This window comes from Xiphophorus hellerii, chromosome 15 (assembly GCF_003331165.1).
Source record: "Xiphophorus hellerii strain 12219 chromosome 15, Xiphophorus_hellerii-4.1, whole genome shotgun sequence".
NCBI classification, from domain to species: domain Eukaryota; kingdom Metazoa; phylum Chordata; class Actinopteri; order Cyprinodontiformes; family Poeciliidae; genus Xiphophorus; species Xiphophorus hellerii.
The window spans coordinates 8,953,315-9,017,564 of NC_045686.1; the positions used below are offsets into that span (position 1 = coordinate 8,953,315).

The 64,250-nt window shown below is 37.0% G+C and overlaps 5 protein-coding genes across 12 annotated transcripts; 3 read left to right on the forward strand and 2 right to left on the reverse strand.

Annotated features, from left to right (window-relative positions):
* Nucleotides 1–14,084: 14,084 nt before the first annotated feature.
* On the reverse strand, nucleotides 14,085–19,177 carry taf1a (TATA box binding protein (TBP)-associated factor, RNA polymerase I, A). The gene is made up of 11 exons (XM_032586303.1): nucleotides 18,968–19,177; nucleotides 17,850–17,994; nucleotides 16,959–17,122; nucleotides 16,746–16,859; nucleotides 16,465–16,663; nucleotides 16,106–16,224; nucleotides 15,592–15,750; nucleotides 15,424–15,490; nucleotides 15,147–15,270; nucleotides 14,905–15,059; nucleotides 14,085–14,207 (listed from the first exon to the last, which is right to left on the reverse strand). Exons 2-11 carry the CDS (start codon nucleotides 17,971–17,973, stop codon nucleotides 14,161–14,163), a joined length of 1,272 nt encoding a protein of 423 aa, XP_032442194.1. The 5' UTR covers nucleotides 17,974–17,994; nucleotides 18,968–19,177; the 3' UTR covers nucleotides 14,085–14,160.
* A 1,449-nt stretch (nucleotides 19,178–20,626) lies between these two features.
* Nucleotides 20,627–37,235, forward strand: mia3 (MIA SH3 domain ER export factor 3). Of its 4 annotated transcripts, XM_032584585.1 has the most exons (28): nucleotides 20,628–20,958; nucleotides 22,516–22,649; nucleotides 22,728–22,814; nucleotides 22,911–25,011; nucleotides 25,538–25,831; nucleotides 26,006–26,136; nucleotides 28,751–28,882; nucleotides 29,076–29,097; nucleotides 29,181–29,269; nucleotides 29,351–29,428; nucleotides 29,634–29,744; nucleotides 29,848–29,919; nucleotides 30,006–30,110; nucleotides 30,193–30,315; nucleotides 30,412–30,499; nucleotides 30,626–30,681; nucleotides 30,774–30,864; nucleotides 30,970–31,108; nucleotides 31,259–31,421; nucleotides 31,517–31,552; nucleotides 31,922–31,989; nucleotides 32,212–32,297; nucleotides 32,503–32,616; nucleotides 33,782–33,844; nucleotides 33,926–33,972; nucleotides 34,077–34,145; nucleotides 34,524–34,920; nucleotides 36,515–37,235. In XM_032584585.1, exons 1-28 carry the CDS (start codon nucleotides 20,787–20,789, stop codon nucleotides 36,769–36,771), a joined length of 5,325 nt encoding a protein of 1,774 aa, XP_032440476.1. In that variant the 5' UTR covers nucleotides 20,628–20,786; the 3' UTR covers nucleotides 36,772–37,235. The 4 variants fall into 4 exon arrangements, with proteins under 4 accessions (XP_032440478.1, XP_032440476.1, XP_032440477.1 ...); XM_032584587.1 differs by lacking the exon at nucleotides 32,503–32,616 and having other exon boundaries at nucleotides 20,627–20,958; XM_032584586.1 differs by lacking the exon at nucleotides 34,077–34,145.
* Nucleotides 37,236–38,184: 949 nt separating this feature from the next.
* On the reverse strand, nucleotides 38,185–44,905 carry aida (axin interactor, dorsalization associated). Its single transcript, XM_032584589.1, has 10 exons — nucleotides 44,583–44,905; nucleotides 43,120–43,186; nucleotides 42,963–43,016; nucleotides 41,588–41,642; nucleotides 41,444–41,507; nucleotides 40,844–40,947; nucleotides 40,272–40,394; nucleotides 40,017–40,139; nucleotides 39,152–39,269; nucleotides 38,185–39,061 (listed from the first exon to the last, which is right to left on the reverse strand). The coding sequence occupies exons 1-10, from the start codon at nucleotides 44,687–44,689 to the stop codon at nucleotides 38,962–38,964; spliced, it is 915 nt and encodes a 304-aa protein (XP_032440480.1). The 5' UTR covers nucleotides 44,690–44,905; the 3' UTR covers nucleotides 38,185–38,961.
* An 810-nt stretch (nucleotides 44,906–45,715) lies between these two features.
* Nucleotides 45,716–51,681, forward strand: rnf8 (ring finger protein 8, E3 ubiquitin protein ligase). Of its 5 annotated transcripts, none has more exons than XM_032585521.1 (9): nucleotides 45,716–45,995; nucleotides 46,221–46,349; nucleotides 47,226–47,677; nucleotides 48,672–48,879; nucleotides 49,106–49,168; nucleotides 49,337–49,426; nucleotides 49,499–49,606; nucleotides 49,799–50,010; nucleotides 51,301–51,681. In XM_032585521.1, exons 1-9 carry the CDS (start codon nucleotides 45,873–45,875, stop codon nucleotides 51,332–51,334), a joined length of 1,419 nt encoding a protein of 472 aa, XP_032441412.1. In that variant the 5' UTR covers nucleotides 45,716–45,872; the 3' UTR covers nucleotides 51,335–51,681. The 5 variants fall into 5 exon arrangements, with proteins under 5 accessions (XP_032441412.1, XP_032441409.1, XP_032441411.1 ...); XM_032585518.1 differs by having other exon boundaries at nucleotides 49,799–50,003; XM_032585520.1 differs by having other exon boundaries at nucleotides 45,717–45,995; nucleotides 51,298–51,681.
* An 856-nt stretch (nucleotides 51,682–52,537) lies between these two features.
* On the forward strand, nucleotides 52,538–60,725 carry drc5 (dynein regulatory complex subunit 5). Its single transcript, XM_032585524.1, has 4 exons — nucleotides 52,538–56,147; nucleotides 56,305–56,882; nucleotides 57,618–58,067; nucleotides 59,394–60,725. Exons 1-4 carry the CDS (start codon nucleotides 56,051–56,053, stop codon nucleotides 59,574–59,576), a joined length of 1,308 nt encoding a protein of 435 aa, XP_032441415.1. The 5' UTR covers nucleotides 52,538–56,050; the 3' UTR covers nucleotides 59,577–60,725.
* The last annotated feature ends 3,525 nt before the right edge of the window (nucleotides 60,726–64,250 follow it).

A 64,250-nucleotide genomic window follows, 5' to 3' on the forward strand; every position in this document is an offset into this window, starting at 1 on the left:
TATTAATCTTTTTTCTTAAATCTTATTTTGAGTCAGAAGACACTTTTCTTGAATGTGCAAGCTCAATAAAGATGTCTGACTGTTTGTCTTGAACAAAAAATACAAAACTGTCAGCCCAGTTTGTCAATACAATCTGATGTGTCCCTCAGAAGTGCTGTCACACTATTGTGTTTTGTTTTTGTCTGTTTTACTGGATGGAAATTTGATTTCCTGTCTAAATGTTTACTCTACATTGAAAGCATTTAAAAACACGGGGTGTCACCACTGGACGTGTATTTCATGTTCGAAACCAGTGTGCCGAGAAAGCCCCTCACTTCCTTTTCAGTACAGTGAGGTCACAAAGAGTTGATTCAACATTAAAGTGTTTTGCGAAAATATTTCTATCCTTTCAACTTTTTCCCATTTTGTCAAATTGCACATTTATATTTCAATGTATTTTACTGGAATCGTGTCATGGTCCAACACAAAGTAGCACACAATTGAAAATGGAAGAAAAACTACCATGTTTAGGAAATGTTTTATGAATAAAAATCATTTAAAAAATTAGTGCGTGTGTTACACGTCTCAGCTGGGTTGAAACAATTGTAACAAATGATGTTTATCGTTGTCTCTGCTTCTCCTTTCTTCTGAATGGAAAGCCTGTAAACATGAACAGCTTCAGTGAATGAAGCAACGACCGCCGTCTTCTTCCCCAAGCTCTGTCTCTTTATTACAAATTCTCAAAATCATGAATTTATACAATGAACATTCCTTTGTGCAATCATGTCCAAGTGTCCTTCCGTTGTTCTAAAACAACCACACACCATCCACTTCAGTAAACAGCATCAGCTCCCACCAGCTGTGACAGCATCAAAGGGCCAAATCAAAACAATTCAACAATAAATTTAAATCTCACAGATTTACATAAAAAGAAAACCAATTTCTCAAGTGCAGCGTAATTTTAAGGCTACTAATTTCTTTGAATTGTAATAATTCTGAAAGACTTAATCATATTATTAGTTTTATAATTTAATATGGACATATTTAGATAACCAAAATCTACTTTAAGCTCTGAATAACTACAGTAGAATCGATTACAGAGTAGGGGAAAGTTAGGCCGTGCGCCGCAGTACTCCGGTGTTGTTTTGTTACTCATTCTGCTGCAAGTTGGCTCAATTTTGACAAGCCGGTTTAGGATTTTCAAAATAAAAGATCCAGAAGTAGTTCATTATTTCTTGCGCGGCCCGGTACCAATTGGTCCGCGGACCGGTACTGGTCCGAGGCCCGGTGGTTGGGGACCACTGTAAAAAACACATATATGATGCATTGCAATACTAATAATTTATGTGGTGGCTTATACACTTAAACAGATTTTCTTGACTATACAAACAAGTGATGATTAAAATCTCCCACTTCATGGTGTATCACACTTGCATGTTTACTTAACATAAAAAGCAACGACATTTTTGTGTGGATGTGTAGATTTCTTTCTAAATTGTAACAATTCTTCTTGGGAATAAATCCTTTCCCTTTAAGGCTGTTTATAACCACCTAGCAAGTAACACATTTGTAAAAAAAAAAACATACATTCATGAATTCAGCAGTGATGGTTGCAGTCATGAAATATCCTCTCTGCCAACTCCTATTAGATTCTGGTGGAGGATGTAGGCCAATATAAGTTCAATATTTCTTCAAATATTCTTTTTTATTATTTAATTTCATTAAGAGTTTAATTCCTTTATGTCAGCTGGTTTTCTTTAGTTGTTCTTTTACTTACTAAGCTGCTGCTGTTTAATAATAGTGTCTGTAAACTATACAATAACTAAAATTATTGTTCTATAAAAAATGGATCTATAAGTACTCTGCATTCAAGATGACCAACTAAGTTTTTTTTTTAAACTTAAGCTTCATTATTAGTTTCGGCAAAGCAGAAAGTTTTCCAACGTAGTCATTTTTGCTTTATTTTCAGTTTCGGTCTGCCACGGCAATAATCATCTTTAGTTTCTCTTGTGAAGTTTTATCTTTCACTTAAATGTTTCAGATCATCAAACAGATTTTAACAAGGTTCTCGGAAATGTATTTATTTATCAGAGCGAGACTCATTTAGATTCATCAAACCAAGTGATTTATTTCCAATATTTATTTTTGGTCATTTTAATTATTATGGTTCACAGCTAGTGCGAACCAAAAATTCTGTTCATCAGGAAATTGGAATATTACACCACAACAATGTAAAACAATTTTAAGTACAGAATCGTAATATTGTGGTTTACACAACCATGGGGAAGACTGCTGACTTGACACCCTCCACAAAAAGCATATCAAGGGAAAGTAGAGTGGAAGGACAAAGTGTGCAAAAGCAACAGCAACAACCTTAGTTGTCATTCTTACAATTATCACTTTAAAAATATCACTCAGTGATGTGTATTTTTCAAGGATTCAAGAATTTTTTTTATTGTCATACCATCTTGCTTGTTTGTGGTACGAAATTCAGATTCAGGTCCCAGATTAAGAAATTTACTACACAAACAATAAATAAATAAATAAATAATAAAGTAATTTATGTGATACATAGATATGTGTGTGAGTGTAGATAATATGAGCTTTTTTCCATAGGAGCTTCTCTTTTTGAATTGAATCACTGAGATAAATTGCTATTTCAATTATAATCAAACTTACTGAAATGCACCAGGGAGTCAAAACAGACAAAGTATTTAGATCTATGAACTGTGTGCAAAGGGGACAACATTTTTAACACATTTCAGACGTCATCTTGTGGTTTACACCGCCTCTGAAACTGTGACGGGGGGTTTCCAGGTGGGGGTAAAGGACAACTAAATTTAGCAGAATAAACCGGTTGTATGCAGTCAAAGTCAGAAGAAAAATCATGTTCTAAATATACACCAAAGTTTCTCCTGGGAGCGTTGGCTGTGTGCGGGGAAGCCTGCCGCTTTGACAGATTAACAGGACAGGGACGGTTTACATTTAACAATAACAGCTCCATCTCTGAACTCATAACAGCTCATGCGTTCCCTGAGTTTCTGCAGTCTGCTTTGTGTTAGAGGCTCCTGCTGGCATGTTCGCTTTGCCAGAGGAGCAGTGACTCATCCTCATGGTCACCAAGGAGCGACTAAATATTATCCAGTTCATATAGTCGTATAATTTAAACATTTGGTCACGTTAAAGGTGAATAAGCTAAGTGAGGAAGTGGATATCTGTTGCACATGTTTGGGATTTCCATCAATCTTTTAACTAAATGTATGAAAATGATCCCTAAAAGAGGAGATAATTTCAGTCATCCCGCTGTTGGATCTCGATTTAACTCTGACCTTAACCCAAAGGGGAACTACATCATCCCCTTAGGGATTTTTGATGATGCCCTGCATATTTATGCTCATATGCTTTATTTGAGGGGCCGTTTCTGAGGTCATAACCCAAATTTCTCTGCTTCAACCATCAGGTTGTCGGCTGTTTCTGCTCCCTCTAAACCTATAAACCCAACTGACAGATAAGAAAATATAAATAACAATGACTCTCTCTGCACCCAATGGTAATCATATCTAAATAGCAACAGTTTCTAGGACAGTGGGAGGGTCATCTGCTGCATGGCTGTGCAGAAGCCAGGACATTTTAGGTCTGAATGGTTTCTCCCACAGGAGGCTGAGCTTTATCCTTCGTTTGCAGCTGTCATCCTGCATACAAACAGAACTGCTCTGGTTTAATACGGTCATATCCGAACTGTCAGTAAATCACAGAAAGATCTGGTCTATCAGCTTGTGTTTTTCTCTGCAAGTTTTAATTGAGATTGCATTCATGACCTCAGTTGTAAGGTAACATCCCCGTATTACTCTAAACAAGCTGTCAGAAACGTAAAACGCTCCACTTCCCAAGTGAAAGATGGATGATTTTTGCAGGAGAAAAGTTTCCTCATACAGCAGGATAGTTCCTTTGCTGCCTTTCCAGAGCAACGTTTAACAGATGTTCTTTGGTGGAACCGAAGAAATGTAAGACATTAAAGTCTGCCTTCAAAAATAAATAATTCCTTCAAATTTGATGAACTTCATTGTGCAAATCAATGCTGAAATATTTATTTCCAACACTTTTAAGTCCTCTTGAAAGAGTTTCAAAGTTTAAAAGTTTCCATGAAGATCAATAAACTAAAACAACATATCAGATACAAATTAATATTCAAAACAGTCTTCTTCTACATTTTCATACTGGAGGGGGATCATTTACATTTGGTCTGAATATCTCCTTTGATTGTCTGTATTGACTCATTACTAACATTGTTAATGTTTAGTAAAGCAATTTTTTAAAACATTATTTCAGTGGTAGCAGGACGATGAAACTGTGTGTAAATGTGTATCAATAAAACATGAATATATAACATTTTGGTCCTGCCCTATCGAATGGGAACAGAATGATACTAAAATACACTGAATGTTAATTTTCATGAATGGAAATTTGTAATGTGTAAAATCGTCTTAGAGGGATAGGTATAAAAAAATTTGAAGTGGGGTTATTTCTCAGCTGTGAACATCATGTAAAATTACATTTTAAACCTAAAATTGTGTAGCTAAATGTGATTTGACAATTTCTACAAACATTTATGCTTTTTCAATATTTTAGCGTAATTCTGAAAATCAAAACCATGATTCCACTATCTTAGGGGACCCAGTAATTGAGAAGATCTACGGAAACTTTTATAAAACGATTTTATAGGTTTTCAGGGATAAATACTGAGTCATTCACAAGAATACCTGCTAGAGTTGCTTGTGTTCCCACTATACTCTTTCTTCAGTATCTCATTGGCAGTGTTTGCGGGTATCAACCAGCAACTTAGAGGTTGGCAACAAGAGTTTTGTAGTCTGGAATCTTAAAGAGTTTTTGAAAACAATCATTTAGTGACAACAACCTTATCAGTGTGTCTGGGTATTGATGTATGGATGAATATATTTAGACATATGTAAACCCAGATAAAATGGAAAATTAATTAACCTATGTTTATTTCTTTTTTTTATTTAATAATGAGGGTCCATCTGAAAATATGGTATGAGTTTATGGGGTAGGAGTTCATAAGTTCCTTACTTCTTCCTACTTCTTATTGAGCATGTTAAGATTATTGTAGTACTAAAATATGTGTCTTTTCAATTCCTTGTTCATGTGTGTGATTTTATACGTCTATCATGTTGGAAACAAATAAATAAAAATAAGATAAAATTATTCCTGCATCCCAAACCCCCTTGCTGCAGCAGCTGACACTTGACTATTGAACTGGATGCCTCCTGATGAGATAAAAATCTCAGTGATCTCTAATTCTCAAGGGTTTATTTAAGAAATGATTATTTACTTACAATTTTGAATGTGAAAAGCTTACAAAGTAAAATACTTAAATACAAAAACGTGTGTGTTGTATTTACTTACTCCCAATTACACACACCAACTCAAAAACAACAAAAATCCAGATTTCTCCATTTCTATGAGCAAAGTACAATACCTTTCCTCCTCTGTGATCACAGTCTGATAAGGTGGAAGCCCACAATGCAGCAGAGTTGATGAGTATGCAAATGACTGGAGTTAGAGAGAAAGAACAAAGCGTTGAACTGAAAGCACAGAGGCAGTAGTGGAGAATGATATGTGTCATTTGGTGATGTCATGCCTCCACCGCTGTCCAGGGTGGCAGCGGTGGCGGTAACAGCCTGAGTCAGAGGATGACATCAACGCTACAAGCTGTCAGACAGGTTGGAAAAGGGCTTAGTCCCACAGTCCCATTGTTTGCTGGTTAATGCTGTTATTCAGCCTGCTGAGGGCCTTAGCATTTGTTAATCTGACCTAACACACAGTTAAACACAGCACAAAGACACACAAAACAGCTAATTTAAAGGCCAGCGTAGAGAAAGGCCAGCAGCGAAATGTCAGCTCGCAGCTCACCATCGCAGCCTTTTGAATGCAAAAGAAGAAGCAGAAATAAAGGTTTACAAGCCGACAGACTCGGCTGAGGTGGCAAAGCTTAAGTTGGCTCCCTCGTTATAAAACTGTCTTTATATTTGCCCATTTTCAGAAAATCAATTTTAAAAATCCATTATATAACATCCATAGAGCACTTTCAGTACAATCAAACCTTAAGAATAAGCACTGCAAATGACTATCACACCAAAACGTTTGAAACTATGCAAATCAAAAAATTTATAATAATCTGAAATTTTGTTCAATTAATGTCATAAATGTAGAACTAGGAAAATGCGATTGATACTGTCAATATGAAAACACCAGATATAAATAAATTTTTAAAAATCCAAAACACCAAAAAGTACTCATAAAACAAACAACAGATAAATAGAAACATAAAATTTTATGTTTATATTTGAAGTGTGAAGCGTTAAAAATTCAATAGAACCAAAAAAAAAGCTTGAAATATGTAAACACGGATGAATAAAATAAAACAAATGATGTTCAACTAAAACTCAGGATACACTTTTAACAAATTTGTGGAAGTGTAGGCTTGTAGAGTAAAAGTCAATCAGATATTGACCATTACTCCATTTCAAAATCAATGAAAACACCTTAAAATCAATTCTTAACACACACAGATTGCCAGTGCAGATTCCTTGGTGAGTAATGGAAGTCTGACTGACGCTACAGTGTGAAGGAAGTTCTGGGTTTGTAGCTCTACAACACGAAGAAGTGATTCTATAATCTTTCTCTCTGCTTGCTTTAGTGAAAATGTGAGCAGGTAATTAAAAGAATGTCATTAGATTTTTTTTAAAATATGTTTCAAAAAGCCAGAATTTTTGCCTCCTAATCCAAAAAGATGGTCTCATCCAATGAACCAGCTGAACAAAGTGAGTGGAATCAACAAACTAACTCACTCTGTGGTTATCTAGCAACAACCTTTTGAGTAACTTGTGGTTACCTAGCAACGACCTGTTGAGTAACTGACGCAGTAGCAGTTAAAGGTTGCCTCATAACTGCTTAAAAAGAGAAACGTTGTGGAGTGAAAACTGTGGATGAAACAGGAACGATCACGTCATCAGTTTGGCAGCATTTTATATATTCATAACAAAAAAGTAATTATTATCAATATCAACCGATATGAAACGATCATAGAGCATCTTCTACTAAAATAAATCTCCTTGTATTGTCAGTACTGCATTATAATTATCAATATGAGAAAAGTAGAGTAAATGAAGATATTATGAAACATGAAACAAGAACATGAACTGTCATTTTGTGTCTCACACTTTCGCATGATATTGATTGATTCCAAATCATTTGCCCTAATAAATTTGGGAAAACAATGGGTCATGTAATGTCTTTTTCAAGCAGTTGCGTGGCAAAGTTCTGGTGAGCTTTAATCTACCAGAGTTCACGGTTTGTTCACAGAGCGCTAAAAGCTTTTTCACCGATCAATTAAGTGACCCATCAGCCTTTACGCATTAAATATCTGCGTGACAGATTTTAACTGATGACAGCCAATCCATCTCCATCACCTGGCAACAGGCAGACGCACTGGTGGGTGAGAGGAAGTCACAGAGAGACGGATGAGTAAAGGCAGAACTACATAGACAGACAGACAGACAGACAGACAGACAGGTAGACTGATACCCCACTCCAGCTTCCACGTCAGTCCAAAACGCATCAGGCGTCGCATTATTTTCCAACCACTCAGTCTCCCCCCATTCGGGCCGAGTTTGCTGACAAAAACAGGGCTTCGTTAGGTCAGCCAGACGTTGCTGTTTAGCGGTTTGGGTTCATTACAAAGAAATACAAATGAGTCAGTGGGCTCATACAGTACACACTCATATGAGTCACTGAGATCTAACCTGCAGCTTTCTGGAGAATCGCTCAGCTCTGACACCTACCTGGGACCACGTAAGCAGAGTTTCAGAACAAGCATAGAATAAACACGACGTTCTTTTTGTGTGTGCTGATGAATGACATCACAAACCAAACAGCATAAATATATCCATTACAAATGAAATTACCGATTGAAAATAAAAGATTACATTTCCTGACAACTGCTGCCGTTGTGCCTCTGTGTACAGTGACAGGAAAGGGCCAGAATAAAAGGATGACATCATGTAAACATTCAAAAGAGAAATGGCTTCAGAATGTCCCGCATGTAGGGACTTTTCTTATAAAAACAGATAAAATCAAATGTCAACATCTAAGAGCTTCAAGCAACAATGGAGATGTACTTTACTACTTTAATTTATAGTTTTGCAATATATTTGCTGTAGTGCCTTCTGTGGGAATGGACAATAGCAAACATATTTAGAACAGCTCTCCACTATTAAGACGTCAAGTTCGACTTTTACACAGGGATTTAGGCTTAGAGTATTTAGAGGAACAAGTTGTGTTTTCTGTGGCTCAGGGAGAACGTTTTTGTTGGTTTGGAAGTCTGCGTAAAGCCCAGTTTAATAAAACAAGAGACTTAATTTTGAGTTCCCCACGCCTATAGTTGATTTTAGTGGAGACTGTTCAGAAAACTTTGACACAACTTTGGATGTCGTCTTGTAATTCTGCTCTTTGCTGTTAAAACGCTGGGATTTTATTTTAAATTCCAGTTTACTGATCCCACATGTAGTGATTATACTGGTTGACCTATGAATAAATAAGTGTGTTTCTACTTTTTCCTCAATGTAACCTAACCCTTTTGTTTAAGATAGGACATTGTTTTATAATCAAAACTTGTTCCATTTATGTCAAAGTACTATTCTCTAACAAACGTCTACGGTCTCAGGTGCAGAACAACTGTATTTACAATAGGACGTTTTAACTGGCAACTGGTTTAACTGGATTTTATTTAGGGGGATCAGTGCAAAGGGGGCTAAAATACATAGCTATTTGTCATTTTCCTTCTGTTTTACAGCTATGTAGGATGTTGTATTATTCTAATACATAAAAACTCAAGATGAAACATTAAAGTTTGTGCTTGTAATGTGTGAAAATCCCAAAAAGTTCAACGGATATGAAAACCTTTCCAGACATAGGCATTATGAAACTTTAAAGTCTAAGTCCCAAATGTTTTCCCAGTTCTCAGAGCGGAGACATATGAAGACATTCCCATTTAATCATTCCCTACATGTTCATTCATTTGTTACTTTGATTGCTTTCTGCTAACATCTGCTTCCCACTTCCTGGAACCGCCCTCAAAGCTTTGGTCTTCATCAACTTGGAAAAACCCTGTTTTTGAACTCGCGTGATTGAGTTGCATTCCACGTCAACTTGTTTTAACCCATTCCTCATAGCTTTCATGATGAGAAAATATTCTCCTGAAACCCAACACGTGGTTTTATTACAATCCGAACACAACAACGGAAGCAAGAACTCAAAACACTCGTCTCATACTCGCAGCAGCGTGGCGCTTGGCTTTGTTAAAACATTTCCTCCCTGATGTGATACAGATGTACTGTCACGACTGTCATCCACATCTTAATAATTGATGCCCGCCCAAGACTCATCTCTTCTTTCCCTTAAATCCCCCCCCCCCATGGTTCTGAATACTCCCGCTTTTATTTTCCACTTGTGCTCCACTTGGCTGGCCTCCACAGAGCCTGAAGGAAAGTCACATTTGGATTGCAATTTATCACACGGGGGCACTCAAGAAATTAAATCTCCACCCCCGTCGCCTCAGGTGAACGCTCTGTTGGTCAAGGCGCTTTGCATGTTTGAGTCATTACATTGCTGTTTGCATGTAGAAAAATACAAGGAATGTGTCCTGTGTAAGTAATTGTCCGGTTAGGTTGGATGATGATGCATGCGGAGAAACAAGCCATTTATTCCAGGGCTAAGAATTTACTTTATGCTCGATAAGTGGAGCGCAAGTCAAGAGGATCAGTTGGTGTTCACTAGTTTGATTTTTTTTTTTTTCCTCATAGCTGGCGCACAGTACAAAAAACAGAAAAATAAAAAGGCTAGAGGACCTGGAACATACACAGCTGAGCAGAAAGCAGCTAACACACTTTTTTATTATTCTTCCTGATATATTATTGAAAGCTATTTTTGCGGCTGCACTCTGAGAACAAAGGTACTGCAGTTGTCACTTTCAACTTCACAGACAGAACGGAGAGGAAATTTTTCAGAGGATATGCATATATTTTTCTTCTTTGCCTCCATGATGTTCAACAAAACAGAACATCCCTCAAGCATTTTTGTCTCAACAGCTGCAAGTATTTATAAAAAAAAAACAGAGAAAGAAAATGAAAACCTGGTGTACAAATAGGCCATCATAGGTTTGTCTGAATGCACCCAAATCATCTTAGAAAAAAATGAGACTTAAAGCTGACTTTTGTGGGATTTGCATTCATGCATTTTTTAAATCCTGTTTATTTATTTGTTTGATCTGTTGTCGTATTCTAACTGCAGCCTCCTGTCTTATCTTCGTCCAGCTTGTAGGATGCTGCACTGGTGAACACATCAGTATGTTAAGTCCAAATTGCATGGCTGAGTTATCACAGTTTCTCTCTCTCTTTTTTTTCACCCTCTGAAGTCCCCATCACACTCACAGAAATGTCGTGCAGAGTTACTGAGATGTTGCACAATGTCGCTCGCTGTGGAAAGTCTGGATTTTAGGTTAAAAATCCTTGGCGCCCAGCAGACCAACCAAGCGAGACTCTGCATGGGACCAGCTGCTCAGCGTATCTATCCTTCTACAAAATGAGCAAGCGTGAAGGTTTGAAAGAGGAGAAAAACTCAATTTCTGTCCAATGCAGAAAGGAAAGAATCGCCCAAGACATCAAGCACAGAACCGAAACAATCCTGGCAACACTGTTTGTTTTTCTTTGCAGAAAAAGGCGGCCCGTCTGCAAACTGAGACGATGACTAATAACACAAACACACAGCGCTGTCTGTATTTAAAACCACAAATTTAAGGTATTTTATAGGAGTTTATGTCATAAGTCAACACAAAGTAGTGCATAAATAGAAAAAGTAGGATAATTGGTTTTCAAAATTGCCCATAAAATGAAAATCTAAATTTGCAGTTGTATTTATTATTTCATACGTCAAGAATTTGGAGGTAGTTCTCTACCAGACATCTGACACCATTTTCCATTTTTCTTTGCATATTTAGCTCAAGCCTAGTTAGTGTGAAATGTCTGTCAACTTATTTTTCTACGACATACAGTACAGACCAAAAGTTTGGACACAACTGTGTGTCTAAACTTTTGGTCTGTACTGTACATTTTCAGGTTGATATATGATGTGTGTGCTTTGACTAGGCCATCCTAACATATGAATTTGCTGTGATCTAATTGCAACCCTAGTTTCAAGTCTTTTGTGGTCTTTACTAAATTTTCTTTTCAAGGTTTTTCCTGAATTTGGTCTCATTTGGGCAGTACATCTTATTCCACATTTTTTTTGTACTATTTATTTCTTTATCTTTGTATATTATGTATATACACATAACCTGCATCTTAACAGTGATGTCAGAATGAAGACAGTAAAGACTTTTTAAGGCCTGATTAAAGTTGTCTTAACGAGGCCACATTAAGACACATTTCTTGATGGATTTTACAAAGAGTACGCATTGCTAATCAACATTAACATGAACTCCTCCTTCATCCCACACAAACTGGAAACTTAAACCAGTGAAACCAGTTAACTGTTTGTTCACTGGAAGCAGCACTGAAGTCCCTCCCTCCTCTGCAGTGTAAAACTTGTAAAACCAGAAATCAGAAATGGCCTATTTTCATTGGATAGAAATATAGTTGCTATGGTTACTCAAGGAAAGTTTTGAAGCATTTAAAAAATATTTCCATGGAAATAAAGTTTAAAGGGCTACAAATGATGATTTTTTTTTTTCTTGTTTTTGACTTGATTTAATAGTTCAAAATAAATGTGTGTTTTATTCTGAATGTTTTGTGTTGATGTTACGCCTCCTTACAGATGTTTTTAAGCTCAAATGATAATTTTCTTACTTTAAAAACCAACATGACCCAATGTGAAGAAGTAACTTTCCCTTTAAACCTAATTACTGTTTGTGCTGCTCTTGGCAATAACAGCTGAGATCAAGTCTTAATTTAATTTGGAGGAATTAGACTTAGATTGATTATCTTCGTCTAAAAGAAATATTCAAAGGAGCAAATACTTTTCACGGGACTCTGTATATTTCCAGTGATGTTTATCTTCACATTACAACGAGGGGCTAATGAGAATAACAGGCTTGAGGTCACAATGCCAAAAAGATCCTTCAGTAATCCTTCTCTGCCCCACAGGGTGCAGTTAAACAACCGAAGCAACAGTCAAAATAATTTCCTGTGATTGTTTATCGGGTCACAGATGTGAGGAAAGAGATGTTTACAGTCTGATGTCTGATGACAAAACTTTCCCAAAAGGTCGTCTGGCTCCCCACAACAATTACAATACATTTTATTTGTGCTGCAATGCCGTGTACGAGGTCAGAACATTTTTATTGTGTCCAGAGAAACTTCTCAAAAACTATGTTGAGGTTTCATTCTGAAAAAAGTAAGCAAACGCCTGATCAGGACACTAAACCTGATCAATTAGAGTGCACAGCCTCTTTTCAAAACAAAGCAAAAACTAATTTCAATTTGAATATAACAGGAATTAAATCTAATTATTAAAAATGGATGGATGACTAGATGCTCCCATAAACCTTGACCAGCTTCCTTGTCATGTTTCAAAAAGTATCCCCACACAATAATACTGCTACAACCACCACGTCTCACCATGAGATAATGTACCATGACTTCTACAATACCTATATCGATACATTTATTCTAGAGTACAAATGACGTACTCTAGATTATATTACTAGTCAGAAAGCAAGTACTTCGCCGGCTGCATTCCTGTGATGCAACATGTCAGCAGAACTGACTATGCTGCATGTTTAGGAGACATTTTGCATTGAATTCGCTAACTTGCTTAAGCAAAATGTCCTTTGCATATCTGCCTTAAACGTCAGCCTTAATCTTTGTTTTCTGCCACAATATTATTCACTAAATAGTAGCAACGCATTAGTGCTTAAAATCGCTAATCAACACACATTATTAGCGCTGTTTTAGGATCCGAAACAACCCACCACAGACACAAGCAGCTGCTTCTGGAAGCAACAAGGGCCATCGAGTACATGTACTATTGTTTTCAACTCTCAGTGGTCCCAAGCTGCATGAGGGTTGCATCAACCTCTAAAGGCAGACAGATAATCAAACTGTTGCGATCTTGAAGAAATCAAAACCCCAAGATGCTTTAAATAAGATAGCATGTGAGGAGAACCCTACAGGAGAAACACTTCATTACTCTAGGCTGCTGTGAACAAAATTAACTCTAAAAGTGGAAAATCTGGAACAGAATCCAGAACTCTGCTCTTGATTAAACCATCCTCGTTGGTCCCAGAGTTGTGAATGATTAAACATGTGTCGTGTATTCCCAGATGCCTCTTCCAGCTGCTCCTGTTGTCGGGCAAACGCTTTGGGCTTCGGTTTATGTAACAACTGCAACACATTGAACACGCCTGACTGAGCTGCTGCTTCACTAAAGTTGCAGCGAACCAACACAGAATCATTAAAAACACTTGCTCTTATTATTAATATAAACACAGGCATACTGCTGAATAAAACCTTCTTTTCATGGATGCAAGTGAGGAAAGAATGAAATCTGAAAGCGAGGATCATGTGCACTCAAAAAATATATTGTTTCAGACATCAGATTGATGAAATTGTAATGTATTTATTTCTCGAGTTTAGCACAGAAAATGCTGAGAATTGTAAAGTAGGCATGTTGACAATTTGTCATGACAATTAATTAGTTTATTAGAAAACTTCAACCACCTGCCACATGTGCAGCTACATGTATATCATGTTGCTTAAAAAAAAAAAATATTACAGTGTAAAAACTGCTGTTTCTGTGTGACATGGGATCTAATTGATCCCATGTCACACAGACATGGGATCTGTGACATGATCCCATGTCTAATTATTAATTAATTATTAATTATTGACATTAAAGCCTCACTCTAAGTCAGACACACATTAACATAAAAGCTGGAAAAAAGATCATGTAAACGCTCACTTTTAGAGCTTCTCTCTGTTGAAACAAAATTTTAAAATTCTAATACAGAAAAACAGAACAACAGCTCCACATAGTGGATATCCCAATTTATTGCAAGATTTTAAAAAATTCAGGGCACAAGACATAATTACTGCCACACAAAATCATTTAACTGGTCAGCATCTGTGTCTCAGCAGTGTACCGCAAAGGTCGACCTACGGAGAGAGAAACAACAAACCAATGAAAAGCAGATTTAGATTACATGTAATACATTCACTGCATTCTGAAATATTTTTATTATATACTTCCCTCATTTTCCAAACTCTGAATTCAATCAATAATGATGGGTAAAACAAGTGGTGGCAAATTAAAAGACAAAGCATGTACATTTAACATAAATCGGTGTTAAAAAAAAAAAAGCTACATTGACAAATAGATAAACGCTAAAGTAGATAAGTCTTCTTTTTTTCTATACTTTATCAGAATTAGAAAATGAATAAAAGTAAATTTCAGACTTTAAGGTTTTCTTTTCAAGTAAATTTAAGTGTTTATTTATTTGTTTATTTCAAACAGATTTTAAAAACAAAGAAAACTAGTAGGACAAGAGAAAACATGTGCATACATAACCAAGAACAAAATAATTACCTTCCCACTATTTCTCTGTTTGAAAAGGTGTAGGAAGAAGTGAACACTTATCTAATCTCAATTTATTGAAATATATTACTTACCAACTCACTAATTACCAGAAATGTGTAATTAAAAACATGTTCTAAAGAACCAACAAATAAGTTATATATTAAGTAGACTAGATCTTACATAAGGTTTATAATAAATGAATGTTCCAGGTGTTTTAACAACTATAAAAAAAGTGTCAGAACAAGTAAAGTCCACTCGAAACAGTGACCCACTAACCTGGACAGAGGATTTCTGCCAGTGATGCCTTCACCTTGAAAAGCTCGCTGTTCTCCTCCAAGTCTTTCTTTGCATGGAAGCTCGTGAAATGCAGAGCGGGCCACCAGTCGTTCCTTAAAGCCATCTGCCCCTGGACTGAAGTCACCCATTCTTCCCTGGTGTTATTTAGCACAAGTAAATCAGGTGCAGTGTAGGAAATTTCTGATTAGAAATCTAATTTCCGTCCAAGGATGTGTGCGTACTGTTGCAGCAGTTGGTGAATGACGGCATGTAAACACTTCCAAACGTCCAGGTTGCTCCTCCAGCATTGGAAGTCGAGCATCTCAAGGAGGACTCCTAAAGCCTTCTGGGTATGACTTTGTTTCTCTTTAAAAAATAGAAAACACAAAAACAAGGACATGACTGTATACTTAAGCAGACAAATTTTGAAAGAAGTCATTGAAAGATGACAGATATTTCAGTGATTTCATCCGTTTTGTTATTCATTCCACATTTATTGGAAAAACAGTCTGTTTTTACCTGACTGAAGCAAGAGGCAGCTGTAGGCCAACATCAGTTCATGGCTTGGCACTAACAGATGCAGGTGCTACAGAAAAATACAAAAATATTCAATTGTTTTTGTTCTTATTAAACAGAGGAAAAAAAATTATATGGAGAACATTATTATTATTTAACGACGCATTATACCTTCAACACTTTCATCAGCTTTTTGTCAGGAGCATCGTGTCGCTTTAAGAACTGGTACAGGTAGACATGCGCGTTGGGATTTGGGGGAAAGTTGTTGTCGTACGCGTAGTCGTTCAGGACTTTCTGAGCCTCTTCGTTGTCTCCATAATACTCCAGCATCTGGGAAAGTAAAAGACAGGAGGCTGCTACGTTTCTTTATACTGATTAACACTGAGCATATTCTAAAATATGTTTAAAAAGTTGTGTACACACCTAAAGAAACAAGATATATATACCTCCATTTAAAAGATAAATGGGTTTGAGTCCTAACTAATTAGATATTTTGTGCATTACATTATTTCACTGCATATAGGCATAGCATACCATGAATAAACTACATAAAAATGGAAGATTTTACATGAAACTAAAAAAAAGGATTATTGGTTTAACAATATATGATATGCCTGCAGAAAATGTCCATATTTCCAAACACAAGCCTTCTCCTTCCTTTCAGAGTGTTTGAATCAGTGCTGACCTCAACATAACAAAGAATGAAGGGATCCCAAACTCCTGGATTTTTCAAAATGTCTTGAAGATTTGTAGAGGCAAGTCTGAAGAAGGTGTGCATTCCTTGGTTGTCTGATTCAAAAGAGTCTAAAAGAACAGCACAAACATTAGGAAATGAATGAAGTTGCCACATGAATAGTTTTTCCAAAGTTAGGTCTCCCATAGACATGCAGTATTTCTGCATGTCTATGGGAGACATAGACATGCAGTATTTCTGTTTGCCCCTTAAGGGGCAGTGTAACACTACATAAAGACTTGGAAAAGTCTCTGAGAGGAATTTGATTAATAGTGGATGCTTTAATGGTGTGAGGTCAAGTGTGGCCTTACTGTTTTTGGAGAGTGTTGACTTTTTGTCACACCACATTATGTAATCCAGCAAACTCCTGTAGGCCTGGATCAGTTTAATGCGAGGAAGCTGAGAAACCGACTCTTTCCCGTGCCTCCAGCTCTCAGCGATGGAGAGCTGATGCTTTGCAGTTTGGATGTCGCCGTGGAGCATCAGGTGGAAAGAATGTTCCAGGCAAATCTAATACAACAAAGACATAAATAAGTCATAAAACCGCAGCACAAAATGAAAAGTCTGCACTGAGGTTTGCTAGCACACACACCATCAGATAATGTTTAACTCCTGAGTGTTTCATTCGTTCATATATGATGTTGTAGTCTTTCACTGTTGCGTTGGGGAGATGATGAAGGATCTCGGTGCTGATTCTCCAAACAAGCTGCAACAGAGTGTGAAAGGAATCAATACAAATCCCAAACAGAAGTAAAACTTACATGAAGAAGATCTTGTTGGAATAATTAAAAACCAACCAACCTACCTCTTTATTTGGCTGTGCCTTGATTTTATTTCTGTCCTCTAATATCTGGGTGTAACTGGCCATGTACTCTGCAGCCTCCTGCCATCTGTGGTGCAGCATTGCTTCTCGGACGTGCTCAAGACAAATCCTGCACGTCTTGCGAAAGCCACTTTCAACGCGTGTCTCTGAGAATTTCAGGAAGGAAACAAATCAAGGTATGCACTACTGCCAGAACTTTTTTTCTGATATTAGCAGCTAAAAATATTATTTTTACAAAGAATTATATAAATTCATTTCAGACATCATTATAATTTATGTATTCGTTTTTCTCTGAACACTCTTCAGCAATAACTTTTGTTTCAGATAATTAGCAGTCTAACCAGCCATGGGAAAAAAAAATTTATTAAATGTTTTATTGAAAAAAATGCTTTCTTGCCAAGATCTGATGATGATGAAATAAGTTAGTTATTTCCTAATGATTTTACCTCCTTATCAAGTCTCTTAACAAAAGGAAGTGTCACCAAAATTTATTTCAGAAACATAGAGGCTGGAAGCATTTTACCTAAATAGTTAACCAATACCTATATCTGTGCAAGCAGTTCTTTTTACAATATGCATACTGTGTACAGTGATAGATAAATTTGCAATATATTGTGCAACCCTAGCCTAGAATTTTACAATTCTACATGTAAGTATATTTGTAAGTAAGTCCTAATCATTAAAATGTACAGAAATAAACATCACTCATCTATATGAGTCTATCAGTGTTCTACCTAAATTACCAAAACAATCTGACTTTTTGATATTGTATTTCATTGTTATGCATCTGTTGCTAATTTTGACTCTTAGACATGAAAAATTGTGCACACTGGAAATTATGTAGCACGCTAAACTGGATGCTAAATTTCTTACCTACACACAAAGGTTTGGCCAGTGGGAGTTTTGATTTGTGTCTTTTTCTGGAGCTGCAGTCTGAGGAGTCGCTTTCATCCTCCAGGACCACAGGAGGGCCCAAATATTCGTCTAAGGTTTCCATAATCAGCTCACCAGGGACACTCTGAAACGTAAGATGGGTATATATGTGAACCAAGATAACTTTTACTAGAAGTGTTTTTTTTCTATCACCACAAATTTCCAAGTGAACAAGACGACTTAAGAAACTTCTATTAATATCGAACAAAAGCTATTTTACCACCAAGAAAATGTGTGAATACTGTTTAAATAATGTGCTCAAAATATTGTAAAAATATTTTTACACTAACATAAAGGGACAAAAAAAAGATCCTGATCATCTGATTGGCTATACTGATTGGTAAACGGAAGGATAACTCTTTTATTCTTTTAAGGCTTTGGTCTTGCTGCTTTCTTATGCGTACTTTTACACGTTCCGTTTCATGTATAGTTGTTCAATATTTTAGTGAGCACTGTATAAAATATAAAAACCTTTTTTACTTATTTAAGTGGACTATGTACTTGCCAAAACCTAAATGTAATTCCTGTCACAATGATGTTTTTCTAACCTCTTCCACCATTTCAGCCAACATGCATTTTTATAGACCAATCACACTGATCCAATCACGATTCTTTTAGGTGGATCCGTCCTTTAAAGGCTGCAAAGCACCCTTTTACTTAAAGACGTTGTAGAAATTGGCTTGTATTTATTCTCTAATTTATCAAATTTTTGAGAAAATTTCAGGTAGATTTATTTTTGTTTATGACTGATGTAGTCTGATCTAAAACATACTATAATCTTTTAAATCATTAGACCTGTGTAGGTTTTTTGTTTTTGTTTCGAACATCTCTCAAAAATTGTGCATTTGTTTTGTTTCTACAGGTATTCAATAGTTGGTTTTAAAAAATAAACGAACTGAAGTGCAGAGAGATGCTAACTCAAGAGTCCCATTTAGCTGTTTTAGTAAATCTTTCACATATTCTTGACGAATTAGGAGTAACCTTCCTACATCAGTAATATAATTTAACAGAAAAATAGACAGCCAAGTTCATGAAACACAAAGTTTAATCACACTTACCTTTTAGAATTAATTCTAGTTTGAATATTCCTGAGAATAGCTAATTCGTTAGCTTATGCTATTAGCATTTTACATCGTTAATCTATCGCCTAATTCTAAGAGGCTAATCGGTCTTACTTTACTAAAATGAATTTTTAAAAACCTTAAATTAACTGTTGTTTTGTAGCTGCCATGCTTCCAGGGTGGCCAAGGAAGTAAAATAAAAATCTATACTTCTATTGGCTCCTCAATAACCCGGAAGAGGTTAAGGGTAGCGTTTGATTTTACAATAACATACTCCCTTATGAATCGTCTAGCTCTTATTTTTTCCCCAAATATTTTCTAACTTTGTTTTATTTTTGCTTTTTCTGTGGTAAGATAAGATTATTCAGCTTTCATTCAATATTGGTTGTTTTAGTTGTAACTTAAACAACTTCACTTCCAGGGTAGCCAAGGAAGTAAAATAAAAATCTGTACTTCTATTGGCTCCTCAATAACCCGAAAGAGGTGGTGTTAAGAGTAGCGTTTGATTTTACAATAATCGTCTAGCTCTTATTTTTTCCCCCCCCATATTTTCTAATTTTGTTTTACTTTTTCTGTGGTAAGATAAGATTATCCAGCTTTTATTCAATATTGTTTGTTTTAGTTGTAACTTAGCCAGATTTTTTTTTTGGTTTAGCTTCCTGGATCTCAGGTTACAGCTTGCTCCTGCCTTTGGATATTGATTTCACTCTGACTTTAGCCTTGTTTGTAGAAGTTTTTTTTTTGCAACTGCAAGACAAAAGCATTATTCCCAAAGAAAACATCCAGACCTGACTAAAATCTCCCAAAAGCTTTTTGGAAAACTGTTATGGTCTCATGATACCAAAATAGAGGTTGTAGCTCGGAAAGTCATACTGTACTTTTAGTCACAAAAACAACACATAATATCACCTAAATAACTTCATACAGTGTCCCAGTGAGTTCAAGTACATCTACAATAACCAAAGAATGATTTCACCAAAAAAAGGTAGAATTTTGGAAAGGCTTAGCTAATGTCTGAACGATGAATCATGCAACCAGGTTATTGCACTTTTTGAACTCTCTATTTTTACAGGGGTTTTTTGTGTGTTGAATTGTGCAAGGTGTCCCATTAAAGGTAGAAACATTTGCAGTATTCATCATGCCTTGAATGTGAATGTTTAAGTCTCCCAAATCTGTCATTTTAACAGCGGTGTGGACACTTTTGGGAAGCAACGTACCTCAAATGGTAGTTGTAAAGTGGCGGCCCCTGGATGTTTTAACAAACGCATGTCACACTTTTTGGGTTTTTGACTTGCATAAAAAATAAACTTGCATACAACCCAATAAAATACATTACAGTTTTAGATGCATCCAAAAAAATGGAAAGATTCAATGCTTTTGTAATAAATGATGAATAATTTCCACTCTCTACAGATATAATCCAAGTGTTAGAAGGTATAATTCATGAAGGCTGTTTTCTTTTTTTACGATTTTATTTGTGTAGCACCAGGATACAAATACCTCCCCTACAAAGATTAAGTTACTGGAATGATCCAAGATCTTTTCAAAGGCAATTAAACAAATTTAATGAGGAGGATCCAAGAAATGCATTACATCTGAATGAGAGGAGAAAAAACAAGAAGTTCCCGTTTTTAAAACTTGTAGTGCAGCCTGCACTTCTCATGTGCTGACTCTGATCTCCACCTGCACTGTTTTTCCTGGAGTCACCTGGGGCAGCCACACATCCATCCTCAGATCCTGTGAAAGCCCACCCTTGCCTACACCCAGCCGGATCTGATCTGCTGACGTGTCGGCTCCTGCTGCCCAGCCAGTGCTCATGCTCCGGCGAGCGGAGGAATCAAGAAGCCAGGCAAACAAAACTGCCAACATGGCAGCAAAACACTTTTACCGACAGGGCTTTTTGCTACTTTTATTTAACTTTATTTCAACCGCAGCTTTGGAGAAGAGGTTCTCCGACTTTAAAAGATGCGCCGACGAGGAGTGCAGCAGTAAGTTTGCTGTCTTGGAGAAATTCACGGATGAGTCCTGTCGCCTCCCCTTCATCCCGATACTACAGTTAGCCATAAACTGAGCCTTATCTCTTCACTTGTTGCCCATCGATTTTTGCGACCTTGATGGCCTCTTGCGGTTATTCAGTTTAACTGTGACATATACCGGGAAAAGCGGATATGATAGACATTAAAAGTAGCTTAATACGGACAGTTTGGGCGGACTCGGGTTGTATTGGCTATCTTCCTGGTGGCTTCGGCCTGCCTCGCTAACGTTAGCTCAAAAATTAGCCACCGGCCGGCTTGAGAAGCTCACGTTAGTGCCATACTCTGTCCTAACAGGCGTTTGACTTCACTGTTAATTTTATGCAGTTGCGTCTCGAAACATTAGAGTATAAATTAAATTTAGATTTATTTTAAATAATTAAATATAAGGAGTTAAACGTATGAATATCAGTGTTTATTGATGTTCATTTGAAAAAATTCTGGCTTATAAATATACAAAAGTTAGAATATTATGTAACAACTGCTTAAAAAAGGATTTTCAATGCAATCTTATTCGTAGATTGTACAATACTAGCAACACTATTAAAGTTTGTCAATAAAATGTTAGCTCTTCATATAATGCCATGTCCAAGTTTTTTAATGGAAAGCTTTGAGAGGAAAAATAGCTGCATCCTTGAGAGGATTGTGAACCAAAATCTAGTTGGGAAGATTCAGAACACCTGGAGTTAGTGCCTCAAGAGTCACCACACAGGTGCACCGTGGAAATTGATTGCAGTCATTAGATAAGAAGTGTTTTACTGGGTCAAAAGTCCTTTTGTTAGATGAAACAAATTTTGCATTTCATTTGGAAAGAAAGATCCTGGAGAATGACTGGAAAGGCACAGAGTCCAAGTTGTTTTGAAGTGTTGTGTGAAGTCTCCAAGTTCAGTGATGATGTTAGAAGCCGTGCCGTCTGCTGCTGCTGTTATTCCTGCTATGTTTTATCCAAAGTCGGCACAACAGTTTATCTGGGAATTTTAATGCACTTCATTATCTTTTGCTGATGAGCTTTACGGAGATCCTGATTTGTTTTTCCTGCAGGACTTTACATGTGCCCACTCTACCAAAAGTACAATTCTCTACCAAGAAATTGCTGTATTTGACTGGCCAACAAATTCCCTTGCAGTTTATATGTGATTTTGTTTAGAGGAAAATTAGACACTAGTTTTGTTAAGGCACCAATCAAAGGATTAGTAATCTTTTGATTGGTGGCAATCAATGTATTGGTAATCTTTTGATTGGTGGCTTATCACAACAGAATACTAGTTCGTCTCACAAAACATCAAATCTCATTTTTCTGGCTCATTTCTACTTTAAATTTTAAATGGGATGGGGGAGTTGATTAAATGTCTTGCCAGTTCATTACGATCTGGCTTTGCAGATTTATTTTTTTATTTATTAAGAATTGCAGTTTCCTAAATGACACGTCTGTAAGTAGATGAACTGTTATTGCTTATTGTTTATGTCAGTTGAGTAATATATGCATCCTTAAAATATGTTTTTTTTTTCCAGTGCTTCTTTGCCGGGGAAAAGCTGTAAAAGATTTCTCAGGACCTGATTGTCGGTTCCTTTCATTTAAGAAATCTGAAACTATATATGTATACTATAAGCTGTCCGGAAAAAGGGCTGACCTATGGGCAGGAAGTGTGAGTATACTGTGTTTAATGTATAATCACTTTCTTGCTTAAATTGTTCTAATAAAGAAAACCATTTCTTCCTGAAAGGTCGGAAGCAACTTTGGATATTTCCCAAAGGACCTTCTAGCTGTAAACCACCTTTATACAGAAAAAGAACTTGAAATTAAAGCAGAGGTATGTGAAGATATTGTGCATGTTAAATTACTGAATGAATATCTAATAATGTAAAGCATAGTATGTATTGTAATTTTCATTCATGCTTGTTCTTAGGATACAGATTTTGTCTGTTTTGACACTGGATATGACAAGTTTGACTCTTACGACATAGACCTACTCTTAGGCCTGTCTGTCGAGGAGAATGATGGTGAGAATAATGGAACAACAGGAGAAGACACAGAGAGCATTGAGGAAGAAACTAAGCCATCAGTAGAGGAAGTGACTGAGATTGAAACACAAACTGAACATGTTGATAAGTTAGAGGAGCTTCATGAAGACCAAAGTGCCTCTTTGCCTAAACTTGAAATAAACACTTCAACAGATTCATCTTCGTTGAAAGACGAAGGGTCTAATACAGCCACTGTGCCTGTAACAGAGAGCGAGGAAGTTCGGCAACAGAATTTAACAGAGTCTCCTGTGCAAATTATGCCAGAAAGTAGTGAAACCACAGATGAATCTGATGTGGAGACTGCTCCAGTGACGGTTTCTGAAGGAGTTCAGATCCCACAGTTGAAACCCACCCTTGGAACGACCTTTGATGCTGTCGTCACAGAAGAAAAAATCACCACTAAAGTTACTCCGTATGAAGAGGAGGACAGCGAAGATCTACAAGACCATTCAGAAGAACGTAAAGAGGAGGTTCCACTGCTTTCCTTCTTGGAGGAACCCACAGACACTCTGGAAATGGATTCTTCAAAAGAGCAAGAGAAACTTCCACCAGCACAAAAAAAAGAACCAAACGCCACAGAGGAGAAAAACTTGTGGACATCGCTTGGAGATGCAGTATTTTCAGTTGTCACGGGAGGAGAAACCACAGGAGAGGATGTTAGTTCAGACGAGGAGGATGAGGATGAGACAGAGGAACCTGCTGCAGAACCTGAGAAGAGTTTTGAGAAAACTGAGACGGAACCCCTTTTACCAGACAATCAAAAACATCCAGAGGACATGGAGCCACCTCCTCTAGATCCCCATCAATCCAACTCTGTGGAGCAAGAAATTAATGAAACGAAAAACAATCCTGAGAAGCTTTCCATTGATGGAAATGTGGGTGATCAAGAAGTGAGTGAACACAAAGATGAAATGGTACAGGGGGATGAAGCATTGAACTCCCCCAGTGAGCCAGAACCCCATGAAACAAAGGAGAGTAGTCTGTCAGAAGAGCCGGTATTAGAGGATGATCTTGTAAGCACTCCTGATGATGATAAATCAGATGATGAAACACCTGAAGATGAAGATGAGTTAGAGGATCCAGAAATTAGCAAAACAGATGATAACATACAGGAGAAGACTGTTGTGGAAGAACAACTTTTAGACAGTGTGCCGGATGAAAGCAGAACTACGTCCGAGCAGGAATTGGGTATTACTGAAAGTGAAAAAGTCCCAGACCAATCTTTTGAGCTAAAGCAATCTAGTGATTCAGATGTCACTGTTGACCAGCATTTAATAACCGATGAGAAACCAGATCAGATAAATGACAACATAGTGACAGATGTTGAAAGTAATACAAGTCAGACATTAGTATCTGTGGAAGAAGAGATTCATGAGCAACCACATGCAGAGGAGGATGAAGATGAAAAAGTTGCAGAGACTGAAGAAGAGATTAATGAAGAAAAAGAGGAGTTACTTGAGGATGAAAATGCACTTTTATCTGCTCAATCAGATGATGTTATCGCTGAAAAACCCACGGAGGAAACAACTCAGTTAGCCGAGTCGGCTGAAGAGCCAGAATACAGCGAAAATATACTGAGGCTGTCTCTGCTTAGAGAGCACTTCACAGAGGAGAAAATGGACCACATCCAAAAGCTTTTGGGTCTCAAAAATCTCTTCAAAGTGGAAGCCATGTTCGCTGATCTGGACACAGAGTTAAAGGCTACTCGCTTGTCACACACAGATGCCACGCAAAATGTCGAAAGTACTCTCGAGAACATCCTGGAGGCTTCGGAGAACACTATCCTCGACGAGATTGAGAAGATGCTCGACAGCCGGGAAAAAAAACAAGACGAGGAGCACCATGCGGACACGAGTAGTTTGGATGAGGAAACTGAAATGCTTGATGACTTTCAGGAACTTGCTTTTAGTCTACGCCAAAAGTACTCGACGTCCAGTGACAGTGCACCCTTAGCAACACCAGTAACACCATTGGAGAGCACACATGGTAGGTTTGATTTTTAGCTTTTTTTAATCTGTTGTTGCAACATAATCTTCTCTGTGATCAATAAAGTCAGATGGGAGATTATAGAGTCATCTTTCTAAAACCATTGAGACCAATATCCTGTTCCATCTTGAGTTAATTTTTACACAGCTAAAAGCAATTATGGTCTACAGCAGGCAGCCAGATATTTCAAAAACTCATCCAACTAGAATGCCACTTTCCTGCCAACATGGTGTTTCTTTTTTTATTGGGTGCACAGTTCACCTCAGGAATGGAAAAGAGAGTATTTATTTTGAATGTGCTGGAATCAGAACCGTTATAAGACTTTGAACCACTGAGGCCCAAAGAAAAAAAGAGCACCTGCAGTGATGTTTTTCCTTTTATTACCAAACCAAACTGAAAAACTGTTAGATTTAAGTCAATAATGTACTCAAATTTACATAAATAAATGCCTAAATGATTGCTGGAGCATCAGTTATCAGTCGTGAAGACAAATCTGAACGAATGTTTGTCCATTTCTGCTCTACAGACCAACCTCCCTCCAATGTTGCAGAAGAGACTCCCCCCATTGTTGCAGAAAAGTTTGACAATGTGCCAGAAACTGATAGAGTAGATCCGGAAGAAGAGTCGACTAAGATTAAAGAGGAGCAGGTGGTTTGGACTAAGGAAAACATGATCCCGGAGAAGGATGCTGAAGACTCTGATAAAAACAAAGACCAGTCGAGCCTCACTGTGTCAGACGAGGAGGAAAAGGTCCCTCAACCCACCCCTGAATATCTGTTGGATGTGGATGTTGAGGCTGGAGTTGAACATTATCCCTCCGGTTAGTAGTCTCATGAAATAATAAACTCAGTATGTGCTATTAAGGCTTGATAATTCTTCATTCTACTACAGCCATAAACTCAAATTTGACCAAACTTCTAAGTGATCTAACAGGTGCACCTAATCAGTTCATGAAACGGATAACCTGATGCAACTTAATGCTAATTTCCGTCAGGATCCGTGGACTCTATGGAGACAGTGACAGAAAAGCCTGAGGAAGAATTGGGATTGTTTACAACTGGAACTGTTTACATGTGCTGCATCTTCTCAGTAATCAAGAATAAAACTGTGGAGTGGACCACTGTGGTAAGTTCATATATGTTGCTAGTGTTACATGTTATATTTAAGCTACATCTGTAAGGTTTCTTGGGTTTCCTGAATGCGTTTGGAGCTGATCTGGAAGGCTAAAAACAATCTATTTGGAGTTCTAACTCAAACTCTGAAACTTAAACTAAAATGCATTTCTATAACTTTTATAAGAAGGGAAATACAGTTTTGTAGAATTAGGGCAGCTGAACGAGCCCTTTCCATTAACAGTAAATATAAGTAGATAGCTTTAAAAAATATAAAGTACTCAGTTTAAAGCTAAAAGAAACTTTCTACCATTGGTGCTATTCTGTTGTAGATGTCCTAAGCAGATCTAGCAGACAAACACAAGAACTATTATTAAAACCATATTCTTTATTGCGTTTATAATTAAAAACTGTTCTTACACAGCTTGACAAAGAATTAACCTACTAGAAATGTTAAAAAATAATTGCCATTTATCTTTGAATTTTATCCAAACAAAATCAGTTAAATACTTTAAATGAAAATAATCTAAAGCTGTTGTCTGGTCATTGTGGTGTTTAGTTCAGAAGTTGTCATATTTCCAAAAGATTCTACTTGCATTTAATAGTTATGGAAACTGTCGTTTGTATATGTTCCCTCAAAGCATTACATTCCAAACTTTTGCTACAGATTTCTTTTTTTTTTTATAGAACCGTGTTGTTGTAAGCTTCAGTTCATGCAGAAAACTTATCAAAATCTGGAACTCCGATTTCCCCTGAACGCCGCACGGCCCTCCCCTTCTTGTGTCGCGGTGTAGGCTGAAGTTCAACACAGCCGATGCTGAGCTGGCTCTCAGAGCAGCACCGACGGGCCTTGTTTTGGAATACAGTTCTTATTAAATACCGCTGTGTTGTAGACTCTCTTCTGTCGGATTATTTTAGCTCATTTAATCCGTTTTTAGTTAAACTCTTAGCCGTGTTCTTGCTCCCAGCTAAGCTAACCATTGTATTGTTTTTAAATAGCTGAATGACAGCTGATTCACACCGTTAGCAGGCTGTTGTTGCGGGCTTGTTCCTCACCTGTCTTTACCTTTTTAGGGTCGTCAATATTTTTTTAGGCTTTATCATATTTTTTTTTTCTCGGGCGAACTGAGCTTGAAAGCTAAGGGCTATCTTGGTTAAACAGATTACTTTAGCTGTAGCTAACCTGCTAACAAGCTAGCCGGTGTCTGTCAAACAGTGTTTGGCTAGTTCCCGTTTTGTTTCGACATGGCCATGGAGGGTGATACAATACCGAGACCACCTGTAACGGAACAAGATCACATATACGTGTTTCTACTTAAGGAGCTGCAACATGTAAGTGACTGTGTTGAATTGACCAAAGATATGAGGTAATTAAAATGCTGTTCTAGCTCACTGCTAATTGAAGAGGTGGGTGTTTTTCTGCAGATGAATTTACTCACCGAGTTTGACCTCAATTTTAGACGTTGTTTGTCTTGGCTCTTATCATGTTTCATTTGGATCAGTTTCCTCTTGAGGGTAATTCAGCTCCCCATTAGAACAATTTCAACATTAAACGATTGCTTTTAGATAAAGCGGGCTGAATACAGGATGTTTGACGTATTAGGAAACGAGTTGCATTACATTAAAGTAACTAAGTCTGATTGTTTTTGGCTTAATTTAATCTCTGCACAAAAATGCTTTGAGAAATACTTTAATAATAATTTTACTTTTGTTATTAAGGCTGCACAAAATATTAAACATGCAATTGAAACTTTTAGTTTAACCTGTATTATCATCAAGCTTTCAGTGGCTCATTCATTAAAATCTGTAATAGATTTGGAAATTTAAGGCAGTGAAGCTTTATCCAATTAGCCAAATATTGACTCTTAATAGTGTGATAATGCTATTAATTATCATTATCAGTAGGCCTCTACTGCGAATATAATAGAGGCCTACCTCTATTGAACTCTATTTTGTTGATTAAACTTTATAAATACAATCTTAATCTAAGATTAGCTGTAAACATTAAGAAGTGGATTTAAAGTTTTTTCATGAAGATGTTCTGTGTGTTGTTTTTCTAGGCTCTGGGTCAGTTCTCCTGTTCACCAAATGGTGCCTCCATTCCTTCTCATTACATTGCATCCCATTTTGTACATACTCATGTACTTTAACTATTTTACATCAGTTTCATTTTCTTTGTAATTAAGTATTTTTAGAAATTAAGATCATTAAACCTTCTCAAATCCCACATATAATTTTATTTCATTTGATTTTATTCTCCAAGAGCTTTGTACAATGCCCCTTTTCTGTTAGTTTTAGGCTTGGATTTTTGCTGTGGAAATTTGAGTCTTAAAATCAGTATAACTCTAAATTGATCTTGTGCTGGCAGATTTTTATTGGCATCTCATAAAACTAAATTCCTTACAGTAGGCTGAGAAAAAGTACTTTAAATATTCAGTTGTCAAAGTGAGTCTGAAGCACCACACATCAGGTAGGGCAGAAAAAGTGAGACACTGGTTTTCCTATTATGATTCAAATGTAACTCATTATAGAACTGTTTTCCTCCTTACACAGCTTTTGTTTTTCTTTCCTAAATCATCCTTTTCCAAGCTTAATTTTCGCCTTTCTGTCTTGTTTTTGTGCTTCAGATGATTTCTTTGCTGCCAGAGGAGTGGAAGCCAGGGGAAACGTTGTTTGGCTGTCCTTGGCAAGCTGTCATTGTCACAGCTTTGATTGGAGTTCTTACCTTCACCATCTTCTTCTGGAGAACAGTATTGGCAGTAAGTGATTGAATATGTTTTTCTCCTATGTCTGCTTAATTTGATAACAGCAAAAATATGACTTACATATGCATGGTAAAATATTCATAAATAATACAAAAACAGGATCTTCTTACCCAGTTTATGGTGATTTACGCTATAGTGCTCACATAATAATTAAGACTTTTCATGTATATCTTCACATTTCTTTTAGGTGAAGAAGAGTAAATACCTTGGTAAGTCTGGAATGTTATCAATTTTTATACCACAATTCATTTGTTTAAACGTTATTGATTTTATACTTTATGTGGAAAACAAGTGGACGAGAAAAAGTTCAAGGATAAAATCCAGACACTCATAAAAGATAAGAGTGATGCTCTTGCTAAGATATCTGAACTCCAAAAGCAGGTGAGCTACATCATATTTGTCATCTGGTATCATAAAACTACTTGGAAAAATTGTATTAATTATAGTTTCTCATCTTTAAAGACTGAACAGCTGAAAGAAAATCAGAAACAGTCAAAGGAAACTGTGAGCTGCACCATGAAAAGGATGCAAGCATTGGAGGTAAGGGAAATTGGGTCTATTTTTTGCCTTTAAAATTTGGGTGAGATTAGTTTAATATTTTAGGAGTCAGATTTTTTTCTTTACTTTTTAGTAACTGGCTTATTTGATGAAACAAAGTAACCTTTTCCACAGATTGTTGTGCTGTTACAGCTGTTAAAATAAAAATTTTTTAGGCCATTCAACGTTCTCTTGTTGCCTTTTACAGAGTAAAGTTGTCAAAGCTGACAAGATGAATGAACAGATGGCAGAAGAGAAGAACAAATTCTTGAAGCTACTAGAGGAAGAGCGAGCCATCTCTCTCCAGAATGACAGCAGGGTAGCTTATCCTTCTTTTTCATCGTATTACCATAATTAATTAAAACAATGAATTTGTGCCATACACAAATTGAAAACAATGCAATCTGTTTTTTATACAACAGCTAGAAAAATTAGAGAGGGCAAATGAAAAGTTGCAGGTCAGCCGGAAAAAGATACAGGAAGCTCTAGCTAAGGTATGATCCTTACATCATGCTTTTTATATCTGAACAGCTTCTTACTTCAGACATGTTTTAAATCCATATATTTTTTTTTGTCATAGTCCACTATTCTTTTGGATGAAGCCAAGATTCGAGAAGATGCACGAAATGCTCAACACAAATGTTTCCAGAAAGAGTTTGCAGCTTTAAAGGAAGAGAATAAAACTGTGAGACACGATGAACACACTTCAAATCAGTTTGTAGAGCAGATTTTTCTAAGCTCTCCCCTGACGTTTCTCATTCCTGCAGCTTAAAACAAGTATTAAAGCCTGGGAGGAAAAACATAAGGAGCTGAATGAGAAGATAAAAGTTTATCAAAAGTCCCATAAAGAACTGGAGGATTCTGTGGTGCTCAAAGATCACAATGTGGAGGTTTATCAGCTGACCCAAAATCTTTCTGTACATTTACAAATAATAATAATTTTTAAAAAAAACAACTAACCCCAGGCAAAAATATTTTTCCGTTAGGTTCTGTCTGAACTTCTGGCAGACCTAGATGCTTGCGATTTGCAGAAAGGTGAAACCAGTGTATTGGCAAATGGTGAAGTGGCACCTGGTGAGCCTGTCACTTTAAAAAAAAAATAGTTTTATAAGTTTTTAAGTCAAATTCTTCAGATATGTTTCAGTTTTTACTTGCATTACATACTAATTGTGTGTTGTTTTGTTTTTTTAATGCCATCAGCTGATAAGAAAACGGCCATAAAAAACAGAATCAAGCAAATGATGGATGTTACCAGGGTAAGATTTAAGAGCCAACTCTTTCACATGTAGCTTTAGCAGACGTTTTGCTTTAAGGATTGAACACTTTTAATTTCTTCATTCCCTAAAAGGTCCAGACAACTCTCACAGTTATCGAAGAAGAGCGCGACCGCTTCATGGCAAAACTCCTCAATGAAGAAAAATCTAGAAAGGAACTTGAGGGTCAGTCCTAAAATAAGTTCTCTAAAGTGTCATGTTGTGTTATTATTGTTGGCATAACAGCATAAATGCTTTACATTGAATAACGCAGCTTTGTTTTGCAAACAGAAAAACACCAGGAGCTGGAACATTCAATCGGAGCCCTCAAAAGTGAGAAGAGTCAGATTGAAAACCAGTACAAGATCCTGCAGCAGAAAAATGAAATCATGGTTGAAATGTATCAGCAGAAGGAAAATGCTTTGCAGCAGTAAGTAAAACCTGCTGCAGTCTTTTGTCCGGTTATTAAACCAAGCTGCCCAAAATATGTGAATATGTCAGTTTCTTCTTTGGAAACTATGGTTTGAGATGTGAAGCAGTTATAGTTTGCTGATGGAACCGCGAATCTGTTGCTGCACAGGAGGTTGACAAAGGAGGAGCTGGAGCGGCGCAGCAAAGAAAATCTGCTGTCTGAGGTGGGAGGGAAAGCTGTGGAAGCCGAGGAGCAGGTGAAGCTTTTAAGGCAGCGCATTAATGAGATGGAGGAGCAGATGAAGAAGACAGAGGAGGTCTATAAAGAGCAGGTAGTTGTTAATGTGTAATGAAAGTAATGCGTGAAAAAAGAAGCCATAACATGGTTATTAATAAACCATGTTTTATTTTGTTATGTCATTTTCAGATAAAAGAGCAGGAAAACAAAACTCATTCCAACTGGGTAAGTTGCAGAGAATTCACCTACTGATTCATAGTGAAATTAGAGAAAACTAGAAATGTTTTCATACCACTTAAACTTTCACATTTTGTCAGCTTACAACAAAAAATTTTAGAGAGCCACATCGTTATTAAACATCTCATTGGTTTATTGTTCCCTGTTTTAATTCTGTGATTTTGTGAAGGATTGTATTTATTGACCATGTTTTAAACAATCAGCTGTGCAAGTCCAAGCGTCACATTAAAAGACTGTTATACCAGAAAATATGTAAAAATGTGTTAAAACTTTTGCCATGTATTCTAGATTGTTAGTGTTTGTAAAAAGCGATTCACTGTAATTTGGCTCCACAGTAATTCTCAGTGTTGTCTGCAGGTGAATGCTCGCAATGCTGAGCGAGCTCTAAGTCAAGAAAAGGTAGAATCCTCAAAGCTGCGTGAAAAGTGAGTATTGAATGAATTGAATTCAGTTATTGGGAATAATCTGAATTTGATCTGGTTTGTAGACGGAAAGCTAGAAAAATCAATGAATGAGGAGTTAAGATTATCAAGCTAATTTGGTTTACCACACTTGTATTTTTTTTTTCTTCTTCCATAAGATAAATTAGTTTGAAACAATTATTTTAATCCAACCGGCAGTTGATAATTTCTTATCTAATTTGACAGATTGGCCATACTTACGTCGCAGCTTAATGAGCGCCGTGCGCCCCTGTTCAGGCCGAACTCCGGTCAGCCTCCAGGTCCTCGTCAAGGTACATCCAACCTTCCTGTTGTCTATTCTCCACAACACTTTTATTCCACAGAAACAAACCGAGAGGATGCCATTTTCTGGTTGTGTTTTTTGTCTAAATAAGTGGCCTTCATGTTGTCTGGGAGTTCCTGGAATATCAACACTTATTGAGGTGTATTGTCAGCAGTTTCTCTTCTTTCAGTAAGCTGATGGTTTGGTCATAACAGGTGATTCATATGGACCCTCTCCTGTGAGTGGGGGTGCTCCGTCCCCTCCTATAATGATCGAGGGTCCGAGGCGCCCTCCTTCTGCCCCCGTAGGGCGAAGAATTGACCCGTATGGTGAGTCCAAGTGGATCTCTTCACCTACTTTAATTTGCACCAAAGCTGGACTACATCTCTTCACAACAAACTCTCTCCTTTTTCACACTTTACTTTTTTCTTTTCAGCTTTCACCTTGTTACTTTACTTTCCTTCTTGTTTGCGTTGCATCCTGCACTTATTTCCTTCCTGGTTCCTGCCTTTTATTTTTGTTCATTTTGGCTAAACCATCAGAAAATTTCCCTGTAACTGTTTTTTTTATGGGTGTGTTGCAGTTTATTTTATTGCATCTTTATAGCTCTCAAACAATACATTTCTCATTATCAGCAGGGGACAAAAGAAGATTATCTCTGTGTGTTAAATTTTTAGACTTTTTTTCTTTAAAATGAAGGTAACAGGGTTCCTATCTGGTGTGATAAAACCTGAAATTGAAGGATTTTCAAGGTATAGATAAGTATGGTGACAAAGATTTGAAAAATTTTTGTTTTTCCAAACTGTTTTCTATCTTGTTTCTGTCTTAAATGTTTTTATCCATCTCTTTATTTCTCCTTCCTCTTTGCAGTCTGTCCATCCATTTATTTATCTATTTGTATTTCAGTCCCTCGAGGATGTTGCAAGATTTTTTCTTATGATGTTGCATCCTAAATTGACTGATTTTGCAACACTTTTTACAAAATGACTTTTTCCACTTTCAATTGTGTCAAAGATTCCTTTTAAAATTTTGGAAAGCAACAGTGAGCACAACTTCTGTTCAGAAATTAAAGAGGATTAGTTAAACTTAACAGGATGTACTGGCATTGGTCAAAATATCACTGAGTTACAGTGATTGGTCAGAAATACAGAAAATGTTAAGATGATTGGTCAGGTTTGTGACCGATGAGTGATTTTGTTTTAATAGTTCCAACTTCCTGGAGGGAAAAACATATCCAACCATCAATTTGTAAATAAGTCCATCCCACCATTGATATTGTTCTCCATCCAATCATCAGTTTGTTCATTCATCTGGAAATTCAAGTCTGGAACAATGTTACATTTTGGCACAAATGTGTTGCAGAAGATTTTGATGTGAAATGAAAGACATTGATCCTAACCTTCTTTCCTTTTTCCATGTTGTGACACTTGCTGGTTACATGGCAGATGCTTCACCTTCTTTATTCATTCTCTTTTTTTATTTATCTCCATTCAGCCCCTCGACCTCCATCCGATCCACACGGCATGTACCCTGAAAACAAACACGTCCCGGGGATGGGTGTGTGTTCTGAAAGCTTTAACGTCACATCGATAATGTTTGCTTTTAAATCTGCTTGAGACTCGGTTGTTCATCTTTCAGACATGATGGGCCCAAGAAGCTCCTCTCCCGCCAACCCGGACGGATCTGTAAGTTATTTATTATTCAGATATAACAACTACATTTCTTCTCCGTTTGTACATAAAAGGCTCTTAAAGAAGTTTCAGCTGTGAATGTCCTTGTTCTAAAACAGACTGCAGTGATAGATCCACAGATAAAAACAGAAAGTCAGGCTGTGGCTTCCACAGAGAGTCCAGAGCCAGTGAGTATAAAGGTTCAGTCCAGGTGCTTGGTGTGAAGGTGAATGCAAGCACGCCAACTCCTCCTTCTCCTTTCTAAAACTGGGTTTGGGAACGGGAGGAGAATAAAGGAATTGGTTTTCTTTTTGGGTCATTTAAAGATTTATTTTTTCTAAGTTTGTGGTTTCACTCACAGATGATGCACCAAATTGCACTTGATGTTTCACAGGGGTTCTGATTGATCCAGATGGTGGTATATGGTTAACAGCTGACTGCACCTCTTGTTTGTGGATATAACTGTGGATCTCTTTTCTGCACGACTAACATTTTACTCTGTCTGATCTCACTGGAAGTTTCTCACTGCACACATTAGATCTCGTTTTTCCTCCCGTCGTTTACAGGGACCTGGATCCTTCATGGCCTCTCCAATCAGAGACTCGCCCGGTTCGATGGTCCAAAGGCCTCCTCCAGGCCCGGGACCACATGACCCTTTTCTCCCTCCTGGACCCAACGTCCGTCTCCCTCCACCCGGACCTTACGGCCATCCAAGACCAGGCCCGTACCCACTCCCACCAGGGCCTCTTCCTCCAAATGTCCCCCCACTCCATGGCCCTCCTCTGCCGGCCAATGGACACCCAGGTATGCCCCTGCCTGGACCCATGGGCGGGGAGTTTGGCCCTCGACCTGCCAATGGACATTTATTCCAACCCAGACTGGGCCCTGATTCAAGAGGCCCACCACCACCACACTTCCGTCCCTCTCTACCGCCTAATTTTGGACCGATGCCTCCACCGCTCGGTAGGTTTACATATTACTTCAGCTTTTAGCACTTTGCTTTTTTTCTAAAGGGGATGCCATCATTTTCTGGCAACAACAGACAGTACATACTAGGAATGCTAACAATTTATTGATTAATGGTACCATTAGATTAAAATTGATTTCAATCAAAATTAACATTTTGCAGGTTTTTATATTTCAAAAACAACCCAAGCGCTGAAAAAAAATCACCCAGTCAGTTTTTGGTGTCTGAAAAATGAGCCGTTTCACTGATTAAGTCACAATCCACATGCACTGTGCCGTTACTTAGTAACCCCAGCTGAGCATAGCCTGTCACCAAGCAGCCCAAGCGGAGATCCAGGACATTTTGTCAGTTTGTTTTACCGCTGTATGCGTTGTACAATGGCTGCTGGAAAAGACAGAAGCCACTTGTTGCATTCTTGTTGCTTGTGCAGAAGGCTCTACTCATGCTTTTCAAAAATGTACAGTTGTGTAACTGCGTATCTGGCAATCGTCCCATCTGGAAAGCTAGATCAGATTTTGTCCACTTCTTTGACACAGAGTCCACAGTTCTCTTTAAGTGTTTCACATCTTTTGTGTTTTTTTATCTTTTATTTTTCTATGTAGCAACCTGACAGGTTCCTGTTTTGTTTAATAATGTGAGAACCACAATTTTTGGTCAGTATTTAATACAGCTCCAAGGTTTCCCCCAGAAGACCTGCTAAGGCCAGTGGTTGGGCGCTAGGGCAGTCATTCCTCCAGCAGCCCGTCACGTTTTTGAGTTAAAAACAAATGTTTAAGTTTATAGGAAATTTAAAAATATCACTTGACAATAATGTGTTATTGAAAGATTGAAAGATTAATACCTGATCACCAACTATAAGGTCTTAAAAAAAGTCTGGTGGCCTGCCAGGCTTATCATACACTGGGGGAAACCCTGAGCTGACAAGAATTTACTAAAATATAATTGTGTATTCGTTTTTTTTAATTCGGCAAATGAAAAATCCACCCATACAATGCTACACACATTTTTATGAAGAGAAAAAAAATCATGGCACTACTATATAAAATATGCCATTTTCTTTTGTACAGATATTTTGTTGTAAAAAAAAAAGGTCTTAATTTTGAGTTGGTGAAACCTGCAGAAATCCTGTACACTGGTCCAGTCAAAGCCTAGAACTGAATGCAAACGAGAAACTGTGGGAAGATCTGATAGACGCTCTCCTTCCAGTCTGACTGAGCATCTAAACCACAGGTGTCAAACTCCAGTCCTCAAGGTCCAGTGTCCTGCAGTTTTTAGATGTGCCACAGGTACCAAACACTGGAATGAAATGGCTTAATTGCCTCCTCCTTGTGTAGATCAGTACTCCAGAGCCTTGGTAATGACCTAATTATTCTATTCAGGTGTGTGCAGCAGAGGCGCATCTAAAAGTTGTAGGACACTGGCCCTTGAGGACTGGAGTTTGACACCCCTGATGTAAACTTTTGTAAACGAGGGGAAAAAAGTCTAGCTGGTTGAAGCAGATTCCTCCATAAGAAAATGTTTTAAAAAAAATTCATATCTCATTTCTCTGCTGTTTCTCATTCTTTTTCATCCCTCGTTCTGTCCATGCAGGTGTCCGCAGACCTTTGGGGCCCCGTCCACTTATCCCTCATGACATGCGCTTCCCAGGACCGAGAGACCACATCAGCCCACTCATGGACCTGCCGCCAGGCGTGCCGCCACCCGGAGGCCTGCCCCTTCCTGCACATCCTGGTCAGGGGCTGCCCAGTAACCCCCAGAACTTAGCGGGCCCCCAGAGCGGCCCTGCTCCGGACACGCACCTGAAGCAGGAGGCTCCTCAGGATTCAGTCAGACCCGGAATGGTCTAGCCTTAAAACGCTAAGGAACGGAGCTTCACTGTAGTAACACCATAACAAATCAAGTCCAAACATTAGGTCATGATGGCTTTCAGTTTTCTGTCATATAAAATTGCAATGATGTTTATTAAAATATAAGGTCTTTAAAAAAGTCATCATAAATTATGTCTGAAATTTATGAGTTAAGAATTTTTCTTTGCAGGTTATTGTGCAATACAAGTTGTGTTGATTTTTTTTTTTTTTAAATAAGTGATTTAGAGGGACATATTTTTTAATGTTTCCTGTGGAAATTATAAAAAAAAAAACAGCAGAAGATGAGAGGTTTTAGTTTTAACATTTCAGGAATCCCTTTTTCTTCCCCAAACATGTTGGTTCATTACAAACCGTATTAAGGAAATGTGTAAATCGATGGCCAGATGTATAACTTATTTTACTATGTTGGCTAGAACATTTAATAATAAAGAATGGAAACTCTGTCCGTGTTGTCAATCAGTGAAGCAGATAAACTTTTCTGGGTTCAAGAGGACTTTGATCGCAAAATACATTTTCAAAGAATTGCAACCAATTACAAACTGCCTCGGTTATAGTTTATTATAAATCAAAAATAATTGCAAACGTTCGAACAAAAAAATTGCAAACAGTTCCCGATGCGCATTTACAGTTAATCCATCAGTTAGTCTATCTTACAGTTTGTTTGTCCTTGTTTTAGAGATGTTACAAAAATAAAGTCTACAAGCAGATTTTAAGTACGTACATGTGACAGAAAGTGAAGTTAAATAGCATTACAAAGTAATGGATTATATTTGAACAATTTGTTTTCCATCCAAGTGTAGAGATGCATCTAATCACAGCTTCATTTAGCCTTCATGTTTAAATTGCACAAACAAAACCACTGGATTTTTTAAAAAATCATGGAAAAAACACTTTTTCTGCTTCACAATTTTTTTAAGCATTTGATTTCCTTCTCAGATGTAAAACTGAACTGAATCCATCTTGAAGTTTTAATACTGAATTAAGCAAATCTCTCATTTAAATACCTTCTGTTTTTATGTTTCCCTTTGCAAATTAGCTAAAAAAATATTGCATTGTATGTTTAAAATAGGAAATATTTTAAACCAGTACAATCTGAACAAATAGTTTGGGTTTGTTGTCCAAAACAAAAACTTTATTTTTTTGTTCTTTATTCGTTTAAAATTTCTTAGAATTCAGAGACTGGGACTCCAGCCATAGTGGGGCTAATTTGCTCATCACCAAATATTTCTAACCATTGGTAGTTGATGCTACCAATGGTTAGTTGATTTGGAAATGTGTTGTTCCTTTCATAAAATAAGCCTCTTTTTCAAAAAAAAATGCTTTTTGTTTTTTTTCATCTTTGCTTGAAAATTAGTTTGAGAAAATCTATAAGGGGAGAAATACTTTTTCACAACATCATACTGTTAGTATAGTGAGAAGTTTTATAATTTTAGGTGTCTATCTCCATTTGAGAAGTTAAAAATACCAACATATTGTGGAGTTTTATACAATTCTAGGATGCTACAGCAAATCCTGTCAGTTAAGTACAGTTTTGCCCACTTTCAGCAGCTTTTGTTTTCTAATTATGTAAGGGAAATGTGCCATATCTGCTTAAACTTTGACAGCTTCACAATCATCTGTTGTTACTGACTTCTTGTAAACCCAGTACTGTGTTTTCAGTGGCATCAATCCCGATTAAAAGCCTCCGTTTGAACCCCTTCTCCAGACACATTCAGCAGCAGTCAAAGAACAAACACTAAATAGAACAAATTAATATTCCAGGAAGAGGATTAAAGTTTTCCCAAAACAGTGGTTGGATTAAGGAGTTAATGTTTTGCTGGGGGTTTTTTTGTGTTTTAAAGTCCAGAGTTTTGTGACGTAACAAAACAAACCAGAAGTACCTGCAGTGACTCCATCTGAAAAGAAAAATCAGAGAGCTACATGTGGAAGACTGAACATGAGGCGTCTTAAACTGCTTTAAAATGTTTCTGCTGGTTTAAAGTATATTAATAGGACTCTCTGTAACAGAAGCAAAAAAAAAGCACTTAAATTCATAAAATCCGTGTGAGGACATCGGATCCTTTTACTTTCTTCACACCTCGGCCTTCATTTGGTATTGCTGAATGTGGCGATGAGGAGGAACACCACGTTTCCCTGGATATGCAGTGAGATTAAACGGCGAGACGGGGCTTAGCTGTCCTTGTGCAGCGTCTGATGGAGGTGGAGATAAAGTGGCTTCTTTGTGAGCAGCTGCAGTTTCTTCCTCTTAAAGTCCGTTGGCTTCTTGTACCTGGAAAATGTTGAAATCGTAATCGCTCTCTGGAAAGTTAGAGAAGAAAAAAAAAAAAAAAAGACGAGTGAAAAAGAAAACCAAACTCACAGTTCAATGACAATCGGTCCGGGTTTGATCTCGTCCATTTCCATGAAGGCGAAGCATTTTGTGCTGGTGAACCTCTTTTTGGGCTTGTAGTGCTTGAATTCAAAGAAGATAGCTGCTCCTGCGGGAAGTTAGAATTTTATATCAATGAAATCAATATAAGAGGTTTAAATGAAGTGAGTTAAAACATTCATCCAATTAAACACAAGAAGCTTTCTCTTTTAATTGACTTCTAAAGTAAATTGATTGGACTGGAAGGTTGATACACTAAAGATTTTAATGCATGTAAATTGTTCATTTATTGCATCGTTTGTGATTTATTGTGAAAAATGTCTTGTCGTAATAAGAATTTTGATTGATCGTTGTCTTGATAAATTCCGATTATTAATGCTAAATAAAAATTTTAAAAATTGGCAGTATTATTTGAAATGTTACTTTTAGTGTTTTCCCCATTGTTTGTTTCACAAGAGCATCAATAAACATCAATAAATTTGACAATATGATTACATCTGAAGCTACCGTGTGCAAATCGATGATATAATTCACACTTCTTTCAGTAAGTGGTGTTTGAAAGAAGACTATTTCTAGTTTTTTCTTGTATTTCAAGAGCGACATTTGTGTTTGTGGTGCTATGAACGCAGTCACAGCCATAAGGTTACATAAAGAAGAAGTGATAAATAGTTTTTTTTTTAAATCATAATTTGAATCATTATCACACCACTAACACAACATTTTCCATATCACCCATTTCTACCATCATGGCTCTGAATTTCTATGTCAACATTGCTGCCAGGCGACGAACCCAAAAAAAGAACAGAACCGCCACTGAATCAGCTGTAAATAGCAAATGGACGATGACAGTCGTTACCTTTTGGTAATTTCTCCACATGCCTCTGAATTTCTATGTCCACGCTGAAGTGAATGTACGTGTCTTCCTTCCTGGTGGCCACAGGAGTGTCCTGCATTGGGTTCAGATCAACTCCATTCACATCTGCAGGCAGAACACACACACACACACCCCCACACGGAGACAAACAGATGTTTTCAGGACAGGAAGACAGTTCACTTTCAAAGCCATGGAGAGGTTTCCTTGAGTTAAAGAAGATGGCGGCCGAATCCTTACCTTTGACGCTGATGCTCATGTACGGGTCGATGCACTGGCCGGCGTCCTTCAACCCAATTTTCTCTATTCTTAGTGTGAGTAGCGTCATCCCGGGTTCTGACGGTAACCGCGGCAACAGAGTACCTGTAACATAAGATGTGACACAGGGTTTTCCAATACAAAAGAGCGACAAGCTGTGATTATGGAGACTTGAAGGTTGTGTTTAAGTTTTCATTTTAAAATAATTCTAATAGGACATTTCCATAGAGATTTTTGGCACAATAATACTAAAAATAATATGAGTTACAACAAAATGTTATTGTCCTTTGGGAGTAGTAAAGTATTTTTGAACTGAAAAGAGTATTCTGTTTGAGAAAAGTTAATTTAAAAACAACTTAGGGGTGGGCATTTACTATATCGTTGATCATTTATCATGATAAATTTCTTATTACGGTGAGAATTTTGATTTATCGTTGTCATGAATAATTCCAATTAAGGATGTTTAAAGCCCCCCAAAACTGTCCGCATTGTCAGGATTGTTAGCTTTACTATTTTCTCCTTTGTTTGTTCAATTTCTCTGTGAGAAATCGCACCGGGAGCTCTTGGTGGGAATGTTTCTGTCGATCCTGCTCCTGCAGCAGCATCGTCCTCTGCCTCCAGCTCTAAGTTCTCCTCCTCACCCGGAGCCAGAATTTTCCTAACAGAGAGTAAGAAAAAAAAAAACCTCACAGAAACCTGCTATAATACAGTTTCTCCACTTACTAAACTTAACCTGGATGGGTAGAAATGCTTAAAATGTATGCATCAGAAATACTGTAAAGGTTCTGTTGTTATTCCTTCAATGCTAAATGTGCAAGCTGATCATTTTTAAATATTAACGTAACCCAAGATAAGCATAAAATTTTCTTTTAAAAACTTTCTTAAGTTTGTTACATACACAAAAACCACCAAGGATTCCCTTATCATGACAATAACAACAGATATAAAAAATAAGTACAGTAGTTTTTCTGAACCTGAATTATGCTTCTAGTGGTATATAAATATTTGCTTTCCAGCTGACTATGCTGTTAGCGGTCATCAGCAATACATGCTTTTATTTCATTTGAACACTTTTCACAAAATATCTTTAGGAAAAACAAAGAAATCCAAAATATTTCAGCAAATAGATAAAGCATTCAGTGATGGAAACTCACCTTAATGGCACTGGCTGGACATCGAAGGGAAATTCTTTGTTATAGGTGAGTATGTTCTTGATTACTGTTGAGAAAAGGGAAACGATGGCCACATTTTAACAGCCGCTCTTATAAATTAGAGGACATTCACATTCAGTCACTCACTGAGCTCCAATTTCTTCAAGTCCTCTAACTTGAACTCCTCCTTTGACTGGGTGCACTGGAGAAAAACAGACAAAATATTATATAATATTCTGAAGAATATGGCTAACGTCTGCCAGTGCAGAAACTTGCTAACCCGAGCTACGTGACGATGCAGGGTGGTGGCAGCATTGTGCTGTGAGGATTTTGTCATTCAGTAGTGACAAGTTATTTAGAGTTGATCAAAAGATGAACTTAGCTGAATGCCTTAGTCAAAGTAATGATAGAAAATCAAATTCAGAGTTTCTGACAAGACTTGAAAATTGACATTCACAGATGTGCTTCATCCAGACTCACTAAGCTTGAGCAGTTTTGCAGATAATTGTTATTTTAACATAAAAATGTGAGAAGGTCCAAGGTGTGTGCAATAAAGTATGTAAAGATAAATTTTTTTGCTTCCTTAGAAGAAATCAGGAATGAAAAAATACTTCCATACAAAAAAGAATATTGTTACTCCATCATTTGGGGCATGTAGAGGTACCGGTCTCTTTGCATGTCAGGTAACTGCAAAATTCAACCCCATGCTCCATAAATATCCACAATGTGACCTCTACATAAGTCCTGTTAAACATTTTTAATAAGTCTACATCCTCATTTGCACACATACGTGTCACTTCTGAGTGAAAGATAAAAAAAATGGGAGGAAACTTACTGTTGCTGCAGAGATAAGAGAGGAAAAAAACACTTTCACTGTGTAACTGAGCATGCTCAGGGATTCAGCCCACAAGACACCAACATGTGGATTTGCTCGGATTAAAATCTGATTTTATTTCATATATCAGGATACAATTTAAGGTGCTATTAAGTTGCAACTTAGGAGTATAATAAATGCACTCCTAAGAATTATTTTGTGCTTGTGCAGCATTAAATAATTTTAACCATAGCATTATACTTAACAGTAGTGAATACTCCTCTGAACGTCTTCTTAGTGACCAAGCACCAAGCCCTCTAGGCCTGTTAATATTTTCATTTTATAAACATCTGCTAGCACATAATATTCTGTCTTTTAATTCAAATTGTTATCCCAATGATGTTCAGCTGGTTGCGGCACCCACCACTTTTATCAAAAGTGTGCAGTTCTGCAATATATGGCAATATATATTTTTCTGAACTGAACAATTTCAAAATTTATCCCAACAAAGGTTTATAATAAAAATCCAGTCTCGATACAAACCGATGTGATGAATTGGTTATGCCTGTGATACTCTTTAGTACAGTATCAATATATAATGTTGAACAGATGAAGCACTTGAAAACTACAAAAAAAATACGTACTTTTCGTTCAATATTTTGTGTCAAATTAGCGACACATTATTTTAGCAGCAGTAGGAATACAGACCTGCAAACTGGCACTTCTCATCTCTAGGCATGTTGCAATCTTTCCTAAGTTTTTCTATAAATGAAATTAAAAAAAGAAACACAAACAGTTGTTAGCCTGACTGCAGCAGGTGAGTCTGATTTAGAGAAGCAGCAGGAGATAAAAATGAAAGAATTACCTTCTGCTCCTCTGTGAAGTCTGAAGAATTTGTAGACTGGACCTCCTTTTGTAGTTGTCTGGCTAGACTGGATGAAGTGACACAAACAGATGATGTAATCAAACACTTTAAATGATCAGACATCAACTCTCATCATTTTAAAGACCCTAGACTTTTTTTTCCAAACAGTTATGGTGATCTGAGTATAACATTATTATGAATTTTGCTAACTTACTGAATTCCTACTAATCCAATAATCAAAAAAAAGGGCTTTAACTTTTTGGTCTCCAAGCAACTTTCAATTCAGGCCTAAACTACATCTAAAATACCAATTAAACCCCTAAATCTGTAATTTTTACAAACATGAAAAGGTGCCAAAATCCACAAATAATCTGCATTTAATCCAGGATACTCTCTTCTAATTTCCTAAATTCAGGAGTCACAGATTTGGAAATTAAGATGATCCAAGTTAGTCAAGCTAACGCACAAGAGGTGGTCCAATGCCATACTTAAATTCAGAACTGTGTCATTTTAGTTTATTGAACCTATTGGTAATATGACTTGACTAGGATTTTAAGAAGGTTGAAAGCTAATAACTTATGCACTCAACTAACCAGACTTTAACTGGTTATATGACTTCTTCCTAAAGGAAGAAGTCTGAGGTCTGAAAATGTATGCGATTTTGTGATGAAAATGTTATTGAGTATGAATTTAGCTCAAAAAAGATACCGATCCAATTGATCTGATTGTTTTTAAAAATACGCATTTTAAAATTTTTATAAAAATTGAATAAAATCTGCATTATTATTATTATTTCTTTTTTTTTTCATGTTTTTCCAGACATGGAAAATGATACTTTTCGAGACCGAGCAGGGACTCTGGCGCCCCCTGGTGATAAAGAAAGTGAATTATCAGGTGGTCTTGATGTTTATCTTTATTATCGAAAACATTTGTTGCAAATGAATATTTTGACAAGAGTCACAGCCCGAAATAACTTGCAGTGAGCGGGATTTTCTCCGAGAAGGACAAAGCTTTTCCTCTCATATGAAACCCACCCATAACAATGAGAGGGTGTGGCTGACTATTTCTCAATACTCTGAGGAATATTGGCTCTTTTCTCCCTCTCTTTCTGCCCTGCACAACACGCAGCTCTGTATGGTTTTCCATGACCCGAACTCTCCATCAAACAGCTGCTGCTCTGGATGAAGCAGGGATGCAACACACACACACACACACACACACACACGCACACGCAACCCACTCCCTCTGCAACAAATGCCACATCACGTCATGGATGGGAAGGGTTTGTTTACTGCTGTGAGAGCGCATTGACAGCTCCCAGCCTAACTTCTTATGAACCCGTTATCTGCCCTGCAGGTTTCTGGACATGCAGCTGTAAACATTTTTTAAACAAAATAAAAGGAAGCAGCGCTGCTTTCTGGATAAACCACCGGGGACAGACAGGACACACATGCTGAACTTACATTTGGTACTCATCTATCGCCTCCACTAATTGCCCCCACGAGTCAAAGTCTGTGCCTTTCTTAAAACTGGCGTGCCATTTCTGAACAGTCTTGTTGACATCAGACATTTTGGCGGGGCGGGTGGTCGCGGCGTTCTCAGGGCAGCATAGCCGAGGAGGAGGCTCCTCTACGGGGGGCTTCCAGCTGCGGCGACAGCGGCGTCCAGTTCGGCTGGGATATCTGCCGTCCGGAGAGAGACGCACGGATCGGGACCCGGTGACACCCCGACCAAGCCCTTTCTGCCTGCTTCAGCCCTGATGTCGCATCCGCAGGAGAGAGGAAGTCCCGCCTGGAGCTCGGGGTGCGCCTGTTTCGGGATGCGGGGTCGCCCGAGTGGACATCAGTTACATAATGACACACAATATGGTTGAAGTTCCAGTCATATTTAGCTACTGCTGTAGTAAATTGCTACCTGGACACATAAAAACGTTTATTAAATTAACAAACATTTGAAGAATATATGTTAACGGTATATTCTTTCTAATTTTTGAATAACGAACTCTATGTTCTGCTACATTGACCTTAACTCGGGCAAGTGAGGCCTGCAGTACCTGGTGTTCAGACCGCTTTTTTTTCTGGCTTTCTTTTTCAGACTGCAAACAGTCTGTAAAATTTGACAAGCTTTTGTTTTTGGGGGGGTTTTCCCCCTAGTTTTTCCCCCTAACTTCATCTCTGGGGAAAAAAGGAGAAAAAAAGAGGTGGACTTTATTTGTTTTTGATAAGATCACTGTTTCAACAACAACAACAAAAGAGACTTCATTATTTTATTATTTTATTTTATTATTATTATTATTATTCAAATGGAAAATACATAAATTAATAGATCACTCAGTGATATTTAATGTATACGTAAAGAAAAAATGTGTTTAAAATATGAGGATGAATTATACATTGTTTGATTGTCTGCAAATAATGAATTACTTTTATTTATTTACAATAAAATGCTTTTGCTTGAATAATCAATCAATAAATAATGACAATACAATTGGCAATAATAATAATAATAATAATAATAATAATAATAATAATAATAATAATAATAATAATAATAATAAAAAGAAAATGAAATGAAAAATAATTTATCTGTAGCGCTTTTATTTTGAAAATAAACTAACCGTTTCCGGCTTCTCTGGTAGCGTTGCAGAGCTTCAACGCTAGCACAGTAGGCAGTTGCAGCAGCGATATGGCAGAGAAGTATAACGTTGGTAGGGTGTTTTAGGTCGAAGTGGCCCCCTACCGAAATGAGATAACATGGAGGGCGTAACAACGGATTGCTGCTCGGCTGAGGAAGATGACTGCTCAGACTCGGAGGTTTTATGTCTCATGAGAGTCGGAAAAACCTCGGACTGGCTCCGTTTGTTCGAAAACGCAGAGGTGCAGTTGGCTAATGTTAGCTAACAAGCAAAACTTAATGACTGTGAAGTTAAAGTTTATACATAAGTGTCCTAGATGCCTCTTTAAATACGTAAATATATCTATTTATCTATTGTGTGTTATTTGTGTGTTTGGCATTCAGTGTGACGTAATTCACATTTTTTTATATCAAAGTAAAGCACTGCAGAGGAAGACTAGGTTTCATGTTTATTTTTGACTGTGCAGGTCACTGTTGGACGGGGTGTAGAGGTAACCCACCAGCTGTTATCTTCAACCTGCCCTCTTATGATCTCCAGGCTGCACTGTTCCTTCAGGCAAAAGGAAGACGGCCAGTGGACAGTGACGGACAAGAAGGTGACCAGGTTTCTTTTGAGCTAAATACTCAATACGTCTTTACGTAGTTGTCTCTTTTCTCCTCAAACATATGTAGTTAAAGTCTAAATGATGCTTAATGAAACTAATTTCTTTTTGACTCGATACGTTTGACATTTATGTTTTATATTAAAATGTATTAAAATGCTATTCCTGTTAGTGCTAGCCAGTTCTCTCATTGCCCCTATATAATCTTTGGAGTTCCGCAAGGTTCAGTCTCAAGTCCATTCATTTTTTCTCACTGTTTTGTATTATAAATTATATATAGTCTGTTTTGAAAATTTCTTGCACTTGTATACTAAAGCCATTGACTCGTGTGGGCCTTTTGACCCTTATATCTCAGTCCACTGTTTAACCTGAATTAGTAACTGGTTCTCATGTAATTACATTGTTCTAAATGCATAGATTTCCTTCGATTCCTGTTGACTGTTGTCACTGTCCTGTTCTCTTCTTCTATTACAGTCAAATTCTATTCTATCCTTTATAACATCTATACAAAACTATGGCTTTAGCTAAAGGATGCAAATGAGTAATGAGGCGAAAATCCTAATGGAAGAGCCAAACTTTCTTTTTGGTAAATAAAAGTCAATATAATTAATGGCAGGTGTCATCCCGAGAAGACAAAAGTTGTGTACAGTTTTCACCTTTCTTAGATCTCAAATTTCCATCCCTAACTTAATAGCTTGTTAGAGACGACTATAAAATGCAAATCAGGTGATACAGAGAGAGACTAACAGAAACAGGTAATGCTACTGCTTGTAACAACGTAAACTATGTTCTTTAACTCTTCTGTTTTCTATTATTTTGCGCTTCATGTACTACAGCAGCTTTTATATCCTGTGTTACTTTCCTTCCCAGAGTCTCAACGGTGTGTGGGTAAATGGAGAGCGGATACCTGCCGAGCAACCTCATCTACTCCAACTCGGAGACTCCATCCAGCTTGGAGTTCCTTTATTAGGGACCAAAGTGGAATTTGACTACATCCTCATCCAGCGGCCCCTCAAAGACATTAAGCCCTACCTGGTAAAGGAACATAGAGAGGATACCAAAGCAGCCCACACACCCAGAAAGTTCAAGAGGAAGTTGGGCGTAGAAGAGGTCGAGCCTTCTACCTCCAAGCACAAGCTCTACCGCTGCTCTTCTGCAGATAAATCGTTCGCAAAGCCCTGTCCTCTGTCTCCTGTGAAGGCAAGGCGGCAGCTCAGTCACACACAGCCAGAGGAGACAGTAACCGGCAGACAGGAGCATGAAGGAGAGCTGCCTCCTTCCGATGGATCCAGTTCTGCCTGGGACCTCGACAACCTGCAAATGTAAGGCAGAAAGCTTCTCCAATTGGTCGTCTTGGTTACGTTTGGTCAGTTAGTTTCCTGTTATTAATGGCGGATATTTGACTTGATAATTTTATTTATTGATTAACTATTTCTGCTTCAGCTTTATTTACTTAACACCCATGTCTATCTGGATTGACATGGGTTGTCTATCCAACTCATTTGTTGGAGTATATCAGTTTTATTTAGAGTTCAGGGTGCATTTGCTAGTTTTAATCAGTTATCATTGGCTAAATATAGCTTACTTTTAGTATGTTTTTTTATTAGTTATTGTAGTTTTTTCATACTTTGGTTAATTTTTAGGTGCAGAATTCACCTAAAAATGAAAGTATTGTGATTATTTATACACAGATTGGGTAAAGAATATTTAACAGAAGATACAATTTTCAAAAAATTTAATTAATTATTGTTGATTAGCTAACCTACTCTGACGTTTTCTCCCAACCTTTGCTGTGGCCATTTTGCGGATTAGGTAAAGTGTCACCAGAAGATTACAGAGTGCCGTAATTTGCAGACGATGTAAACAGATTGTGTGTGGGGGGGGGGGGGGGGGGATTCACATTTGTTTGAAAGGCTAAGTTGATTCATGAACACAAAATATGAATATTAAAATTATCATTTCAGTATGTTTTAGTTTTATAACGCACAATGTAATTCCAGTAAGTTATAGTTTTTAGCCATTAATTACCATTTTTATTCATTTCAGTTAACAAAAATGTTTTCTCAATTTCAGGTTTTGTTATTTTGTTAGTTTTAGTGAACTATAACAACCTTACTGTATAGACAGTTGTTTCGCCAGCTACACAGTTTGGAGTTTCTCCTTATTTCTTATTTTTTGGGGGGATTTTAAGTGTTAAGGAGCACACCGTGTTAAATATTTGCTTTCTGTTTGTGTGTAATTGCTTTACAAACAGGTTTTCCTGTTAAAATTAAAAGGTAGAAGAGGAAAAGACATGTTATCTTTTTGTCTCTGCAGGTACAGTCAGAATATCCTGCTCCTGAGGGAGCAGGTTAGCGACACGCAGAGGCAGGTCGAGTCTCTGGAAGGCGAGCCCAGGCAGGCGGACCCTCTGCGGGGAGAGCAGGTCCGGGAGCTGCAGGGTCAGCTGGAGGCGCTCAGAGCCAAAATGCACCGCATGGAGACATTAGAGAAATCCTTCAGTGAAACAAAGAGGCAGTTAGAGGTGCACTTTTTTTTTTTTTTTTGTTCTTACAACATGGTATAAATTCAAAATATTAAGCTTTTATGCATTTAAAAGACAAAACTCCTGTATAACTATCACTTACAGAACTTTGAAAAAGTATTCATACTTCACAGTGCTTCTATGTTTCATATTTATTCTCAACAAAACTGTATTCATTGTTAAACTCAAATACGTTATTGATCAAATTGCATTCCTACTTAATCAGGAGCAGAAAACCCAACAGCAAGAGGAGTTAATGAAAAAACAGCTTGAAGAGGCCTTACAAGAGGTAAGAAACTCAAAAAAAGCTTCTTAATAACTGTTATGTGAACCCATTTATAGTGATTTTGTGTATAACAAGATCATCATCGACAAACTAAAGCAAGCAGTTTTTTTCTGCTCTGTTTGCCTATGTTGTGTGTCTGTGTAACTTCAATTTGATATTTATTTTCAACAGCAAAAAAAAGTGATAGATGAACTCGCCCTCTCTCGTAAAGGCTTTGAGGAAATTATATTGGCTAAAAACAAAGAGCTAGAAGTAACGAAGGTATGCTTTAATTTACAATGTTTTATTTCTTTTCTTCATGACTATCAACTTTAAATCTTTCTGTTTGTGCAGGAGGAGAAAGAAAAGGCGAGAGCACAGAAAGAAGAGGTAGTCACTCAAGTTACTGAAGTCCTAGAGAACGAGCTTCAATGCATCATCTGCTCAGAGCTCTTCATTGAGGTTGGTTTATAACCGGGTCATCACTACTCTTTCTAATGTTTTATGAAACCACTAGGGGGCGCCTCAAATCAGATCTAATAATTAGCTGTCTAAATAGTACAACTCAAAACAAACACGAAACTGGCTTAAAAAAAAAGTCCTGTATTGAATAGTTATTTTGATTTTTAACATCTCCACTCACTCCTGTTCCAGGCTGTCATCCTGAACTGTGCCCACAGTTTCTGCTGTTACTGCATCAAGCAGTGGCGCAATAAAAAAGACGAGTGTCCCATCTGCCGCCAGGCCATCCAGTCCCAAACCCGCTGTCTGGCTTTGGATAACTGCATCGACCGCATGGTGGAGAACTTGAGCCTGGACATGAAGGCCCGGCGGCAGACCCTCATCACTGAGAGGAAAGGTATGAGGTGCGTTCTGATGGCCGTCTGTAGTCATAGGCACTCATACACCTGCACATTTTCATACATTTTCATTTTGCAATAAAATATTTGTTGCCATGAATTTCAGTTCCAGCCAGAAAGTTGGATTCACTCATGATGGGCATGAATGCCATCAGTGTGTCATTTGTAGTAAACTTATTTAGTTCATTCTTTTCTTAAAGAGTATTTTGTTGAAACCTTGCAACAAACACCGTTAATGTTTCATGGTATAGACGGCTTTGAAGCAGAGCCCATACATTTTTAGTTGTCTTGAAATCAGGGAACTTGTAGGAAGTAAGAGTGCAGCGATTTCCTTAACGTTTGGTTATCAGCCGATAATTGCTTGTGAAACTGATCTTATCTACCTCTGCTAAGGTCTGAAAATTGCCCAAGTGGGTTATTAGCAATCATCTCCCCACTGTTGTCAACTTACTATAATTTGTAAATTTTCAGAAAGCTCTCTCTCTCTTTTTTTTTAATTTTTTATTTCAAAATAGCATCTAGCGACTAAGATAGAAAATTTGGTTCTGTATTATTGGAGACATTAACATCAGTGTCAGTTATAAAAACAAATGTATTACCCAAAATCAAGAACAGCAGGTCAACCTTTTTAAAGATTGGTGATTGACCGGAACACAACAGTCGGTGCAACCCCTAGTATAAAGTTAATATTATCGATCCCAGATGGACGTGTTTGGGGCGTTTTTTTCTTTTTAAACATCCAGTTGTGTCCAAATTGCAACCATCTAATTGTTGATTTGACAATATGTCGAAGAACTTTGAGGGTAGTCCTAAATCTTCGTTATTCCACCCACTTTGAAATGCGCTAGAATCACCATCAGCAACACACTGTTATCATGATGCTGCCACCACCATGCTTGACACTTGGTTGCATTTTTAAGATTAAAACCCTCATCCTGACTCCTGAAAACGCGTTTCTTGGCCAAAACGTTGGGCATCTGAAATCATACCTGGAATAATGGAAATAATATTTAAGTAAAAGACAAAATTATAATTGTAGGTTACAAATCTGGTTGCACATTTTTAAGGCAGTAAAAGAGGCACTGTACATCAACAGCAGAGGGGCTGGTGGAAGGAAATAAATATTTTAGACACAAGATGGCAGTACTATAGAGCATGGTGATTTAACTTTTTGTGCTGGGTATTTCTGAGAACACAGTCAAAAAGCTAAAGATAACCCATGAAACTAGATATTCATTTGTAAGAGACAAAAATGGACCAGACTCACACTGTGCTTATCTCCGTGCTCTCCAGCAGCCGCCATCGCCGAGGTGATGGTGATCCACGATGACGACAGTAGCAGGACCAGTGACCGTAGCATGGTGTCCATAAACAGCAGCCTCAGCTCTGTGGTCTCTGTGGAGACGGACAGCAGCATCCATTTGGACTCTGGGGACAGTTTTGATGAATTGGAGGATTAGCCCTTTTTGTTTTTGTTTTTTTCTTAAATGTGAACAGGACTCTAGAGTTTTAGAATTCCCTGGAATGTTCTGGGGAGGTTTAGGATATTGTACAAAACGTTTTGGTCTCACCACGAATCCACAAAATGTTCCTGTTTTTGTAATGAGGCCATTTTGAGTGTTTCTGTGGATTTTCAGCGACGGGAATAAAGTTTCTTCCTATGCATTTTCACTATCATTCCTGCACATGTTCTTTTTTGTGTTTTAGCTTTTTATACACTGACATCTTTCATATTTAAAACGTCTTTTACAACAGATGATAAACAAAGTGATTCTTTATTAGATAAAAAGTAATTTTTTATAATTTTATGCAAGATTATATTATGTGGTCTAATTCATGTTCAGCCCACAGATTGTCTATTTTGTGTCATCATCATTTATCCACCTGAAAAGATTTATCAATGTTTAGAATAAATACAAGCACCATACATCAGCTCAAAAAATAATGTTTTAAAGATATTGCCTAAGATTATTAATTATTAGATGTCAAAAACACCAACTTTCCTATAAATCTGAAACAAATTATGAAGCATGATGTTCTTTGTGTGGGTTGATGAATCATGATCACTTTTCAGCATCACCTGTGTACAATAATTTACAATAAAAGCAATGCAATCCCCTGAGCCATTTTAAATTATCTAAAATTTCTCACATTACAACCACTTTCATGTGATTTAGTTCCCTTTTTTTGAATAAATTATTTTTAAAAAGCATTATGTAGGATGCTTAAGCAAAAACATAGTAGCGGGTTAGATTTGATGGGAGAAATAGATGATGCAAAAATACAAAGCAATACTGAAAGAAACATGTTTCAGGCTGGAAAAGACTTTCTGAAAAATATGTTACACTTCAAATATAAAACCATTCTTTATTATTCCTCCATAAGTATGTACGTAAGTATGTTGGTCTATCACTAAAAGTTAAGGTTTGTGGTTGTAAAGTGACAAAATTTGAGAACTTTTAACTGATTTGAATATTTTTGCAAGGCGTTACCATGAAATATTAAAAAATATATATAAATATGTAATTTAAAATCCAAATAAGAGCTAAAATAAATCAGAACATTCTTGTTGATTGGTACAAATTATTCTGCATTTGCATATGATGAATGATAAAAAGACAAACATTTGTTGTTTTGGTGCAGAGTTGCTCTGCTTTCTGGGAATCGCTTGCCTTGCAAACCAGCTGAGCTGAAAATACGTGTTAGCAGAAAATGAGAGAGCACCAATCACTCCCTCTGGCTGCATCTTAGATTTTACCTCAGCTTTCTCTGCTTTCGCTCAGCCCAAACCCAATTTTCAACCAGTATAAAAAACGCTTTTATATATTACATAGTTAATTCAGACATTTAATACAGGTTCTTGTGTGAAAGAAAGCGCTTACTTGGACTTAAACTCAAGAAAAAAAATCTTCATTTGTTTCTGCTGAAACCCTCAGATAGTAAAGTGAAGTGTTTCCTGATTATATTAGTCAAACACAAATGAAGTTATTAAACGAAGGCATTTATTATTAAGAGAGAGAAAAACCCAAACCTACAATATTTAAATTGGTTTGATGTTCTGAAACACTGAAGTGTGAAAAACATCCAAGAAAAAAACAGAAACCCAAGACGGGGAGAAAACACTTTTTCACACCACTGTATCTATTAATAGCACTTTTTCTTTTTTTACTCTATAGCAAACATGTGGCTTTCCCATTTAACAGTATCACACATAAGTTTATCAGTAGCTTTGGGTGTGGGTGTCAATTCTACAAAAAGATTTCTATTTCTAAAGAAATGTTGGTCGGTTAAGCCCTTCTGTCTCCTGTTTTTCCAAAATTAAACGCTACGTTGCTTAGGAACTAATGCAACACCTCTTGGTGTTATGAGAGCAAATGGATGTGTGATGGCACAAGTGGTGCAATATTTTTAAAGCACACTGTTGTCACATGGTGCTGTGGAAGGACAAAGGTGTTTCTCCATGTGTTAAAGTAGTTCTCCAGACATTTAAGGGCAGTTCAGTGGTGCTAAGCAGCTGATTTCTTCTGTTTTTGTCAAATATTTCCATTCCTTGAACAAATTGTAATCTAAAAATTTATCAGCTAAAGATAACTAAAGTGAATACGGTATGATGTGTTGTGATCAGTTTCTTGGTTTACGCGACATATACTTTTTTACTTGGAACTTGCTGATTTGGAAAGTTTTTATTTTTCCATAAAATCAGTTAAAAACTGCTTTTTGCATAAACAGAGGTAATCTTTGTCTGAAGCAGATAAAAATAAATAAATAAATAATATAACTTTCTGGACTTATGACCACCTTGTGTGTGTAATCTGAAGATTTCCAAGAATATGCCATTTGATTTATACAGATCTGAAACTATAGATATTTGCAGCTGAATTATGTTGTTTCATCCCAACGCAATAGACACGCAGACTGATATCTGTGTGGTGCCTTGTCATTCACAAGCAGAGTCACCTAGAGTACACATGGACAGCAGTACATGGAGTAAATTCGCCTCCTGCGTTGGCTGATGTCATGCCACTCCATTAAAGCCGAACTACAAGGGCAGCGTGTGTCCGTCAGGCTGAATTACACAAACACAGGACTGATGGACTGCCTGGGGAGTTCAGTTGGAGCCTTTCATCTTCCAGTCCAACTGAACATCAGATGCACGGAGGAAGCTCCTGATGCCTGTAATAGCCATTATTCTCTCCCTGACACAATCTGCGTGGCACATATGGGAAACATGGTTATAACGGGTTTATAAAATCAATTCCTTCCCAATTTTCTGACTTTGTCAGTCAAGAAAATAGAAAAAATGTACTGACTGTTTATATAAGTCACAAATTAAAATATCTGAAGAGATGGATTTTATCTAGGGATGTCAAAGATAAATAAAACTACAAAGGCATTCTACCTTTTTCAGATTTCAATTTAGAAAAGAAATTGAAGAAATGTATTATCACAGTTTTGTGCTACTGTAAGTTAAGTCTATGACTTAGAATCTTAATAAAAAAGTAAATTACAAAACGTGTGTGATAGAATGTGAAAAATAGGTGTACATGGCACTTTAAAAAAAAATCTTATATTTATATTGGTGTTGTGAAGTACTTTACAAGAAACACTCAGGGAATATCCAGGTGATGGTTTACATTTTTCATTGGTGTCTCAGAAAACAAACAATGCGAATGCGAGTGGTAATTCTTGTAAGGAGATCCTTCCCTTTCTCCCACCTCCCCCTCTTACACAGTGTCTGGGCACCTCATGTTGTTGTTTATTGGACAGATGGATTCACTCCATCCAGTGTTTTCTCATCCAAAAGACCCGCGATCCGTATCCAAGGACCATCTGGCTGTATTGTAGAATGTGAATGTGGTTCTCAGCATGACCTTGCTCTTCCACACTGCCTGATAAAATAAATAAACTAAACACAAAGAGACTTTACTGTCATGAAGGTTCTTAGTTTTTAATCTATCTGGAATATAATCCAAAATACTGCTGCTTTGTATTATTTTAGTTGTCGGATTATCCCTATGTTGTTGACTTTCTTTATATGAAGTACAACAGTAACTAATCGGAAAATACATTTACAGTCGATTTACATAGATTATTCAAGTGGAAGCATTTGAACACTTACCTAGATATGACGGTGATTTTGACTTTCATTTCCTCCTGATTTAGTTTTTTTTTTTTTTACATAAAGTTCGGGAATGTCATTTTTTGAGAACTCATAAATAAGACCTGGTGCTTTAAAATTGGGAGTGTACGTGTTTTTCTAAAATAGTTTGAACAGTGAACAAAACCCCAAATCGAGTATGAATTTCTCTAACTTAGCTACCTCGAACGTTTGACATATAGTTAGTGTAACTATGTCAAACGCTCGAGATAAACAATAGTAGCTACAATTTCCTGAAACCGTAAACTAAACTGAAAGCGTTTCGTTTCCATAGAAACAGGCTAGTCCCGAAACCAGCACACACCAGGTTTGCTACGAAGGCCTCATATAAATTTATCAGTACCATGTATCTTTATGCAGAGTGAATTGTTGTCTCAGGTTTAAACGGAAAGCATGATAGTGTTAAAGTCTGAAAAGTCAAAAATGTTTATAATGAGTTTATTTTCCGCTGGCCGCAGTTTGGCTAACGTTAGCTGCTTTAATGGAAAACTTAAAGAGACATCCTCAAGTTAGCAGCTTTTAATCTACGTGTAAAACGTCTAGCAATTCATTTAGATGAGCGCTTTTATGTCATTAGCAAGTGTTTTTTCTTCTTCTTCTGCGAATAGAGATATATCCAAAATGTGGACACTTTGGTCTTTATTAAGAAATAATTAACAACAGTATTTTAGTTTTATTTCTTAAGATATCGACAAAAGTGTTTTGTAATTGCAAAACCTCTCTTCTCAATATGACAAAATTCGATTTATTTGTATTATTTATATATATTTTTCACATATATCAGCTTGTTAAAATTTACATTGAATATATGTTTAAAACACCCTCAATTTGTTCCATATCATTGTAATTTTCCAGAAACCATCCAAACCATTGGAAAACAAAATAAAAATGAGAATTATAATTGCCGAAGATCCAAACTGGTCCCTGGATTTGGTTCCCAGTTTGTCCAGCCTATGTCAACGATGCATTGCAGACACAATTGAAGGTATTTTTGTTGTCCCCTATTAAAGCCTTGTCAGAGGTTCATTTTTCAGCAGAACAGCAACCTGAACTACGTAGCCTGCACTATATTAGAATTGTGTTGCTCTTTTTGTGCCTCTTTTTATGAACTAACCTTAAATTTAAATTTGTGCCTGTTACAGATCATCAGCATTTATTTGAAAAACTCACACCCCAGCTGAAAGATTCAATTCAGCAGAGGTTGTCTCTTTCCCTGCCTCTGCATGTGACTGCCAACCTGGTCCCTGATGGTGTGTTCTGGAAGCGGTGCTGCCAGCAGCGGTGGAACATCTGTGACATTTCTCAGTATGGCCACAGCTGGAAACGAATGTTCTTCGAAAGGCACTTGGAGAACTTGATCGAACTTTTCGTCCCAGAGGAAACAGAGTTTAAGGTCATTCTTGATGTGCTCCCTCTCTGTAAAAATTATATCAAGAGGTTGAACATCACACAGCTGCTGCTGCCTTCAAGGAAGTTTGTGAAGGGGAGAGATGATGATCAGCATGAAATAGCAATGCTTACTAATGAGGAGGAAGATGATATGGCAGCTAGTCATTTTGACTTTGGGACTGTGTTGACTGAGCTGATACACCTGGAAGAGCTCCATTTGGCGTATAAAATCAAACAATGTGGGATGAACTTTGAATGGTCAATGTTCCAAATAACCGACAGGGACTGTAGAGCCCTCACCATAGCTTTTAAGGCCTGCAAAACTCTAAAGGTAAACACATTTCTCTCATCAGTTTATACACAATAGACTGCAATTTATTTTATTTGCAGTTCTGTAAAAAAAAAAAAGAAAGAAAAAAAAAAGTATCTTTTCATTTACACATTTTTTGTGGTATCCTTGCATGGCACACACACACACAAAAAAATAAATAAAAATTGTTGCCTCTGGAGAGGTCTTGTAACAGTTCGAACTTTCTGCTCTCTAAGCAGGTCATTTAAGCTCACTTTAGCAAAGATGATTAAGACTTCAAGGGTGGTAACACCATATTTCATGTTTAAGGGTAATTGCTTTTTCACATAAGTCAGGTTTGCTTAAATTACTTTTTTTCCCTTAATGAAAACTGTAATTTGTTTGTCTAATTGTAAAATTAGTTTGTTGATCTGAAGCATTTAAGTGAGAAAAGTATAGAAAGTGAAGATATCTGTGAATGGCATGTCTACAAGCCCCTTTTATTTTGGTATTTACACAGCTTTTGTGGTTAAAATTTTAAAAGTTTCTGGAACAGAACATTTACTTTAGGCTCAGTCGGAAAGCATAAAATTAAGATTTACAAATTCCGTGACATTTCCAGCTGTTTCCCAGATTTCTAGTCACTTCTTTGTGTAAGGTTTACACAGCTGTTGCTCAGTATAAGTTCGCTTTTTTATTCCTTCTTTAATATTACCATTCAATCAGCAGTTATGCTGACTATTTAAAGCCTCATAGTATGGTATTATGTGTCTGCAGGTTCTGAGGATTCGTCAAAGTCAAATTGACGATAAAAAGTGTCGCCCGCTGCTGAGATGCCTTATGGACCATCCTTCCCTGATAGAGCTCGACTTATCCCACAACATCATCAGAGATGCTGGTGCCAGGTCTGTTGCTGAGTTGCTCTCCAAGGGCCAACTGGAGAAACTCAACATTTGCAACAATGAAATCGACATCCATGGAGCCAAAGCCTTAGCTCAGGCTCTGTCAAACAATTCCACTCTACAGTACCTAAACATGCGTCTGAACCAGGTGAAGGATGAAGGTGGGGAGGCCATTGCCGAGGCCTTGCAGAACAACACGACTCTGACATACCTGCACCTGGGAGGTAATGATGTGACCTCCATAACTGCTGTTGTGCTGTCAAAAGTGCTGCAAAAGAATGAAACACTGAAGACCCTTAATCTGTCCTGCAACAACCTTGGAGAGGTAAGTTAACAAATCATTATTATTTATCTCTTTAAAGCTACTTTATTTTTGCTCTTTTGTGAATTGAAGCAAACTTGTACCTCTTAAAAGGGTTAAAATAATTTTTAAACCTGTTCTATTTAACCATAATATTCATGTCTCGAGGCTTTGCTAAAGGTTTTACTACTACATCAGGACAAATTTAGCAGAAAGGTGTGTGAAATATACTGAAGTACTTCCTGGATCACCAATAGCAGAAATGTCACGCATATTAATCCTTCTCTGATGTACTACTTCAATTTAATTGATGTATTTTATAGAACTGTGATTCTACATGTTTCATGTGAAAATTTAGCCAGAAATGTTCTCACCGAATTTTTAAGTACTCAAAGCTTTCTTTACGCATTTTAAAATCCTTAATACTGAGGTTTACCAGCTATTTTTTATGGTGTTCAGGCTCTAACTATAGAAACATGGATGGATGCAATTTCAAATATTTTTCCATACTTTTCTTTTTCCACGCATATCAGTAACAAATTGAGGAAAAGTTATTGAGTGTTTGGCAAATTTATTAAAAATAGAAAACCAAGAAATGGCAATTCTGATGATTTTTTCCCAAATTGTCATAATGAGGTATTTGTGCATAGATTTTTGAGGAAAGAGATTGTAGAAATACAATTTGGATTAAGGCCGTAACATAACAAAATGTGGAAAAAGTGAAGTGCTGTGAATATGTTCCAGATGCACTGTAAGAAGCTGGAAAACACCTTTATCATTAAAAACGTGGTTTATGCAGCTAAAGTGTAGAAAAGTAGCTTCCTTTGTTTTCACTTGATGACTGGTGCAGCCTGCACAGGCATGTCTGCTGGAAGTAACCAGAATGGCTGTGAAGTACAGGGGTTTTCAATTATTCATAGACACGTGTGGAAAACATGTAGTAATGGAGAGCAGAGTTAAGTATTTTCCCATGAGACACATTTCTGACTTTTTATCTCTCTCACGCTCTCTCCTCTCAAAGATTTCATGGCATACTGTATCTCTGTCTGGAAAACATTGCAGAGGATCAAAAGTCACCCACACAGCAGAAATATAATACCATCAGTATCTGTGACCTTGGTTCAATCTTTGTAAAAAATAGAAATGGCTGCTTCTGTGTAAGAAAACAACTATTTGTCACTGGTGGCAGCAGCAATATGCAGTTCTGAAAGTGTGAGCAGGGAGTGGTGATTATACAAGGTTGTCAAATGTGTCTTTAAAGCTGTTACATTCTGGGATGTATCACAAACATTGTGTTTCTTTGTTACATCACCAACAGTACATGTACGTCTGTGTCTTGTGTTTGTGCAGATCGGAGGTAAAGCTTTGGCAGAGGCGATGGTTCACAACAGCACTCTAACAGAATGTGATATCCGCCAGACAGACATTGATGAGACTAATGCTGCCTCCATTAACAAGGCAATTTGGGACAATCAGTGTGCAGACTGGGATAAGGAAGTTCAGCAGAGGAGAAAAAGTCCCATCTATCTTTAATACAAACCTGCATTTATCAGATACAGAGTCTTACTCCATATCTGTATCTTAAACCTTCTTTCAAACACTACTTCATACACTTTTAACTTTAATTTTAAGGATTTACCTACCTTTCTGAATTTTAGGTTTGTTTGTTAGATGTTTTTTAAAATGTAGCATATTTGTGGTTAAAAAATATTTTTAGCATATAAATTTATGAACCAAACAAACCATTCTGCAGGATTTCTAATGCTGTAAGTATGTGTTCACATTAACATTGAAAATGGTGACAATTTAAGGCAAAGTAACTTGAAAAAGTGAGCCACAGCTTTGAAAAAGAGGCTATATCACCACAGCACCATGAACATGCATCGTGCTGTGCAGAAACACGTAACAAAATCTGAAAATGTTTGACACTTTGTTATGAGGCCTAATAAACAAGAAAAGGTTATAGTACCTTAGAAAAAACTCACCATTACATTTTGACACACAAATTTCAATGTATTGCAACTGGGACAACAAAAAGCTCATGATTTTTAAATGGAAGAAAAGTGATACAGAATTTTCAATATATTTTACAAATAAAAAGCCTGAAAAATGTGGCATGCATTGTCATTTCTGACGCCCCTCTATAAATGTAATTTAATCTCAGTATGGATGCAGCACTTTTGTGACAAACACACCAGAAAGTCAGGTATGAGTCCTGCTTGGCATGTTTCTAGCAGAATATTTTAACAATTCATACTAAAATGAACTGTTCAAAACTGCAAAGCTGCAAAAATATGGCTATCTACAAAAAACAGAAAGTCCTGAAAACTAACTCTGCAGAGAATCCCTGCAGTGAAACATGGTGGTGGCAGAATCATGATGTGGCGTCTGTCAGACTTGATGGGAAGGATAATAACAAAAGCATTATGAAATAACATCGAGTCACCCTCTCGTCGTTACAATACAGATAAAAACAGAACAGATTTAGTGAGCATTTTCATTTATTGAAATTTTTATCCAGTTTTGAACAGATATTTGGTATTTAGTCCTCATGTAACATCAAGGCAGCTTTGTGGTGATACTGAAATACACAAAAATGTTTTCACTCAACATTTTCAACAGGTAGTAAATCAAGTAGTGCGATTCATGACAGTAAATAAACATAAATTATTTTAACCTTCCAAAAAAAAAAAAAATCAAAGGTAAAAGAAATATAACCTCAATGACTCTTAGACAAAAAGACTGTTCTGTATGTGTTCAAGTGTGAATGCACCATCTTTTGCCGCCATTTCAAACATGGCAGCTTACCTAGCTGAAGGAGTGCATTCAAGTGATTCACAAGTGTGGTTAAAGGAACAAAAACTACTCAGAAGATTAATTAAAGTTCACATGAAGTTGGTATCAGCTGTGTTGCACTAAGGATAGAATAGCTTGTCAAGATTAAACACCTGGATGTCAAAGTTTCTCCTGCTGCTATGGCCTCAATGTTTCTGTGTGTGAGCGAAACATTCAGCTAAAGATCCACAAGAACAGTCATTATTCTCAACTCTATCTTATTTACAGTACAAAGCCTCTCTGCCCTACATACAGCAATTTATACAGATATAAAAAGATGAGCCCCAAAGCATTCTGGACAGAAACAGTACAATCTATTGCTACAAACTAATATGCTTGCCAGACACAATAAAGGGTTTAGTGCTTTGCATGACAAAATCTTTTATTCTAACAGAGGAAAGCTATTGGCCTTTCAGGCTGGCTTATGCACCAAGCAGATTTTGTTTGTCACATTTAATGTAAACATTGCACCCGTAAACAAATCTCCTCAAATAATTATTTTTTTTTTTTTTACAAATAACCATAATCAGACATCGTGATCATTATGGTTGACTTGGCAGACTGATAATAAATTAGAAAATGGGATTGGATAATTTATGTAGTGGTCATCAAATTTAATTGGTTTTAGCCTAATTCATGCTGAGACATGACCCAACCCTTCACCACTCAGACATTTTTGTTGAAAATTAAAATAATACTAATCTACATCAAATATTTTTATTTTGCATTAGCTGAAGATGGTAACTTGCAACAATTACATAGATGGCATGCTGTGACCCTTTAATTGTGGGACATTTGGGTTTTACATTCCCAATGATTGCTCCTATAAAAAAAAATACCCTAAATACATTAAAAGTGCTAACAACTAGCTGTTATTTAAGCCAATAAAACTGTATTTCTTTCCCTTTTAAATGTCCTAAAGCTAAATAAGAAAGTTCACAAATAGCGTTTGTACAGTCTCTCTGTTAGCCACAATGTTGTTATCTGTATGGCAGCCATATCGGGTATTGAAATTGGACACTGCTTTTGACTTATGGAGTTTCAATTTAGACTTCAGGGGATGTTTGATTTGATTCTTCCATCTTGGAACTAGAAAAACACAACTTCTGCACAACTTCACTCGCATCACAATGAAAAGAGAAAGAAATGTCAGCAGGAATGTTGTTGCAAGCAAACTCATTGTCTCACACTATCCTGAGGTTGGCGGGACTTGCATAGGTGCTATTAATACAATTGAGGTTTGAAAGAATCTTTAATCCAGCCTCAGTTCTTATTTTTTATGTATTTTAGGTATTGCTATTAAGCTAGTTCCAAACATAACACCTCGTGTGGAATACAGTCAGTGACAGATTGAGCAGACAAATACCGTTCCTGGATTAGTACGTGATGAGAAGGACAGTGTCACTGACAGCAAACTGATTTAAATGAATAAGAAACCCCTTTGTATTCAAAGTTATTGACAAACTATAAATATCCTTTTGATATTTTACTACTTTTGTGTGTTACAACTCACATCTACTGAAGGATAAAAAAGGCAAACTACAACACCCTTTACACTCAATGTCGCTGAAAACCTTTAGCAATTGCAATGTTATTCTTTATATTTGACATTTAGAAAGGAAATCTTCACATTACAGGCCAGTGCTCTTATTTTAGGTCTATGCTATATCATATATGTTTTGGTTGTCCTTAGGGATAAAAGGAAGTACATCTAAGTCTTGTTTTCAGGTAATCCTGTCATCTTATTGAATGTGTCACTAACAGTGTCAAGTCCAGGCCTGTTTTTAGAGTTACATGACAAGCTTTCTGGCTGCCTCTCTGATATGCATCAGCAGCAGCGCAGAGCTCACAAAACAATATCTGTGTTACATTATCTTGAAAGTCAGTTTTGATTTATTCATCGTCTTTTGAAAAACACGAGAAAGAGCGTTTGACCCGACTTATAGGAAGATGCCATTTTCAACAACGATGACATCAGAAGACCAACGTCTCTGTGACATACCACAGGCTGTTGTTCTGTAGTTTTATTGGGTAGAAGCTGAAATGAGATGGTTCAGATTGCGAAAGCGGATGTTTCTTGGAAATGGTTGATGTTAGGCACTTAAACGAAGAGGTAGCCTGAGTAGGACTGTCAAATGTGAAATAAAAAAAGACACAGTTTGAATTGATGATTCTGTTTAGAGTTCTCATGTCCTTCATCTACTAAATTATTCATCCTCCTCCTGTTCTGTATTTGGCATGGAAGGGAGTATAATGTCATTGCAAACATGCTGATTTCCGTTCACTAGATGCTTTATCTCTACCAGACACTTAAATGTTTTTTTATCTGTGCTGACCTTGAATGAATATGTCCACAATTTGAGTTTTATTTTGATTTTCTATGTAGGCTTGACTGATGAGCTCATCAGAGGTGCATTTTATAAGGAAACTGCTGAGTTTCGCTCATGTCTGTATTTTTCCTCGTGAGTCACATGACTCATGCAATGTGTATGTCTCTATTAATATCTCAGTGTGTTTGTTGTTTCACTTGTGCATCAGTAACGTATTGCAAATTTTTCACTTCTTATCAAACTCCTAATTTGTCCGAATTGAAGAAAGATTACCAAGACACTCATTCACCAATGTGACATTTCAAAGTAGACACTCGATAGACTGCTGAGAACAGCTTGGTTGATTAAAGCATCAGTGCCAAACTTATCAGAATCTTTTTCTTTTTTATCTGTACCAGTAAAGGTCTGAACAAATCTTGTTATAACCTGCAGGTTAATCTTATGGTGAAGACATACAGACTGCTAAGGAGGTATTCATATCACTTGAATGCTTCACATTTTTTTACATTACAAACTTGAAAACTTCAGTGTTTTTATTGGGATTTTTTGCTATAGACCAAGACAAATTAGTGCATACTTTTGAAGTGGAAGGAAAATGATAATTTTTCTCTACAAGTAAAGTATGAAAAGTGTGGTATGCAAGGATCCAGTCCTCCTAAGTGAATGCTGTGATTACAGCTAAGTCATTTGGGAATATCTCTCTACCAGCTTTGCAAACTTAGAGACTGACATTTTTGCTCATTCACAGTCAGACTGAATGGTTAGTGTTGGCAAACATAAATCTTCTAGTCTTGCCATAGTTTCTCAATGGGACTTAGGCCATAAATATGCTATGATTTAATCAATTTCCATGTAGCTTTGGCTGTATATTTACTACTCTTATGATGAATTGATGAGTGCTTAAAGTGATGTTCAAAGCTTGGGACCTAATCCTACATTAAAATTCTCCACAATGTTTTTTTCTGACCTGTCTATGTGCAAGTGTTCAAATCCAGTCTGGAGCCTTTTTGCATATAATTGGCATGTTCTTGGGTTCTCTTCA

What these genes read in the sequence shown, in the direction of transcription:
- taf1a (XM_032586303.1), bottom strand. Translation starts at nt 17,973, where the DNA reads ATGGAAACCTTAGACGAATATTTGGGCCCTCCTGTGGTCCTGGAGGAT. An exon ending in GAGTTAAACATTATCTGATG is followed by an intron (nt 16,664 to 16,745) that starts GTGTGTGTGCTA and finishes TTGTTGTATTAG; the next exon opens with ATTTGCCTGGAACATTCTTT. An exon ending in GTCAACACTCTCCAAAAACA is followed by an intron (nt 16,225 to 16,464) that starts GTAAGGCCACAC and finishes CTGTTCTTTTAG; the next exon opens with ACTCTTTTGAATCAGACAAC.
- mia3 (XM_032584585.1), top strand. Translation starts at nt 20,787, where the DNA reads ATGCTCCGGCGAGCGGAGGAATCAAGAAGCCAGGCAAACAAAACTGCC. An exon ending in CGCCGACGAGGAGTGCAGCA is followed by an intron (nt 20,959 to 22,515) that starts GTAAGTTTGCTG and finishes TTTTTTTTCCAG; the next exon opens with TGCTTCTTTGCCGGGGAAAA. An exon ending in AGGAGGTCTATAAAGAGCAG is followed by an intron (nt 31,422 to 31,516) that starts GTAGTTGTTAAT and finishes TGTCATTTTCAG; the next exon opens with ATAAAAGAGCAGGAAAACAA.
- aida (XM_032584589.1), bottom strand. Translation starts at nt 44,689, where the DNA reads ATGTCTGATGTCAACAAGACTGTTCAGAAATGGCACGCCAGTTTTAAG. An exon ending in TGAGAAGTGCCAGTTTGCAG is followed by an intron (nt 41,643 to 42,962) that starts GTCTGTATTCCT and finishes GTTTTTCTCCAG; the next exon opens with TGCACCCAGTCAAAGGAGGA. An exon ending in CATGAGCATCAGCGTCAAAG is followed by an intron (nt 40,140 to 40,271) that starts GTAAGGATTCGG and finishes TTCTGCCTGCAG; the next exon opens with ATGTGAATGGAGTTGATCTG.
- rnf8 (XM_032585517.1), top strand. Translation starts at nt 45,873, where the DNA reads ATGGAGGGCGTAACAACGGATTGCTGCTCGGCTGAGGAAGATGACTGC. An exon ending in GACCTCGACAACCTGCAAAT is followed by an intron (nt 47,678 to 48,671) that starts GTAAGGCAGAAA and finishes TTGTCTCTGCAG; the next exon opens with GTACAGTCAGAATATCCTGC. An exon ending in AAACAAAGAGGCAGTTAGAG is followed by an intron (nt 48,880 to 49,105) that starts GTGCACTTTTTT and finishes CTACTTAATCAG; the next exon opens with GAGCAGAAAACCCAACAGCA.
- drc5 (XM_032585524.1), top strand. Translation starts at nt 56,051, where the DNA reads ATGAGAATTATAATTGCCGAAGATCCAAACTGGTCCCTGGATTTGGTT. An exon ending in AGGCCTGCAAAACTCTAAAG is followed by an intron (nt 56,883 to 57,617) that starts GTAAACACATTT and finishes ATGTGTCTGCAG; the next exon opens with GTTCTGAGGATTCGTCAAAG. An exon ending in CCTGCAACAACCTTGGAGAG is followed by an intron (nt 58,068 to 59,393) that starts GTAAGTTAACAA and finishes GTGTTTGTGCAG; the next exon opens with ATCGGAGGTAAAGCTTTGGC.